Raw genomic sequence first — 72,089 nt, forward strand, 5'->3', positions numbered from 1 at the left:
ACCCACTAGTTTCTTCTGTTGAGCTTTCATACACTTATAGCTCTAGTGCATCCATTGCATGGCAATCCCTACTCACTCACATTGATATCTATTGATGGGCATCTCCATAGCCCATTGATACGCCTAGTTGATGTGAGACTATCTTCTCCTTTTTGTCTTCTCCACAACCACCATTCTATTCCACCTATAGTGTTATGTCCATGGCTCACGCTCATGTATTGCGTGAAGATTGAAAAAGTTTGAGAACATCAAAAGTATGAAACAATTGCTTGGCTTGTCATCGGGGTTGTGCATGATTTAAATATTTTGCGTGGTGAAGATAGAGCATAGCCAGACTATATGATTTTGTAGGGATAACTTTCTTTAGCCATGTTATTTTGAGAAGACATAATTGCTTTGTTAGTATGCTTGAAGTATTATTATTTTTATGTCAATATGAACTTTTGTCTTGAATCTTATGGATCTGAATATTCATACCACAATTAAGAAGAATCACATCGAAATTATGCCAAGTAGCACTCCGCATCAAAAATTCTGCTTTTATCATTTACCTACTCGAGGACGAGCAGGAGTTAAGCTTGGGGATGCTGATACGTCTCCAACGTACCTATAATTTTTGATTGCTCCATGCTATATTATCTACTGTTTTGAATGTTTATGGGCTTAATTATACACTTTTATATCATTTTTGGGACTAACCTATTAACCCAGAGCCCAATGCCACTTTCTGTTTTTACCCTGTTTTAGGGTTTTGAAGAAAAGGAAAATCAAACGGAGTCCAATTGACCTGAAACTTCACGGAACTCATTTTTGGAAGGAAAGAAGCCCAGAAGACTTGGAGTGCATGTCGGGGGATCTGCGAGGAGGTCACGAGGCAGGGGGCGCACCCACCCCCCTGGGCGCGCCCTCCACCCTCGTGAGCCCCTCGTGGCCCCCCTGGCGTACTTCTTCCGCCTATATATCTCCATATACCCTAAAAACATCCGGGAGCACAATAGGTCGGGAGTTCTGCCGCCAGAAACCTCCGTAGCCACCAAAAGCCAATCTAGACCCGTTCTGGCACCCTGCCAGAGGGGGCAATCCTTCTCCGGTGGCCATCTTCATCATCCCGGTGCTCCCCATGACAAGGAGGGAGTAGTTCTCCCTCGGGGTTGAGGGTATGTACCAGTAGCTATGTGTTTGATCTCTCTCTCTCTCGTGTTCTTGAGATGTTACGATCTTGATGTCTCGCGAGGTTTGCTATTATATTTGGATCCTATGATGTTTCTTCCCCCCTCTACTCTCTTGTAATGAATTGAGTTTCCCCTATGAAATTATCTTATCGGATTGAGTCTTTAAAGATTTGAGAACACTTGATGTATGTCTTGCCGTGGATATCTGTGGTGACAATGGGATATCACGTGATTCACTTGATGTATGTTTTGGTGATCAACTTGCGGGTTCCTCCCATGAACCTATGCATAGGGGTTGGCACACGTTTTCGTCGTGATTCTCTGGTAGGAACTTTGTGGCACTCTTTGAGGTTCTATGTGTTGGTTGAATAGATGAATCTAAGATCGTGTGATGCATATCGTATAATCATACCCACGGATACTTGAGGTGACATTGGAGTATCTAGGTGACATTAGGGTTTTGGTTGATTTGTGTCTTAAGGTGTTATTCTAGTATGAAGTCTAGGGCTGTTTGTGACACTTATAGGAATAGCCCAACGGATTGATTGGAAAGAATAACTTTGAGGTGGTTTCATACCCTACCATAATCTCTTCGTTCGTTCTCCGCTATTAGTGACTTTGGAGTGACTCTTTGTTGCATGTTGAGGGATAGTTATATGATCCAATTATGTTATTATTGTTGAGGGAACTTGCACTAGCGAAAGTATGAACCCTAGGCCTTATTTCCACGCATTGCAATACCGTTTACGCTCACTTTAATCATTAGTTACCTTGCTGTTTTTATATTTTCAGATTACAAATACCTTTATCTATCATCCATATTGCACTTGTATCACCATCTCTTCACCGAACTAGTGCACCTATACAACTTACCATTGTATTGGGTGTGTTGGGGACACAAGAGACTCTTTGTTATTTGGTTGCAGGGTTGCTTGAGAGAGACCATCTTCATCCTACGCCTCCTACGAATTGATAAACCTTAGGTCATCCACTTGAGGGAAATTTGCTACTGTCCTACAAACCTCTACACTTGGAGGCCCAACAACGTCTACAAGAAGAAGGTTGTGTAGTAGACATCAGTGGATCGGCCGGAAGGATTGAGAAACTTGGTTTTTTAATCCCTGTAATTCCAAAACACGCCTGAAAATCATGAAACTTGGCATGGTGTCATGACATGGCACGAACATGCTGCGGTAATTTTTTTGGCCGAATTGGGACAAGCTTTGGTGTAAGCTTCTTGCAAACCGGTGCTTCCCTTAAGAAGGCTCGTGGTTCCGAGAGGGAACGTGTCACCTCCGTGTACGAAACGACATACGTACACTGCCTTCTCCCGCCTTATTTTTTTACACAGCCAGATTAGACCAAATAGAAGTACCGTGCTAAATTTTGGAATTATTCCGGGCTCATTTCACCTTTTTTTATACATTAATTGAGTTTCTGGGCATTTAATGTGCATAATTCAGATTTGAACTACAAGCACATGCTTCAGTGCACCAAAGTTGTTTGAAAAATCACATGTGTGTCCTTGGGTGAATTTCTAGGTCCCATGCAAGAGATGGGAGTGAAATTCAAACATCTGGGCTTCGTGGCTCAGCCGGAAAGATTGAGAAACTTGTTTTTTTAATCACTATAATTCCAAAACATGCCTAAAAATCATGAAACTTGGCATGGTCTCTTGACATGGCACCAACATGCTATGGTAATTTTCTGTCCGATTTGCGAAGGCCCACACAGTAAAAATCAACAAAGTCATTTTGGAACAAGTGCTGTCACGTTACAAATCGGAAACACAAGTATTATTGAAACCGTGGGCGTTCGACTTACCAATTACGTGCAGCCATGTGTCCCCTTTTTTGGCTAGGAGGTGTTGTGCGGGGTAGCTATTTGAGTACGGGAGGCATGCGATCAGACCCCTGCGCGTGCTCATTGGGAGGAGAGCCCTTTGACCGCTACCCACCGTGCACCTCCCTCCCAATGTCTCCATTAATGGCGCTCGAGCACCTGTTCTCAGGCGTGGCTATATGTCTCACTAGACTGAGATTTAAGAGAGAAAAATGAAAATATGAAAAAAAAGTTTTTCACGGATCTTAATGTAAGATACGACGGACCTATATAACATCGACTGCGACTTATAGAAAGCATGATGAATATAAGGACGATGACAGTGGATAATAATTGTCTTACATATTTAGAAACATAATTAAAAAAAGCCACATGAGGCAACGCCCGAAATACACAAGGGGAAAAGAAGAAGGAAGACAACGATCTAGTCTCCGCGGGGAGCGGCGATGAGCTCTTTCTTGTCCTCAAGATGCTTCTTGAGAGCATCCACGGATTCCTCCACCAGCCTTCTGTGCTCGATGCGCAGTTTGTTATTCTCGTCCATAAGTTTCTCGATGATGACACCGATCCTTTTCAACAAGGCAGTGGTCTGCTCCAGATGCTCCGCACTTCTGATGATCTTCGCCCTCATCAGGTCGCGCTTGGCCCGGAGCTTCGCATTACTCTCATTAAGTTGCCGAATGATGTCGGTAGACTGTTTAAATGAGGCTTGCAGGTCATCCTACAACCTCGCCCACCTGGAGATCTGATCCATCTGCCTATGTACGAGGGCAAGCATGGGCCTGTAAGAGTCCTCGCCTGCCCGCGAGGCATTTTCCCAAGCCGTCGCGGCAAGGGATGACATCTGCGCTACATTCACGGCACGGCAGGACATCTCTTCTGCTTCTGCGGCATGGCCAGACCAGTCTGCTGCATCGACGGTGCGACGGGTCCTCCATGCTGCTTCGGCAGTGCGGCGGGACCTCTCTGCTGCTACGGCCGTGCGGCGGGCCATGTTGGCTGCTATCGCGGCGAGGAGGGACATCTCTCGTACTCCCGCTTCCAGGCTCGCCTCTCCCTGGTCGAAATCTCTTGACCAAGAACTCACGCTGGCCATGGTGGACGCAAGGGAACAATGATGAATGACTTGTTTGTTTTTGACTTTTTGTGGATGAGGAGTTGAGGAGGAATGTGCAGTCATCTTAGAGTAGTAGTATTTATAACCGCGAGTAATATGCTCCTAAGTGGGAAACCGTTTAGGTTTTGATCGGTGTGAACAGGTTTGCAATTTGAAATGTGATGGGACACATGATCAAAATTTACTGACGGTTATAAGTGCGACACTATTCCCGGAAGGCGTAACGTGGGCATGTACGCCTTCTCGGCCGCGTACGTGGCGTTTGCACCATACGGTGCACCCCAATAGGCAATGTTAGCACACGTCTTTTAATTAGAATGGGTGTGCCCATCTAGCGCACACATGTTGATCTATCTAACTGTTTTAGTTTGTTGTGGCTAATCGCAAACAGTTCATCCATGTGAAGTGTATGCCATCAATCGCAGACACATTGATCTGGCTTACCCGTTTATGTTATGTTACCTAATCGCAAATAGTTAATCCTTCTAAAGCATATGCCCTCAATCACACACACCTTGATCTGGCTGACTGTTTCTTTTGTGTTGCCTAATCACAAATAGTTCATCCTAGTGAACCGTATGTTGTATATTGCACACACCTTCATTTGGCTGCCCGTTTCTTTTGTGTTGCCTAATCACAAACAGTTCATCCGAGTGAACCGTATGCTCTATATCGCACATGCCTTCATCAGGCTGCCCATTTCTTTTGTTCCACCTCATCGCAAACAGTTCATTGGACTGAACCGTATGCCCTGGATCGCACACGCAACTAAAATCTGAACCGTGTTTGATGCATCCTCCATCGCAAAAGTTTTCACCTTTTTTGACGGTCTTCATACAACACCGTTTGTGATTATGGCATCGCACACAGTTTCTCGAAGGGTCTCTGATCATAGTGTCGCGTTAGCAGCATCCTGCAGTAGTGTGCTAACATTTTGCATCAAATTTTTGTGCCACTATCCTCACCGAGCTCCACCATAAGCCTTACTTGTGTAGGTTTGTGAACTGATAAGATCCAATACCAATTGTGCTATTTCCTTGATACATTATTGAGTGATCGTTGATTCATCTTCAACATTGGAAAGGTACATTTGTTCTAGTTCTTCCCTTCCTTCCACTCACATTTGCTCAAGTCTTGTGATGGATAGGCAAGGCATTTCATCTTCGTTCTTCCACGACAATGACGACGCGAACAACTACATCGCCAAAACGTCCATCTTCGGACTACAACGAGCAATGCGAGGCATTGAGCGACTGACCATCGACATTCACCAAAGCGAAGCACAAACAAGGGACTACATCGACACCAAGTTGGATGCATAATTGGATGACATCCGACACGCGCGGGCCAACTACAAGTCTTCTTCCTCTTCATCATCTTCAAGGCGGAGACGCTCAAGTCGCAAGTCTTCGGAACGACCACACGATGAGAGTACCACGCAGCACCACCGTCATCTTCGAGATGACCGCCAAGACGACCGCAAGCCCAAGGTGTATGATAACGAAGAGCGCCATCGACTACAACAACATCGTCACCAACAAGACGGAGCTATGACTACTACCACCACTTCGGCATCTTCGCGAAGTGTTATCAAGGCATCTTCGCCTTTGGACGTACGGCATCTTTGCCTACCTCCAACGAGTACGCCCACATCGGCCTTCATCCACAGCGACGGTGACGAGATGATCGAGCATGGGATTTTCCCTTCGGTCATGAAGGAGTGCAATCATGTGCCATCTTCGACCTTCATCCATGGCGACGACGACGAGATGGTTGAGCATGGGATTTTCCATTCAACCACAGCAATGTATGATGACTTGAGTGACTTGTGCCACCATATTGAGAGTGAGAATGACTTCACCACTAGCCCCATATATGATGAGTTGCCATAATTCCCATGTGAGGAGAGCCACGACCCCCACCACTTGAGTCATTTAAGTGACTCCACCATATGTGACATTGAGTGCACCTACCTTGAGGGAGTGAGTGAGACACCACCACATAGAGAGAGCGAGGCCATTTCAATTTCTAACAACTTAACCTTTACCTCTATTGTGTCTTCTCCTTTGGTGCTAGGTCCCATATATGACGATTCACTGATCCATGACGACTTCGTCCTTCCTATGGACAAGACGATGGCCATGGTGGAATATCATGCGCCCCCACATGGTTCCATCAAGATGAAGATGATGACCACCATTTGGTCTTTGCCACCTCACCTACACCACATGAGCGGATTGAGAAAGGTAAAATAGGTGAAGGTCATGATCTTGTCCCACTAGTGGACATTCTTGACATTGATTTCTTGCATGATGTTGATCCACCTATTGTCATGCTTCATGCTAGTTCGACTTCCCCATGTGATGATTTACCCATTTATGATGAGTTTGATGATTGCCATGTGGAGTCTATTAGTTGTGATGCCATGTTACATAGGATTTCTTGTGGCAATTCTCTAGGTAACATCATGTTTGACAATCCACTTGACTTGTCATATGCTATGCATGAGATCAACAATATGTCATATTTGCAATCTCTTTTTAGTAACTATCCCTATGCCATTAAAATAAACCCAATTTGCAGAAATGGCATAGATGACAAGCCCATGGTTATTGGCATTTGTTTTTCTTGCGATGTTATTGATAAGCTCCCTCTGCATCATTTATCTCATATGCCATGCCATGACCACCTCGCTTCAGATATGCATTGTTTTGGATGTTCTCCATTGTCTCCATATGATGTTTCCAATATTGCTCATGAGGACACCCCCATAGTTTCCTCATACATTTTTGGACATTTTGATCCATCCTATCCATTGCATGATCCCAATACTTGTGTGCACCTTATGCTCCCCATGAATAAACATGCTAGTGATGTGCCATATACTTGCATTCTCAATTTGTGTCCCCATCGTGTCATACATAACAACTATTCTTTCATGATGGATGACATGTTCTTATACCATGCATCAAATTTCTTTGAGCGATGCTTATCTTGTGCTAACTCACACATGCACATACACATCATGATGGATGATGTGTACATTTACAATGCACACAATTTCTTTGGTTTGTGTCTCTTTTGTATAGGTACCCATGAATACTTGTCAACCTCACAATCCCATGAGTTGACAAAACGAGCTCTAGAGAGCAAGGATGACTTGGGATCCCATGGATCGCCTTTCCCACCGCTCTCTTCGCTCAAAGACTTCGCGCATTTCTTCTCATGGCTATGGGTTATTGTCCATTATGTATTATATGCCCATCTTGCCATGTTCACTTTGCATGATATACTCATTCCTATGCCGTTGCCATGCATTTGTGACCCATGCTTTGCATTACACATGATGATTGATTCTACTACTTGTATGTGTATTTGCAAGCTTGGTGGAGATACTGCTTGTTCGTGCCATGTTTCCTTGGTGATCCATTCCTATGATGATACATTGATCTTGCTTTGTAATTGTGCTTGTGATATGTCATGTGCATTGCCTATGCCTATTATTTACTCACATGACATGATTGCCATGATTTCCTCTACTATGTCGCATCTTCGCACTACTAGCTTACACGACTTGCTTCCTATGATTACTTGCTTTGTCGCATAACCGATGATTCATACTTGTTCATTTCATGCGGTTGATAGTCAATATTGCCATGCTATATTCACTACACCCCATGCACGTTACGCTTGGATTGTCTTGCACTTGCCACATGTGTTTAGACATATTATTTCATTTGGTGTTGTGAATGACTCTTATGCCTACCATAGACCATTCATTGAGAGTCTTATGCATGCTTCTTTCCGTGATGTCCTTGATTTTGCTCAATTTATGTGCGTACATGACATGTCACAATCCCTTGTCACACCATATGCTATGCTTGATGACGACACTTGTTTGGTGAATAACCTCTTGAATGCTTGGTTTTGCACTAACGCTAACCATATTTGTTTTTCCAAGTGTTTGTTATCCTTGCTCCTTTGAAGGAATCACAAGACGGTGCGACATTGGACAGTGCCCATTTCGAGCTTCAACATGACAAGTGCTTGGTGGTTGTACACTTCTACACGGCGACACCCTCTCTTTCCCATGGTGATGAAGATCACGATCCGTGGACGGATCTGTCCCAAGGGGGGGAGATGATGCGGAGCATCCCTCAACCATCACCATGGACGTCACACCACCACCACAAGCACGGAGAGAACCTATGACGAGAGCTCGCTGATACATCTCCAATGTATCTATAATTTTTGATTGTTCCATGCTATTATATTATCTGTTTTGGATGTTTAATGGGCTTTATTATGCACTTTTATATTATTTTTGGGACTAACCTACTAACCAAAGGCCTAGTGCAAATTGTTTTTTTGCCTATTTCAGTGTTTCGCAGAAAAGGAATATCAAATGGAATGAAACCTTCGGGAGATCTATTTTTGGAACAAATGCAATCCTGGAGACTTGGAGTGGACGTCAAGGTAGAAACGAGGTGGCCACGAGGCAGTGAGGCGCGCCCAGGGGGCACGCGCGCCCCCCACCCTCGTGGGCCTCTCGTGGCTCCCCTGACCTAGTTCTTTCGCCTATATGTACTCATATACCCTGGAAACATCAGGGAGCACCACGAAACCCTATTTCCACCGCCGCAACCTTATGTACCCGTGAGATCCCATTGGGGCCTCTTCCGGCGCTCCGCTGGAGGGGGAATCGATCATGGAGGGCTTCTACATCAACACCATAGCCTCTTCGATGATGTGTGAGTAGTTTACCACAGACCTTTGGGTCCATAGTTATTAGCTGGATGGCTTCTTCTCTCTCTTTGGATCTCAATACAAAGTTCTCCTCGATCTTCCTGCAGATTCTTTTTACGGTGTGTTTGTCAAGATCCGATGAATTATGGGTTTATGATCAAGATTATCTATGAACAATATTTGGTTCTTCTCTGAATTCTTATATGTATGATTTGATATCTTTGCAAGTCTTTCAAATTATCAGTTTGGTTTGGCCTACTAGATTGATCTTTCTTACAATGGGAGAAGTGCTAAGCTTTGGGTTCAATATTACGGTGTCCTTTCCCAGTAACAGCAGAGGCAGCAAGGCACGTATTGTATTGTTGCCATCGAGGATAAAAATATGGGGTTTATATCATATTGCTTGAGTTTATCCCTCTACATCATGTCATCTAGCTTAATGCATTACTCTGTTCGAATTTAATACTCTAGTTGCATGCTGGATAGCGGTCGATGTGTGGAGTAATAGTAGTAGATGCAGAATCATTTCGGTCTACTTGTTATAGACGTGATGCCTATATACATGATCATGCCTATATATTCTCATAACTATGCGCTTTTCTATCAATTGCTCGATAGTAATTCGTTCACCCACCATAAATTATGCTATCATGAGAGAAGCCACTAGTGAAACCTATGGCCCCCGGGTCTATCTTCTATCATATTATTTTCATATCAATTTTCTATTTCTTCCATCTTTTATTTTGCAATCTTTACTTTCCAATCTATATCATAAAAATACCAAAAATATTTATCTTATTATCTCTATCAGATCTCACTTTTGCAAGTGGCCGTGAAGGGATTGACAATCCCTTTATCGCGTTGGTTGCAAGGTTCTTATTTTTTGTGTAGGTACGAGGCGACTTGCATGTAACCTCCTACCAGATTGATACCTTGGTTCTCAAAACTGAGGGAAATACTTACGCTGCTTTGCTGCATCACCCTTTCCTCTTTAAGGGAAAACCAACGCATGCTCAATAGGTAGCAAGAAGGATTTCTGGCGCCGTTGCCAGGGAGGCTTACACCAAGTCAGGACATACCAAGTACCCATCACAAACTCTTATCCCTCGCATTACATTATTTGCCATTTGCCTCTCCCCCACTTCACCCTTGCCGTTTTATTCGCCCTCTTTTTCCGTCCGTCTCTTTTCGCTTGCTTCTTGTGTGCTTGTGTGTTGGATTGTTTATCACGATGGCTCAAGACAATACTAAATTGTGTGACTTTTCCAATACCAACAAAATGATTTTCTTAGCACTCCGATTGCTCCTCTTACCGATGCTGAATCTTGTGAAATCAATGCTGCTTTGTTGAATCTTGTTATGAAAGATCAATTCTCTGGCCTTCCTAGTGAAGATGCCGCTACCCATCTAAACAACTTTGTTGATTTGTGTGATATGCAAAAGAAGAAAGATGTGGATAATGATATTGTTAAATTGAAGCTATTTCCGTTTTTGCTTAGAGATCGTGCTAAAACTTGGTTTTCTTCTCTACCTAAAAATAGTATTGATTCATGGAATAAGTGAAAAGATGCTTTTATCTCTAAGTATTTTCCTCCCACCAAGATCATCTCTCTTAAAAATGATATTATGAATTTTAAGCAACTAGATCATGAACATGTTGCACAAGCTTGGGAGAGGATGAAATTAATTATTCGTAATTGTCCTACACATGGTTTGGATTTATGGATGATCATAATTTTTTTATGCCGGATTGAATTTTGCTTCTAGAAATCTTTTAGATTCGGCCGTAGGAGGCACTTTTATGGAAATCACTTTAGGAGAAGCTGCCAAACTCCTAGATAATATTATGGTTAATTATTCTCAATGGCACACAGAAAGATCTACTAGTAAAAAGGTTCATGCGATAGAAGAGATTAATATTTTTAGTGGAAAGATGGATGAACTTATGAAATTGGTTGCTAATAAGAGTGCTCCTATCTATCTATGGATGTGAATTTTGTTGGTAGGAACAATTTTGGTAATAACGCGTATAGAGGTAATTTTAATCATATATAGGTCATTTCCTAGTAATTCCTCTAACAATTATGGTTATTCCTACAACAACTCTTATGTAAATTATAATAAGATGCCCTCTGATTTTGGGACTAGTGTTAAAGAATTTATTAGTTCGCAAAAGAGTTTCAATGCTTTGATTGAAGAAAAATTTCCTAAGATTGATGAGTTGGCTAGGAACGTGGATAGAATTTCTCTTGATGTTGATTCTTTGAAACTTAGATCTATTCCACCTAAGCATGATATAAATGAGTCTCTCAAAGCCATGAGAATTTCCATTGATCAGTGCAAAGAAAGAACCGCTAGGATGCATGCTAAAAAAGATTGCTTTATGAAAGTGTGTTCTTCTAGTTTTCATGATAATAATGATGAAGATCTAAAAGTGATTGATGTGTCTCCTGTTAAATCTTTGTTTTGCAATATGAATCTTGATAATGATGGGACTGGAGATGAGTCAACTTTAGTTAAAAGGCGACCCAATGATTCGGAGTTTTAAGATCTTGATACTAAAATTGGTAAAAGTGGGATTGAAGAGGTCAAAACTTTAGATAGCAATGAACCCACTATTTTGGATACCAAGGAATTTAATTGTGATAATTGTTATTTAATAGATTATATTTCCTTGTTGCAATCCATGTTAAATACTCCTCATGCTTATAGTCAAAATAAATCATTTACCAAACATATCGTTGATGCTTTAATGCAATCTTATGAAGAAAAGCTTGAATTACAAGTTTCTATCCCTAGAAAACTTTATGATGAGTGGGTACCTACTATTAAAATCAATATTAAAGATCATGAGTGTTATGCTTTGTGTTATTTGGGTTCTAGTGTTTCTACGATTTCAAAAACTTTGTGTGATGTGTTAGGTTTCTGTGAATTTGATGAAAGGAGTAAAGAGATTCCAGACTCGCGGAAAATTGGCACCCAGGTTTATTGGTCCATTCCCAGTTATGTCCAAGGTGGGTACTGTTGCATATAAGTTGGAACTGCCCCCAGAATTTTCAGAAGTGCACGATGTGTTCCATGTCTGACAGTTGAGGCAATGTATATCGCCGCCCCAGAAAAAGGCTGCTATGATAGAAATAGAGTTGGCTGAGGATTTAACATATGAAGAAAGACCATTCAGAATTTTGGATGAGATGGAAAGGGTCACTCGTAGTAAAACAAGAATGTTTTACAAGGTTCAGTGGGAGCATCACACAGAGGCAGAAGCCACTTGGGAATGAGAGGAATTTCTAAAGGCACATTATCCAGAATTGTTTTCCCGAGCAACCGAATCTCGAGGACGAGATTCAACCTAAGTGGGGGAGGTTTGTGACAGCCTAGTTTTTGCCCTCACTTCTTTTTCTGATTTTATTTGGCTTTGATTTGAATTTAGGGTTTTGAATCTCTTTAGTTGGACTTAAACACTTGGGTACTACCTTGAATTTCACCCAAGTGACTCATTCCTCTCTCTAGCCATCATTTCTTCCCTGATCAACCTCAAAATAATATTAGGAATATTTTTCTAAAATGAAAAATATTCATTTTTCCCTCTAAAACCCTAACCGACCACTTGTGCTCCAAAGCAACCCCAATTTTTCTTGCCCACAAAAATCTTAGAAAATTCACAAATATTCTTTGAACCCTAGGGCACCTTCCTGAGCAAAAATATTGCATCACTTTTTGGAATATTTTTGCTATAGAAAATGTTTTCTGTTCTGGATAGAAATGGTAGTTTCTACAACAACGGTCATTTTACTTGCTCCAATGCTGCTGAATTTTCTTGCATATCACCACCCTCCTAGATGATTTCTAGCCTCCAAAGCTCAGCTTCCAACTCTTAATATTTTGACCACAGTAAGCTCTCAAAGTTACTTTCCAGAAACTTACCAGGAAGTGAAACTCCAACTTACTGCGCTTGAGCTCAACTCAAAGTTTGGTAACTTCTCAAACTACCAAGGACTACACTCCAAACATGAAGTTTAAGCTTAGCGCGGCCTGATGTCATAGTTCACGCGGTGACCACGTTCGTCCAGGCGTCCTGGCATATGGCCAACGCGCTCTGCGACGCGCCCGAGCCATTGTTGATCGCGTGCTCGCTTCCTCGCCTGCTGCGCCTTGCCAATCTTCACCACGATCATTATCCTGACCCCCTTAACTCCCTCTAGGCGCTCATCGACACCACCCCCTCGGGCCAATGTGAGCGGTCCGGCCAACCCAACAGTGCAATGTGCTCTGTGTTTGTCACCACCCCCTCACTCCTGTGCTCGTCTTCGCTCGCCCATAGTGCCCGCGTGAGCTGCGTCGCCTTCTCCCTCGCTCACTGACGTCGTTCATCACCGGGCGACGTGTCCAGGTGTCCTCTAGCTGAGCCCGAACCCCTCACCTCGCTCGGCTATAAATACAGCCCTCCCTAGCTTTCTCGAGCATCATCCACTCCTCTCACACACTCCGCAAGACAGTAGGAAGCCGTAGCCCGGCCGGGCTGGCTGCGGGCCGCTGCCCTCGAGCTCGAGCTTGCCGGTGATCCCCTCGGGTCGTCTCCGCAACTCCAGCCCCTCCCAGGCTCGGGCCACCCATCAAGGGCCTTCGCCGTGCTTCGGTGATGTCGTCCTGCCTGATTGGAGCCACTGGTGCCGCCTCTAGTCGCCGTCATCCCCAACTCTGGCGACCCCCGCTCTCTGTCGCCACTTGAGAGGTCGTTTCTGACATTGTCCGACCACCCCTAGCTAATCTACGGGTACAGGCAGGTGCGCGTTCGTCTTCTCTTTCGATCCATCCCTTTAGCTCAAGCCAAGACACCCTCCTCGCCGGCGTGAGCTTCGGAGAAACTGTGTCGTACTCTGTTTCCCCCTCCCCCTCCCTCTCGCCTGACTGGCGAGGCCCGCTGTCACTCACCCTGGCCGGGCCCGAAGCGGTATGAGTGGAGGCACCCCGCGGGGTTTACGCCTTCGACGTCACCCCCCAGTTCTATTTTATTTAAATCAAATTCAAATTATTCCAGAGAGCTTCAAACAGGCACAACTTTTTAACCATAAGTCCAAATGAATTGATTCTTTTTGCATTGTGTTCTTAATGAAAAGATCTAGCAGCTCACCAAAAATGAGATTTTTCTCTGCTGTCTAGATTTTCTCTTGAATTTCAGAGTGGTTCTTGATGTTTTCTTTTTGTGTTTATATTTGTTTCCAGAAGGTGAAGCTTGTCTTGAGGATCACCAGGAGGAGTGTGACCCTCGCGTGCACTAAGGCAAGCCACAACAACATTTTCATGGTGCCATTGCAATGTTTGTGATTTTTCAACTTCAACAAATGATTTAACCCATGCATTTAATTCACTAAAGTATATATTTATCTTCTATTGGATGCTTGTTTAAGTTGATATGTCTAGTTTACAGAAGTTTGCAATTAGCTAAGTTAGTTTAAGTCATTAGAAGTATTTTTTGATTATGAAGAAATAATATGTTTATGAAAAAGGAGTTAGTTGGATTAATATTTTCTTGAGTAAGAAAAGAATTATGCTAGGACATTGTCATGGTTAATTTGCTAAACAAACATAACCATAAAGGTGTTGTGAGTTATTGAGATCCATGCTTAGTATTTGATGAAGTTGATCCATTTATTTCCGATGATATGTGGTGCATATATTTTAGTGTTGCATTTTCATGGCATACCATGACATCGGTTACTTTCACTTTAAGTTGAACCTAATAATATTTCAACTTGAATGTATCGTTGATCGGGTCATGGTGCCATTGAATCGAGATTTTCCCTAGTGCAACCACATTTGCCTTTGTGGGAAGGCCTTTATTTGGTCCGTTGTCATTCCTCTGGTCGGTGCCTCCAACGAGGGAAGGTTATGGGCGTGCGTTACCCTGGGCTGGTAAGCAGACATAACCTTGTGTGCCCGTTGTTGTTATGGTACCTTGTCCCCGTTTGCGACCGTTTATGTTTTTCCATGATGGTGGCCGTTGGTGTCTTTGGTAGGCAGGGGGCCACCCATGACTTAGCCCAGTGGGGAGTTAGTCGGAGTGGCCGGGAGAGTGTCATGGCAATGTAGGGGTTCTGTCGGAATGCCGTTGGTCCACCCGAATGGGAGTGCGAGGCCATGGGTTCCGAGGTGTGGGTACAGTGTGCTACCTCTGTAGAGTGTATTAAATCTATTGATAGCCGAGTCCACGGTTACAGACAAGCTCGAAAGTAGGTCACACCATGGATCAGCGTTTAAATAATTTTGCACACTAAGATAATAACCTTGCACGATTGGAGAGAGGGTGGTTGAGAAATCCTCTTGATGTTGGAGGCCAAGTTGTTGGCTAGTTTGTGATCCGAGTATGATCACGGTTTGGTTACGAGGTAACCCGATTAAAGACCAAGATGTTGGTCAGTTTGTGGTCCAAGAGGGATCACCGTCTGGTAAGCAAGTCTGAGGGACTTAAGTCATGAGATCTGGAGCACTACATCCCAAGTATGATCTTTGCATTAATGATTAAATTGTTTAATTATCATGATATTGTTTGTCCTTATGTTTATGCTTGTTGTGAGCTTGCAAGTACATTCAATGTACTGACCTGGCGTGTCATGCCAGCTTTCAGGAAAGTCTCGTTGGAAACGAGTGCTATTCGAGTCTAGATCGTGTCCACATTGGTGTCCCTGTGCTATGGAGTTCTGCTTCATCGTCGTTCCACTACCGCGTAGTTGGCATGATCGAGGCCCCTTTATGTTTACTAAATAATGTACATATTGTTCGGCCGCACCGTGTGTGCCGCTTGGCCTCGCAACTTGTTGTAATATGAACTATGTTCCACTAGCATCAATAAAGCAGTTGCTTTCTGTACCAAGATCTTGTGTATTGCCAGAAGACAAGATCTCTGGGCTAGCAATGCAAGGTAAATCGGTTGCTCTAAGCCGGGGTGCCATAACACTTGGTATCAGAGTCGCGCTGATTGTAGAAGATGCTAGACTGCCAACGTGTTAACTGGACGTTAGACATGGTATAAGTTGAGTGCCGGTAGTGATTGTAGCTGGTTGTTGCATTGCATACGCTCGTTTATTTTTATGCTAACCTACTAATGGCTCTCGGTGTAGATGGCTCCGGTGTCGTATCCGTGCCAGTTGTAGCTGATGCCGTACACGTCGCCGCATCTCCTCTGTAACATGTGGCGTCGGCTGTACCCCCTCGGTGACGATCCAGTCTATCGTGTTTAACGGGAGCGTCTAGCAGACTCAGTGTATGAGTATCACACAGTGGTCACTCTGGGCACCAGTTCATATTCCAGCACTTATATTCGTACCTCCAGGAGCGGTTTCGCTTCTACTGCTTCTCAGGCTGTCCAGTTTGCTGCATTTGAGGTCCTCGGCGAGCTACCTTATAACGAGGTCCGAATGCAGAACCATCCAGGTTTCCACTACTATCCTTCCCTGCACGACAATGGTCGTGTCCGTTTTCCTATCATTGATCCGGAGTCTGATAGTACCACTAGCAACTTTGCTCGTTATATCACTGCTAGCTATCTTATGATTCACGAGCTGGCTCAAGAGCTGACTCGTGCTCACACTGCTTTAGCCGCTACTAGAGCTTCCACTACTCCATCATCTACATGATTTACTCTTTATATTCCCTCCAGTTCTAGTTCACCTATTTCACAGGTTACTCCTCTGAGTAGCTCGGGCACCTCGATCGTGAATCCTCTCAGTGCTCCTGCTGAGTAGATTTCCCTTCTCACTACCTGTCGTGGAATTGTCACGGCACATGTCCTAGTGTGAGGTCTTAGTCATGAGGCCAACGCATTTACGCGATAGCTTGAAGGGGTTGGTCGGACTCGAGAGACGCAACACGCAAGACAAAGATTTAGACAGCTTCGGGCCCCGGGAAACATCATCTGGTAATAACCCTACATGTTGTTTGTGGCTAGGTCTCATTATCATCATCAGGGAGTCTCCATATCTCCGGCTCTCCTAGTTGTGTCTAGACTTAACGATTATTCAACCTGTCCCTCTTGGGGTGCCCTGCCCCTCCTTATATAAGCTGAAGGGGCGGGTTTCATGTATAGTCCAACTCGGACTTAAAACTTAACTATTCTAACTTCTCTTCACGGGCTTCTCTCCATGGGCTTCTTAACGTCTTGGGCTTCTTAACTGTTCAGCTTAACTGTCTGGCTTAACTACCATGCTTAACTGCCTGGCTTAACTATCTGGCTTAACTGCCATGCTTAACTGTCTGGCTTAAACAATCTGTCGGCTTACAGTAAACAATCTGCCGGCTTGCAATTTGCCAGGTTAACACCTGGCTTAAACAATCTGCCGGCTTACAGTAAACAATCTACTGGGTCATACCAATGAAATATCAAGTCCCAGCCGGGTCATACCGCGGGGTATATCCCCGACATTAGCCCCCAGTTTAATTTGGATTTATCCATGTTAAACTGATCCTGTAAACAAAACACAAGAACAATTTTAACAGGTTATGCTCCGGGTTAAATATTCTTGTAAGCCGGCACCTGAACATCCTTAAGTCCTTCTCATTTCCTTCTTCTAGAAAATCCGGGTCAATAAACCAACTTCATAATCAATTTGCTGACCTTGGTTTCTCACAAAGAAAGACTGTGAAGAATAATTCATTTTACCCAGCTCCCAATGCTTAAAAATATTGGTCTTTGAAATACTCATGTGACCTTCAACCGGCTTAAAGATGAAAAACTTGCCGAGTTATAAATAGATAATGCCGAGTTATAATTGTTACCGACGCCAGGACAAAACTTTGAGAATTCTGAAGAATTCTCTCCCTCATATCCATATTACCTGTAGCCCACAAGTCTTAAGCAAAGAAAAGTGATGACTTAAAACTTGCCTCAACATAAATATTACCACTTTGAAGAAATCCATGTTGTTCATCACAATCACTAGTCAGAACTGAATATTCCACATATGTAGCCCCCAAGTGCCGGGTTGTCATGCTTGCAGCAACCTGGGACATTGAAATTGCCTTATACTCATAAATACTTCAACCAGTGTAGCACCCAATGGTCGGGTCATTATGCAATAATGAGAAGGGACTTTGTAGATATGATCATGTAGATTTGAGCAGCAACGTGTAGCCCCCAAGGGTCGGCTTAGTAAGATAATACTGAGCTAGGACTTTATATATACTTCATTGACAATAATATCATACGATGGAATCCCCATCATGGGGCTTGAACCCACACCCACAAGGTTAAGAGCTTTGTGCTTTACCCACTGAGTAGTGGACCTTTCAATATAATAGATTAAGACTTGTGTACCTTGAACTTTGACCAGGAGCAATTGGTAGCCCCCAAGGGCCGGCTCATTACTATGTGATGAGTCGGGTCTTCAATAAGATGAGCAAAAAATGACTTTGCATTAGCCCCCAAGTGCCATGGTGCATGCTGGCAGTGACATGGGACTTGTGGTATTTGATGTAATCTCAATTTGAATAATGTATTCCCCAAGTGCCGGGTCGTAAGCCTGCAGCGACTCGGGACTATTCATTACATTGTAGAACAAATCAAATCCATTGATAAATAATAGCCATTGCGCTGAAGGGAATTTCAAAACCTTAATCATAATACTGGTTATTGATAACCATAAAAAAATCTAGCCATGTTGGCTATTAAAGATTTGAATAATATAACCCAATGATTTATAAGCACATGATTCCAATGGCGTAATCCAAATATATACTGGCGACTTAACGTCCAAAGCCAGACGTGGTTAATAAACACTGGTTAATGTCATATATGACTCAGAAGGCATTATAAGCCTTATTAGTTTTCAACCATGTATTACTATGTCACAAGAAAAAATCTCAAAAAGACGTTCAAATCAAACAACAGAAAAATCCAAGGCTTTCATAAGCCGCCAAGCCAAAATATCTTCTTCAATGAAACTAGAATTAGCCACTGGAAGGTACGCGCTTTCCGTAAGCCGGCACTCACATTACCCAACCGACATTTTAACCCAGATAAGTTCAGTCCTTATTTAAAGATAGACTTATCAGGAGTACACGGGGTTAGAGTAGCATCGTGCATCACAGGCCGATTTATCCAAGTTTCAAGGAAGGTGGCTTTATCAGCCTGAGCTTCTCCTTGCTTTCCGTAAACCATGCCCTCACATGACAAACCGGCGTTTTAACCTTAACGAGTTCAGGGTCTTGTTTAAAAGATTGACTGTTAAGAGTTCGGCGGGTCAATCAGGATTACCTGATGCAGAAGCAGCTGGTATACATGCAGGATAACCCAGGGTTTTAGGTGAATACACCTGGCTTCCAAGCCTGGCTTTTATAGCCTATCACAAGGGTTATAGCAACTTTTGTTCTTTAGAACAAAAGAGCCCCAAGCAATATTTTGAGATGTGCTCAAGGGGCACCTATGTTTTGGTTGTGCTTTTGCAACAGACTCTCTTTGGTCCCTTTCACTTGGGTATAAGCCCCCAAGTGTTTTGTAAGAATGGCATATAAGCCTGATTAAAGGGTAATCATAGCTTCGCTTCAATGAGCAGGAAGCCCCCATGTGATCAATAATATGATAAGTCAGTAAAGCAGGATACCCATGTTTGAACCGCGCATCATGGCAACAGGTCCTCTTCGGCAACACTTAACTTTTTGCAAGAAATAAATTCTTCTCGAATCGGGACTTTGAACCGGATTTTGAGAGCTTCAGAGCTTTGTGGGAGATAGGTTTTCCCTTGAGCCAGATTTTGAACCGGATTTGAGATCTTCAAAGCTTTGTGGTAGATAAATTTCCCTTGAACCGGTTTTAAACCAGAATCTTCATTTAGAGCCGGAAATTTTCTGACGACCTTTAAATTTTCATCAATATGGCAACAGCCTCCGGGACCGGGTTATCTTCCCTCCAATGATCCTGAGTTCTTGAGTCATGTCATTGTAGCCCCCGAGTCTTAAGACTACTCGAGGAGTTGGCTTGAGACTCTCCATGCTTGACCATGATATGACCAGTGGATTGCTAGAATATGTTGAATCCCAACGGGTTATAATTGAACCTATCCATTGACCCATTCGGTGTAAGCAAGGGCCATAGGTTGATGGCCTATTTTGTAATGATGAATTGTTCTGCATAAGAAATTGCACAAACGAGAGTAATTGTTCTCGAAGAAAAATAAAAATGTATCAATAAAAAGTGATTCGACAGCTTTCACCTGATTTGTCTGGACGAAAAATGGGCCATATATAGCATCCATATATCACCTCTAGTCACTTCAAATATGATTTAGCCACTCTCTCATGGCCGCGGTGGAGGTGGCGGCTTAAAACACGGAACAGGGCGGCTCAAGTTTGATTCTCCGGGTCATGTTGACCATTGATTTTTTTCCAGCACTTTGTCCACATTGAATTTTCTTTTCTATTGTTCCAATTAGCGCAGGTGGACGGGAAGGGAGCATCCTGCTGATGTCTACTACATAACCTTCTTCTTGTAGATGTTGTTGGGCCTCCAAGTGTAGAGGTTTGTAGGACAGTAGAAAATTTCCCTCAAGTGGATGACCTAAGGTTTATCAATCCGTGGGAGGCGTAGGATGAAGATGGTCTCTCTCAAACAACCCTGCAACCAAATAACAAAGAGTCTCTTGTGTCCCCAACACACCCAATAGAATGGTAAATTGTATAGGTGCACTAGTTCGGCGAAGAGATGGTGATACAAGTGCAATATGGATGGTAGATATAGGTTTTTGTAATCTGAAAACATAAAAACAGCAAGGTAACTAATGATAAAAGTGAGCACAAACGGTATTGCAATGCGTTGAAACAAGGCCTAGGGTTCATACTTTCACTAGTGCAAGTTCTCTCAACAATAATAACATAATTGGATCATATAAATATCCCTCAACATGCAACAAAGAGTCACTCCAAAGTCACTAATAGCGGAGAACAAACGAAGAGATTATTGTAGGGTATGAAACAACCTCAAAGTTATTCTTTCTGATCGATCTATTCAAGAGTTTGTACTAGAATAACACAATCTCAGATTCATCTATTCAACCAACACAAAGAACTTCAAAGAGTGCCCCAAAGTTTCTACCGGATAGTCAAGACAAAAATGTGTGCCAACCCCTATGCATAAGTTCACGAGGTCGCGGAACTCGCAAGTTGATCACCAAAACATACATCAAGTGGACCACGTCATATCCCATTGTCACCACAGATAAGCACATGCAAGACATACATCAAGTGTTCTCAAATCCTTAAAGACTCAATCCGATAAGATAACTTCAAACAGAAAACTCAATTCATCACAAGAGAGTAGAGGGGGAGAAACATCATAAGATCCAACTATAATAGCAAAGCTCGCAATACATCAAGATCGTTCAGAATCAAGAACACAAGAGAGAGATCAAACACATAGCTACTGGTACATATCCTCAGCCCCGAGGGTGAACTACTCCCTCGTCGTCATGGAGACCGTCGGGGTGATGAAGCTGGCCACCGGAGAGGGATTCCCCGTCCGGCAGGGTGCCGGGACGGGTCTAGATTGGTTTTCGGTGGCTACGGAGTCTTCTGGCGGTGGAACTCCCGATCTAGGTTATGTTTTGGGGGTTTCTGTATATATAAACTGGCACTGGGCTCTAGGTTAATAGGTTAGTCCCAAAAATCATATAAAATAGCATATAAATGCATATAAGACATCCAAGGTTGATAATATAATAGCATGGAACAATAAAAAAATTATAGATATGTTGGAGACGTATCACCTGCAGGGTCATGGGCGGCCGGGTCAGCACCTGCTGGCTGGCGTAGGGTGTCTTAGAGGAGGCTAGGTCAAGGGCGAGGCCTGAAGCGACGGGGAAGAGCCGATGCAGTGGCTGACCATGGAAGCGGGCAGGGCGGCTCGAAGTGGCTTCAGAACGGGGCGCCAGAGCGGCTCCGGCGTCCGTGGGAAAGAGGACTCATCGCGGGAGACAGCTGATGGTGATTTGGCAGCGCGGCAGTGTGGCAGCTCTCCTGCTATAACTGAAAACATGGACAACAACTCGTCTCGTGGGAGAAATCAAGGCTGGTCCGGCATGGATGGACCATGGCAGTAAAGGTGCGGCTCCGCGCTGTTGCAGCTCAGGCGGATTGATTAGAGCGGACACCGGTGGCGTCTTGGCACAGCGGTCACTCGACGGCCAGCTCAAACCACGACAGAGGAGGCGAGACTTTGGCCGAGGTAGCACATAGTGGAGGTGGCTCACGGCACGACAATTTGTAGGTGAAGGTGGCACAATGACCTCGACAATAGCATGAGTTGAAGGCCGACAGATTGGGAATCCAGCGGAGGTGGCGGCTTAGGCCGCAGAGGTCCCTACTCGAGGCCGTATCAGCGGTAGCTTGAGGGCGAGGCAAAGGAGAAAACACGGCATAAAGGGCAGCTTGCGCTGCTGCTGGTAGCCCGCAAGTGGAGGCCGAGGCGGTTCGCGCTGTGGACGGCGAGTTGATATGGAATCACAGTTTGACGAGATTGTAGTGGAAGTGCCGGCGACGGTGTCTCAAGGCTCGGCGAGCCTCGGAGGAGGTGGCGACTCATCCGTAGTGGAGACCCGGCGGCTTGGAGACCGAACAGTGACTTGCGGCGCAAGAACCGACAGCGCAAGCCGGCCACCAAACTGTAGCGACAAGTTCTACTCGAGGTGGGCAGTGGCAACTTGAGGCGGCTATAGTAGTGGCTCAAGGTAACTCGCCAGCAGCGCTGGCTGAAAGGATTGAGAAGAGGTGTCTAGAGGGGGGTGATTAGACACTAAGTGCCAAAAGTTGCAGTTTTTAATTTCTTTAAGTTGAAGTGGAGCTTAGGCACTAGTTTAACAAACACAATACATATCAAGCAAGCATGCAAAGAGTATATGAGCAGCAGAAAGTAAAGCATGCAACTTGCAAGAATGTAAATGGAAGGGTTTGGAGAATTCAAATGCAATTTGAGACACAGATGTTTCTGTCGTGGTTCCGATAGGTGGTGCTATCGTACATCCATGTTGATAGAGACTTCAACCCACGGAGGGTAACGGTTGCGTGAGTCCATGGAGGGCTCCACCCACGAAGGGTCCATGAAGAAGCAACCTTGTCTATCCCATCATGGCTATCGCCCACGAAGGACTTGCCTAACTAGCGGTAGATCTTCACGAAGTAGGCGATCTCCTTGCCCTTACAAACTCCTTGGTTCAACTCCACAATCTTTGTCGGAGCCTCCCAAGTGACACCTAGCCAATCTAGGAGACACCACTCTCCAAGAAGTAACAAATGGTGTGTTGATGATGAACTCCTTGCTCTTATGCTTCAAATGATAGTCTCCCCAACACTCAACTCTCTCTCACAGGATATGGATTTGGTGGAAAGATGATTTGAGTGGAAAGAAACTTGGGAAGGCTAGAGATCAAGCTTCATATGGTAGGAATGGAATATCTTGGTCTCAACACAAGTGTAGGTGGTTCTCTCTCAGAAAATATAGGTTGGAAGTGTAGGTATGTTCTGATGGCTCTCTCTTCGAATGAAGAGTGGGTGGAGGGGTATAGATAGCCTCCACACAAAAACTAACAGTTACACACAATTTACCAATCTCGGTGAGACCGAAGTGAAAAACTCAGTCAGACCAATTTAGCAAACCTAGTGACTATTAGGGTTTTCGGTGGGACCGACTGGATCAACTCGGTGGGACTGATGTGCTAGGGTTAGGGTAAATCCAAAACTCGGTTTGACCGATTACTCAAACTCGGTGGGACCGATTTGGGTAATAAGTGAAACAGAGACTTTGCCAAGAAAACTCGGTGGGGTCGATTGCATATCTCAGTGGGACCGAAAATATTGCAACAGGTAACAGAGAGTTTGCAAGCCCATCTCAGTGAGACCGAGATCCCATCGGTGAGACCAAACTGATTAGGGTTTCTGGCAGTGGCTATGTCAACTGAACTCGGTGGCTCCGGACAGAAAGAATCGGTGGGGCCGAGTTTGACTTTTGGTTTAGGACATATTTGGAAGTGAGAAAGTGGTTGAGGGCTTTGGAGCATATCACTAAGCACTTTGAGCAAGCAAGCCATTAAGCAACACCTCATCCCTTCTTAATAGTATTGGCTTTCCTATAGACTCAATGTGATCTTGGATCACTAAGATATAAAATGTAGACTCTTGTGCTTGGAGCTTGGGCCAATCCTTTGTCCTTAGCATTTTGAAGGTGTTCCACATCCTCTAGTCCATGCCACTTCATTGTTGAACTCATCTGAAACATACTAGGTAAAAGTGTTAGTCCAACAAGAGATATGTTGTCATTAATTACCAAAATCACCCAGGGAGCACTGGTGCTTTCAATCTCCCCCTTTTTGGTAATTGATGGCAACATACATCAAAGCTTTAGATAAAGATATAGAGAATAGCAAGTAAATCTTTGGAAAGACATGTAACAAGCATAGGCTCCCCCTACATGTATGCAATCATGTGAATATGGTATATAGAAGCATGTGAGAGCATAACCATGACAGAGTAGCAATGTGTTACATGTATCTTGGCTATATGCATCAGAGCAAGTGATGAAAATATGAGAAATGTACCTTCATGGCCATGAGTCCTTCTTGCAAACAGTATGTACATCAGCAAGAATTTCTCATACACATGACCATGATGCATATACTTACCTTGTGGTCTTGAGTTGGCTAGGATGTGATGAACCTGCGTAAACAAGGTTAGATAACACAGATGCACCTACTAGCTAGAGCAAAACAAAAGAAACCACAAGAGTACCAAGACTGGGATGACATGTAGAGTGAGTACAGAGTACCGCGATAGATATTGACATGTTCCCAAAGAGAAGGATATGCAAAGAATTTAAGAATTTTCTTTCCCTTGGGTGTCTTGCTCCCCCTGAATCTAGCATGGGATACTGGGAGAAGATAGGGAACACAAAAACAGAGCTAATGCAAATAAGCAAATATGAACATGTCTTTCCCTCAAGAAGACATGTGGCATCTCTCCTCTTGAACATCAAGCATCTGGGATCCTCGAAGATTACTCTTTCTGGAGTATTCCCTCCCCTAGAGATATCTCCCCTAGAGATATGATTAAGCTTTGATGTGATCTCTCTCTCCCCCTTTGACATCAATTTCCAAGAAGGGTCTTCTGGAATTTGTTGTGAATGGGTTCGGTCCTTGAATCACAGTACAAAGCATTAAGGTAAATGTGATGCTTGCAGAGGACAAGATTCCTTGAGTGGAGCTGGATCAAGAATAAGGCAGGAATAAATGGCAAAATGTTTTTCCTGTAGTGCAATCGGTGTCACTGAGTTGTATGCTTCGGTTGCTCCGAAAATCTCAGGTTAGACCGGAAACATGAAACCGGTGGAACCGAGTTCATCAAAGAAAAACACTTGTCACCTCAGCTCACTAGACAAATAAGATCTCATAAAGATTTGCAATGAATTGGATGCATAAAATGCAGAACAAAGAACAAAGAAAAGAAACTAAAAAGGTCTAGATGAAGTTTGAAAGGGGAAACAAATATGCATGAGACAAGTGCAAGAACACAGAAAAGAACACAAGAGAACTTCATCTAGAGTTGGGCGGTGACAAAGTCACCTATGTTAGAGTACATTGACTTTGGAGTCAAGTGAGATCACTTGATCATAGGTCATACTCATTGTTTAAGCTCAAAATGGGGTTACCATTTTTCGTTTAAGTATCTTGATGTATTCACATCTTGTCGAGTTGCTTTGACTCATGACTTGGAGTAAAGCTACTCTAAGATGGAATAATATACCTTGGGTGGCGGTGTTGATCTTGATCATGTAGTTGAACTCGTGTGGGTTGCTCAAGGTTGATGTAGCCCATCAAGAGTTGGGAGCACCCTTTAGATTTTGAGTTCATCTACCTACATGGGTTAGTTTTCTCAAGGAAGAGCACTTGTGTATCCAACATGATAATCATGAAACTCATCATAGAATTTGTCTAAGGATATGTTTGAAAGGTTTCGTGCTTCCTTGTCATCAACCACCATTTTGTAGAGACTTGGTTATGTAGAGATTGCTCAAGATGTGAGTGAGTTGCAATCTCATAGAATTAGATTTTTCCAAGTACCTACAAGTGTTAGATAACATGCAAGATGCAAATTCTCAAGACATATGAGAAATATCAAGAGATTAGTCGCAAGCTCAAGTCTTGCATGTATCCAATGTAGTTCCTACTCCAAGTTTGAAGTGTCAATGATGTTCAATTCACCTCTTAACCTGAAAAAAACTTTCTCATCAAGTGGTTTGGTGAATATATCCGCTAATTGCTTATCGGTGTGAACATGCTTAAGGTTTATGTCACCCTTAGCAACATGATCTCGAATAAAATGATGACGAACTTCGATATGCTTAGTTCGAGAGTGTTGCACGGGATTGTGAGCAATCTTGATAGCACTTTAATTGTCACAAAGCAATGGAACATGTTTCACATATATCCCATAATGTTTAAGAGTCTGGGTCATCCAGAGTAATTGAGCACAACATGAACCCGCGGCAATGTATTCCGCTTCAGCGGTGGATAAGGATACCGAGTTTTGTTTCTTGGAAGACCAAGACACAAGAGATCTACCAGGGAATTAACAAGTACCTGAAGTGGACTTCCTATCAACCTTGTCACCGGCATAGTCCGAGTCGGAGTAGCCAACAAGATCAAAGGAAGCTCTCTTTGGATACCAAATGCCAAAATTTGTTGTATGTATTAAGTATCTCACTATCCTTTTCACGGCCTTAAGATGACATTCCTTAGGAGCAGCTTGATATCGTGCACACGTGCACACACTTAACATGATATCGGGACGTGAAGCACATAGATATAGTAATGAACCAATGATAGAGCGATAAACTTTTTGATCAACCGGTTCACCATCTTTGGTCAAATCAAGATGTCCACTAGTAGGCATGGGTGTAGTCATACCTTTGCATTCTTGCATATTGAACTTCTTGAATAAGTCCTTGGTGTACTTCGTTTGAGAGACAAAGGTGCCTTCCTTAGTTTGCTTGATTTGCAAACCAAGAAATAATTTGAGTTCACTCATCATGGACATCTCAAACTTCTCCGACATTAGCTTCCCATACTTTTCACTAAAATGAGGGTTAGTTGATCCAAATATAATATCATCAACATAAATTTGGCATACAAATATTTCTCCATTAACCCTTTTAGTAAAAGAGTAGAATCTATTTTTCCAATTTCAAAGCCTTTTTCAATAAGGAACTTGGTCAAGCATTTATAACATGCTCTAGGAGCTTGATTAAGACCATAAAGGGCTTTGTGAAGTTTGTAAACATGATTAGGTTTCTTAGGGTTGACAAAGCTGGGAGGTTGCATAACATAAACTTCCTCTTCAATTTCACCATTTAGAAAAGCACTTTTAATGTCCATTTGGTACAAGGTGATATTATGGTGATTAGCATATGCAAGTAAGATGTGAATGGACTCAAGTCTAGCAACGGGAGCATATGTCTCACCATAGTCCATACCTTCAACTTGTGTGTAGCCTTGGGTGACGAGACGCGCTTTGTTGCGAACAAATTATCCATCTTCATCTTGCTTGTTGCGAAACACCATTTGGTACCGATGATGGTGTGGTTGTTGTCGGCCTTTTCAACCAATGTCCACACTTGATTTCTCTCAAAGTTGTGTATCTCTTCATGCATAGCGTTTATCCAATCCAGATCTTCCAATGCTTCTTCAACCTTCATAGGTTCAATACGAGAGATGAATGAATAGTGTTCACAAAAGTTAGCTAAATGAGTTTTTGAGCGAGTGATTCTCCCGGTTTGGATATCATTGTAGATTTGCTCCACGGGATGATCTTTAGCAATTCTTGCTCGAACTCATGAAAGCTTTTGCTTGGGTCTTTGTTGAACATATTCTTCATCTTGTTCTTCTTCTTGGCCTTCTTCATTGTTGGCGTTGCCGTTCTCTTGTCATGGTGGAGAAGGAGGTTGTTGACGTTCGTCTTGGTGCACTTCCTCGTTTTCTTCTTCTTGGTGTGTCCCACTCGTGGATGCTTCCGTATCAAATCTTGGTTCACCTTGTCATGAGGTAGAAGCTTCCACTTGGACGGACGAGGTACTCTCCTTCACCTCCATTGGACGAATCTTGCCAATAGACAAGTCATGTATTGCTTCCGAGGGATATTTGTCTCCTACATCAATTGGCAATTGCTCTACTTGCGAGCCGTTAGATTCATCAAACTTCACATCTACCGTTTCTTAAACCTTTCGGGTGAAATTGTTGTAGACATGGTATGTGTGAGAGTTTGAGCCATAACCAAGTAGGAAACCTTCATGAGACTTAGGAGCAAATTTAGAACAACGATGCTTATCAAGAATGTAGCACTTTGAGCCGAATACTCGAAAGTATCCAACTTGGGGTTTGTTACCGGTGAGGAGCTCGTATGCTGTCTTGCCGAGTAGCTTGTGAAGATACAAGCGATTTGTTGCATGACAAGCTGTCTCTACCGCTTCCGCCCAAAAGTGTTTTGGTGTCTTGTACTCATCAAGCATCGTTCTTGCCATCTCGATAAGAGTCAGGTTCTTCCTCTCAACAACTCCATTTTGTTGAGGTGTGTACGTAGCCGAGAACTCATGTGCGATCCCTTCTTCGTCAAGAAAGGTGTCCACATTTGCGTTCTTGAACTCCGTTCCGTTGTCGCTTCCAACCTTCTTGATCTTCACGTCAAATTGATTTTGGGCCTTCCTAGCAAAGTTTTTGAAGATCTTTTGGACCTGTGATTTGTCATCAAGAAATAACACCCACGTAAATCTTGAAAAATCATCAACTATGACCAGACCAAATGAGTTACCACCGAGACTCATGTAGGAATTTGGACCAAAGAGATCCATGTGAAGTAGCTCGAGTGGTCTTCTTGTGGTCATGATGTTCTTAGCGCGATGACTTCCTCCAACTTGTTTCCCTGCTTGACAAGCACTACAAAGTCTATCCTTGTCAAATATCACATCGTTAAAGCCAAGGATATGATTTCCTTTAATGAGTTTGTCAAGGTTTCGCATGCCCACATGGCCTAGCCTTCTATGCCACAATCAGCCTTTAGAAGATTTAGCAATTAAGCAAGTTTTAGGTTGAGCCTTTTTAGCGAAATCAACAATGTTAAGATCTCCTCTACGTATACCGGTAAAGACCATTTTATGATTATCTCTATGAAACACTTGGTAGTCTACTTCAGTAAATAGGACATTGAAACCGAAATCAGCAAGTCTAGATACTGAAAGTAAGTTGTAGCCAAGTGATTCAACGAGCATGACATTGTGTATGGAGCTATCATGTGAGATGGCCACCTTACCAAGGCCAACCACCTTACCCTTTGAATTATCACCAAAAGTGACATACTTTCGAGGGCTGTCATTTTCAGCAAGCTCACGGAACATGTCTTTATCTCCGGTCATATGATCAGTGCATCCACTACCAAGGACCCATTCCTTTCCTCCAGCCATGCATGTAGCCGCGAAGATTTGCCATAAGACCAAAGTGTCTCATCGCATCATCGAGATCATAGTCACTATCATCATCATCCTCATTCGAGTATTCATGTTCAACATCATCTTGTGATTGATCAATTCCTAGAGAGGGCAATTCGTTAGATACATGATCATTTCTATAGTTATCCTTATGAATTCTAATAGCTTTATAAATGATATTGCTAATGATTCCAACATCTCCTTTGGCACTCGTAAGATTAGTAAGCTCAAATAAGCAGTCACCAAATTTGGGATCATTGGAACTCATCTTAATCAAGGCAATAGACTTGTTGAGAATTTCATCTAGATCTTTCAAGGAATAATTTGGAAAGAGTTCCTCAAGAAATTTCCATATGGTGTAGGCACACTTAAGAGTAGGAAACATCCAATCAAGTTTCTAGGCAAGCCTCTAGTGATAAGATTAACAGTTCTAAGATTGCGAATCATGTCAATTGATTCATCAAGGGTAGGATGCATGGGATCAACATGAGGTGCAGAAGGGCTAGAAATATACTTGTTCAAGTGATATTAATTGAACATCTCAAGCATTTCATTTTTCCACTCATGAAAATATTCTCCATCAAGAATAGGCACTCTACGTCTAAGACTCCCCAAAGTAGACTCATCCATCTCTCCTCCGATGGTGTTTAAACCAAGGCAATGGAGACCAAAGCTCTGATACCAATTGAAAGGATCGAGAAGAGGTGTCTAGAGGGGGGTGATTAGACACTAAGTGCCAAAAGTTGCAGTTTTTAATTTCTTTAAGTTGAAGTGGAGCTTAGGCACTAGTTTAACAAACACAATACATATCAAGCAAGCATGCAAAGAGTATATGAGCAGCGGAAAGTAAAGCATGCAACTTGCAAGTATGTAAAGGGAAGGGTTTGGAGAATTCAAACGCAATTTGAGACACTGATGTTTTTGTCATGGTTCCGATAGGTGGTGCTATCGTACATCCACGTTGATGGAGACTTCAACCCACGGAGGGTAAGGGTTGCACGAGTCCACGGAGGGCTCCACCCACGAAGGGTCCACGAAGAAGCAACCTTGTCTATCCCATCATGGCCATCGCCCACGAAGGACTTGCCTCACTAGCGGAAGATCTTCACGAAGTAGGTGATCTCCTTGCCCTTACAAACTCCTTGGTTCAACTCCACAATCTTTGTCGGAGGCTCCCAAGTGACACCTAGCCAATCTAGGAGACACCACTCTCCAAGAAGTAATAAATGGTGTGTTTATGATGAACTCCTTGCTCTTGTGCTTCAAATGATAGTCTCCCCAACACTCAACTCTCTCTCACAGGATATGGATTTGGTGGAAAGATGATTTGAGTGGAAAGCAACTTGGGAAGGCTAGATATCAAGATTCATATGGTAGGAATGGAATATCTTGGTCTCAACACAAGTGTAGGTGGTTCTCTCTCAGAAAATATAGGTTGGAAGTGTAATTATGTTCTGATGTCTCTCTCTTCGAATGAAGAGTGGGTGGAGGGGTATATATAGCCTCCACAAAAAAACTAACCGTTACACACAATTTACCAATCTCGGTTAGACCAAAGCGAAAAACTCGGTCGAACCGATTTAGCAAACCTAGTGACCGTTAGGGTTTTTGGTGGGACCGACTGGATCAACTCGGTGGGACCGATGTGCTAGGGTTAGGGTAAATCCAAAACTCGGTTTGACCGATTACTCAAACTCGGTGGGACCGATTTGGGTAATAAGTGAAGTAGAGAGTTGGCCAAGCAAACTCGGTGGGGCCGATTGCATATCTCGGTGGGACCGAAAATATTGCAACAGGTAACAGAGAGTTTGCAAGCCCATCTCGGTGAGACCGAGATCCCATCGGTGAGACCAAACTGATTAGGGTTTCTGGCAGTGGCTATGTCAACTGAACTCAGTGGCTCCGGATAGAAAGAATCAGTGGGGCCGAGTTTGACTTTTGGTTTAGGACATATTTGGAAGTGAGAAAGTGGTTGAGGGCTTTGGAGCATATCACTAAGCACTTTCATCAAGCAAGCCATTAAGCAACACCTCATCCCTTCTTAATAGTATTGGCTTTGCTATAGACTCAATGTGATCTTGGATCACTAAGATATAAAATGTAGAGTCTTGAGCTTGGAGCTTGGGCCAATCCTTTGTCCTTAGCATTTTGAAGGGGTTCCACATCCTCTAGTCCATGCCACTTCATTGTTGAACTCATCTGAAACATACTAGGTAAAAGTGTTAGTCCAACAAGAGATATGTTGTCATTAATTACCAAAATCACCCAGGGAGCACTTGTGCTTTCACAGGCAGAGGTCGGCGAGGCAAGGACTTGAAATTGGGGCGGACTGGCGAAGTACGGCCGACTGTTTGAAGCACAAGCTACTTGTGACCTGCGTTAACTTGTGACTCGGAGACAACCGCCGCAGGTGACCCGACCATGAAGCAGAGGGAACAAATCAGCCGTGAGGCGAGGCCGGCTCTTAGACAATGCTGATGAGGTATGGTGGTAGCGGTGGGTCGGAAGTGAAGTAAATCACTGTGCATCCGGCGACTCGGTAACGCGGCGATGGCAGCCTGACACAAAGGTACAACGTCGGAGGTTGAGCGCACCTGTAGCCGAGAGGCGCCGGGCGACTCATAAAGAGACGGCTCTCAGCGGCATCGGCCACGATGCCATGGCGACTCAGTGCGGCGAGCAGCGGTTTATCCGGCCAGACGGTCTATGGTGAAAGTGGTACGAGGCCGAGGGGAAGCGCGATGGCACGTTGAGGCCACGGCGACGGCGACTCATCCGCAGTAGAAATAGCAACTTGAGACCAAGGTAAACCGGTCCGGCGTGGTCAGCTGTGAACTAAGATGCGGTGAGCCGGCAGGAGAGGCTAGGCAGCTTGAGGCCGGTGCCTTGGAACTGATGCACGCGAGGCGGGTCATGGACTAGCAGCGATTTTGGTGGACTTCGATCTCTGAAACACACATGGGCTGGGACCTCCATCGAGACTGACTTTTTCACGCATGCGATAATAGTTACCCTTATGGAAAGTGCTGGTCTTGCAGCAGAACGGGTCACAGCGGACAAACTTCTGCAGCCATGTCTGAAAACCCTGACTGTCTCGAACAGTTTGAAACATATGACTTGATGGCGGCGCACCAAAAAATCGATCTCGGACCATGGATTTACCGGTTCTGTTCAAGATTTTATCACCGCCGGGTTATCTTGATTGTTCCATATCGACTCCTCAATTCCTCGGACCATGGATGGGACAACTTGCATCAAGCTCAGCCCAGCGCCGCGGCTCATGCAAAGCCGACGGGTGGGTCAGCGATGGAACACGAGTCCGCGGAGATGTCCGCTTCCGGGTCAGTGCATGCGGTCATCAAACAATGAAATACTAGTACTAGTAGCTGGTGATCTAGTACTAGTTTTTGAGTGGTGAAAACAGCAAAATCCGGTGTTTTGAAGATGGCTGGCTCAGGCTGCACCTCTCAGCAGCGGGGGCTCATGGTAACGGCAGCCTCAAGGCGGCGACTCAGGGTCGGGCCCAAGGCGGTGGCGATTTAAGGGAGAAGTTGAGTCCGGAGCGTCTTAGTATTGCAAAACTTCACGATCCCTCGGGAAGATCCCTCCAAGAATTCAACACCATCATGCGCGAGCCCCACGGTGGGCGCCAACTGTCATGGAATTGTCATGGTAGATGTCATAGTGTGAGGAATTAGTCGTGAGGCCAACGCATCTACGCGGTAGCTTGAAGGGGTTGGTCGGAATCGAGAGATGCAACATGCAAGACAAAGATTTAGAGAGCTTTGGGCCCCGGGAAACATCATCGGGTAACAACCCTACATGTTGTTTGTGGCCAGGTCTCATTATCATCATCAGGGAGTCGCCGTATCTCCGGCTCTCCTAGTTGTGTCTAGACTTAATGATTATTCAACATGTCCCTCTTGGGGTACCCTGCCCCTCCTTATATAAGCTGAAGGGGTGGGTTACATGTAGAGTCCAACTCGGACTTAAGACTTAACTATTCTAACTTCTCTTCACGGGCTTCTCTCCATGGGCTTCTTAACATCTTGGGCTTCTTAACTGTCTGTCTTAACTATCTGGCTTAACTGCCATGCTTAACTGTCTGCCTTAACTATCTGGCTTAACTGCCATGCTTAACTGTCTGGCTTAAACAATCTGCCGACTTACAGTAAACAATCTGTCGCCTTACAACCTGCCTGCTTAACATCTGGCTTAAACAATCTGCCGGCTTACAGTAAACAATCTGCTGGGTCATACCAATGAAATACCAAGTCCCAGCCGGGTCATATATCCGGCCAGGTCGTATCGCGGGGTATATCCTCGACACTACCCCAGTAGCCCCGATGCTCCAGCCTCATCCTGCACCTGCTCCGGAGGGAGAGCCCTCGAGGCAGCGTCGTCGTGTTACCTTTAACCCGGAGGTTTCGGTTAACACATCACTTCAGGATCCGAGTCCGCTTCAGGAGAGGACCCCACAACACCAGCAGAGCTTTAGAGCACTCGAGTATCCGCAGTTGTCAGGGTGATGTACAAATGTAGTTGTACGAGTCATGATGTTCCGTTCTATGTATGAGAGTAGTCGAACTCATCATGTCATTTATCTTTTATGTAAGAGTCTATGTACAATCATGTTGGAACTTCCTTTTATTCGCTATGCTTTGTTCGTATTTCGTTCAGGTTTTGTCGCTGGCTTTTCTCCACTATATTTTTGGATGTTGCTCATCTCGGATGCGTTGCCTTGGGAAAAACAAACAATAGGATGACGCGGGGAGGCAGCAGTAGTGCCGCTTGTGAGGATGTCCCTGTTCGCCGCTCCGCATGACAGAAAGGACACACCCCCGAGTCGTACGTTCCACCACCGCCTCCACCGCCAAATCCACCCTACACCGAGCAAATTCTGCATATGTTTGAGGAAAGGAGGAATAATGATCTGATTGAAATATTAAGGAGTGTGCAAGCTATGGTTGGATAGAATGGAAATCAGAACGATCATCACTCCAAGCTGTCGGATTTTCAGAGAACCAAGCCTCCCAGTTTTAGTCAGGTTATTGATCCCTTGGACGCAGACGACTGGTTGCGAACCATTGAGAAGAAACTTGAGATTGCATGTACTGAAGAGGATGACAAGGTTCCATTTGCAACTCATTATCTTGAAGGCGCTGCCGCCATATGATGGGAAAATGCAAAAGCCATGTGGCCTGCTGATGAAGGAATCACCTGGACAAAATTCAAGGATTAGTTTCGTAAATAACATAGTCCCACAGGAATTATGAAGATGAAGCGGCGTGAATTCCTCGCACTCCTCCAAGGAAGTTAGTCTGTGAGTGAATATTTGCATAAGTTCAATCATTTGGCTCGTCACTCTCTTCATGATGTGGCCACCGAAGAAAGAAAGATTGACAGGTTTCTTGGGGGATTGAACCAGCATCTCCGGTGCACCCTCAGTATGTTTGACTTCCCAGATTTCCAAACCCTGGTAAACAAGGCTCTCATTGCTGAAAGGGAGCACAAGCTTATACATGACAATAAGTCCGCAAATAACGATCACAAGCGCAAGTTCGAGCCAAGGAAGGAAGCGCAACCCGTGCAAAAGGCTCGTACCTGGAAGCATACTCAGGTAGAGTACAAGCCCAACTTGCAGTAGAATGTTAATAAAACCACTACACAAGTCAAGAATGTCATGACCAACCCGGTGCGAGAAGAGTGCCAACGCAACAATTCTTGTTTCATCTGTGGGCAAACCGGACATTATGCCAGACAGTGTCCCAAGAACGGCAAGACTAATGCTCCATTCAGGCCTCAAGTCAACTTTATGGGGTCATACCCTATCCAGCAAAACATCACTGGGCAGGTCGATCACCTCTCCGCAAACGAAGCCCAAGAGAACCCCGAAGTCGTCATTGGTATGTTTTCTGTTAATGGCATACCTACCATTATTTTATTCGACTCTGGGGCTTCCCACTCTTTTATTTCGTGGAGTTTTGTTGCCCAAAACAAATTTCCTTGTTCGGTTTTGAGCACGAATATGCTGGTACAATCCCCGGGATCTTTGCTCAGAAGCAATCTGGTCTGCCGTAATCTGAAAATTAATATCAACATAGTCTGTTTTCCAACTTCCTTGATAGTCATCGAGTCCGGCAAGTTGGACATTATTTTGGGGATGAACTGGTTAACCCAATATCAAGTATGCATTAATTGCGTGACCCGAGAAGTCACTTTGACAAGTCAAGAGGGGCAGACTACAAAATTCTATGCCCGCAGGAGCATACCCAAGAAAGAAATGGTCTTCACCGCTGTGGCTGGTGAATTGGAATTAATTCCTGTGGTCAGTGAGTTTCCCGATGTGTTGCCAGAAGAACTGCCAGGCATGCCGCCAGATCGAGAGCTTGAGTTTGCAATAGATCTTGTGCCCGGGACCGCACCGTTATACAAGAAGTATTATCGGATGCCTTTGTCAGAATTAGAGGAGCTAAAGAAACAGCTTGACGAGATGCTCCAGAAAGGATATATCTATCCCCGCTCTTCACCATGGGGATCACCTGCTATATTCGTGGATAAGAAAGATGGTGGTCTCCGTATGTGTGTGGATTACCGTTAATTGAATGATGTCACCATCAAAAACAAATATCCACTGCCCAGGATCGATGATCTGTTTGATCAACTCAGCGGGGCGAAGGTATTCTCCAAGATTGATTTAAGGACAGGATACCACCAACTCAAGATTAAAAAGGAAGATATTCCTAAGACCGCATTCACTACATGATACGGTCTTTATGAATATACCCTTATGTCCTTCGGCCTCACCAATGCCCCTGCTTTCTTCATGCATATGATGAACAAGGTTTTCATGGACTTCCTAGATAAATTTTTGGTGGTCTTCATCGATGACATACTCATATACTCAAAGGGTGAAGAAGAGCATAAAGGGCACCTCAGAGCCGTATTACAATGACTTCGCGACCATCAGTTGTACGCCAAATTCAGTAAATGTGAGTTTTGGCTCAAGCGAGTTGGATTTCTTGGGCATGTGTTGTCTGCAGAAGGTATAGTTGTGGACCCGAGCAAAGTAAAGGACGTGCTCAATTGGTTGGCACCCACAACAGTATCCCACATACGGAGTTTCCTCGGATTAGCTCGATACTACCGTTGTTTCATTGAAGATTTCTCCAAGATTGCCAAACCAATGACGGAATTGCTCAAGAAAGATAAGAAGTTTGAATGGACTGAGGACTGTGAGAAAAGTTTCAATGAGCTGAAAATCCGGCTGATGATGGCACCGGTGTGGACTCTTCCAGACATCTACCGCAGCTTTGATGTGTACTGTGACGCTTCCAGACATGGCCTTGGATGCGTACTTATGCAAGATGGCAAGGTGGTAGCATATGCATCGCGACAGCTACGACCCCACGAAGGAAACTATCCTACTCATGATCTGGAATTAGCCGCGGTGGTTCATGCTCTAAAAATTTGGATGCATTACCTCATTGGGAAGAGGTGCCAAATATTTACTAACCACAAAAGTCTCAAGTACATATTTACTCAACCCAATTTAAATCTCCGCCAACTAAGATGGCTTGAGTTAGTCAAGGACTACGATCTTGGAATAAATTACCACCCGGGTAAGGACAACGTGGTTGCCGATGCACTCAGCCGAAAGCCTGTCACCCTGAATACTATAATGGAATCTTTGCCTCCTGAACTTCAAAAAGAGATAGCTCAGCTCAACCTGGTCATAGTTGGTGCTGGTCTTGCTAATATTATGGAAATTACTCCTACTCTCGAGGAAGAGATCTGCCGGGTCCAGCCACATGACCCAGCCCTACAAAAACATGCCAGGTGTATGTTAGCAGGACAGACCTCAAATTTTTCTAAGGATCCACAAGGTACACTGCGATTCCGTGGAAGGATTTGTGTACCCAGGCAAGAAGATCTAAGGAAGAGAATACTGTCAGAAGCACACGAATCTTTATATTCTATTCACCCCGAAGGAACTAAAATGTACGAAGACCTTCGACAAATATTCTAGTGGGATGGAATGAAGAAGGACATTGCCTACTTTGTGGCCTGTTGCGACATATGCAACAAAGTGAAGGCATAACACCAGAAACTAGCCGGACTCCTCCAGCCATTGCCCGTTCCACAATGGAAGTGGGATGATGTCTGCATGGATTTTGTCACAGGGCTACCAAAGACTCAGCGAGGCCATGGTGCAGTATGGGTCATAGTAGACACCTTAACCAAGGTAGCGCATTTTATCCCCATCAAAACCACATACCGAGCCAATTAGCTCACACAACTGTATGTGTCCAGAATAGTCAGTCTGCATGGAGTACCGCGAACAATCACTTCCGACCGGGGGTCACTTTTTACCTTCGCTTTCTGGTCATGTCTCCACCAAGCCTTGGGGACCGCGCTAAAATTAAGTACCGCTTATCATCCTCAGACCGATGGACAAACTGAGCATGTAAACCAAATACTCAAAGATATGCTCCGAGCTTGTGCCTTGGCCCAAGGACCTAAATGGGAAGATTGTCTGCCGTACACCGAGTTCTCCTACAACAACAGCTTCCAGACCAGTCTAAAGATGTCACCTTATGAGGCTTTGTATGACCGTAAGTGTCGCACTCCATTGAATTGGTCTCAAAGTGGAGATAGCCGTATTTTCGGAACGGATCTCATGATGGAAGCTGAAAAGCAAGTCAAGGAAATCCGAGAGAGATTGCAATTGGCTAAATCTCCACAGAAGAGTTATTATGATGCAAAACACCGACAGATCAGTTTTGAACCTGGAGAACATGTATACCTCCGAGTCACACCTATGAAAGGAGTCATGAGATTCCAGACCCATGGAAAATTGGCACCCAGGTTTATTGGTCCATTCCCAGTTATGTCCAAGGTGGGTACTGTTGCATATCAGTTTGAACTGCCCCCAGAATTTTCAGAAGTGCACGATGTGTTCCATGTCTCACAGTTGAGGCGATGTATATCGCCGCCCGAGAAAAAGGCTGCTATGATAGAAATAGAGTTGGCTAAGGATTTAACATATGAAGAAAGACCATTCAGAATTTTAGATGAGATGGAAAGGGTCACTCATAGTAAACCAAGAAAGTTTTACAAGGTTTAGTGGGAGCATCACACAGAGGCAGAAGCCACTTGGGAACGAGAGGAATTTCTAAAGGCACATTATCCAGAATTGTTTTCCCGAGCAACCGAATCTCGAGGACGAGATTCAACCTAAGTGGGGGAGGTTTATGATAGCCTGGTTTTTGCCCTCACTTCTTTTTCTGATTTTATTTGGCTTTGATTTGAATTTAGGGTGTTGAATCTCTTTAGTTGGACTTAAACACTTGGGCACTACCTTGACTTTCACCCAAGTGACTCATTCCTCTCTCTAGCCATCATTTCTTCCCTGATCAACCTCAAAATAATATTAGCAATATTTTTCTTAAATGAAAAATATTCATTTTTTCCTCTAAAACCCTAACCAGCCACTTGTGCTCCAAAGCAAACCCAATTTTTCTTGCCCACAAAAATCTGAGAAAATTCACAAATATTCTTTGAACCCTAGGGCACCTTCCTGAGAAAAAATATTGCATCACTTTTTGGAATATTTTTTCTACATAAAATGTTTTCTATTCTGGACAGAAACGGTAGTTTCTACAGTAACTACCATTTTACTTCCTCCAAAGCTACTGAATTTTCTTATGCATCACCACCCTCCTAGATGATTGCTAGCCTCCAAAGCTCAGCTTCCAACTCTTAGTATTTTGACCACAGTAAGCTCTCAAAGTTACTATCTAGAAACTTACTAGGAAGTGAAACTCCAACTTACTACGCTTGAGCTCAACTCAAAGTGTGGTAACTTCTCAAACTACCAAGGACTACACACCAGACATGAAGTTTAAGCTTAGTGTGGCCTGATGTCATAGTTCGCGCGGTGACCATGTTCGTCCAGGCATGCTGGCAGACGGCCGACGCGCTATGCCATGCGCCCGAGCCATTGTTGATCGCGTGCTCGCTTCCCCGCCTGCCGCGCCTTGCCAATCTTCGCCATGATCATCGTCCCGACCCCCTCAACTCCTTCCTGGCGCTCGCCGACATCGGAGCTCACTGCAGCGAGCATGGGCATGGTCCGGCCAACCCAACAGTGCGCTGCGCATTGTGTTCGTCGCCACCCCCTCGCTCATGTGCTCGTCTGTGCCCGCCCACAGTGCCCGCGTGAGCTGCGTTGCCTTCTCCCTCGCTCGCTGACGCCATTCGTTGCCGGGCGCCGTGTCCAGGTGTCCTTCGGCGGAGCCCGAACCCCTCACCTCGCTCGGCTATAAATACAGCCCTCCCCAGCCTTCTCGAGCATCATCCACTCCTCTCACACACTCCACAAGCCAGTAGGAAGCCGTAGCCCAGCCGGGTAGGCCGAGGGCCGCCGCCCCCGAGATCAAGCTCGCTGGTGATGCCCTCGGGTCGTCTCCGCAGCTCCAGCCCCTCCCAAGCTCGCGCCACCCTTTCAGGGCCTCCGCCGTGCTTCGATGGTGCCGTCCTGCCCGATTGGAGCCACTGGTGCCGCCTCTGGTCGCCGTCATCCCCAACTCCGCGACCCCCGCTCTCTGTCGCCGCTAGAGAGGTCGTTTCCGACGCTGTTCGACGACCCCTAGCTAATCGATGGGTACGAGAAGGTGTGCCTTCGTCTTCTCTTTCGATCCATCCCTTTAGCTCGAGCCAAGACACCCTCCTCGCCGGCGTGAGCTCCGGCGAAGCTCCGTCGTGCTCTAATTCCCCCTCCCCATCCCTTTCACCTGACTGGCGGGACCCGCTGTCAGCCACCCTGGCCGCGCCCGAAGCGGTACGAGTGGAGGCGCCCCGCGGGGTTTACGCCTTCGACGTCACCCCAGTTCTGTTATATTTAAATCAAATTCAAATTATTACAGAGAGCTTCAAACAGCCACAACTTTTTAACCATAAGTCTAAATGAATTGATTCTTTTTGCATTGTGTTATTAATGAAAAGATCTAGCAGCTCACCAAAAATGAGATTTTTCTCTGTTGTCTAGATTTTCTGGTGACTTTCAGAGTGGTTCTTGATGTTTTCTTTTTGTGTTTATATTTGTTTCCAGAAGGTGAAGCTTGTCTTGAGGATCACCAGGAGGAGTGTGACCCTCACTTGCACTAAGGCAAGCCACATCAACATTTTCATGGTGCCATTGCAATATTTGTGATTTTTCAACTTGAACAAATGATTTATGTGACACTCCAAAAATTTTATTTTGGTTTTCAGCAAAACCTTGTGGTCTTTGAAAAGAGGCCATTTAAATTTTTTCCAGAAAACCTTCCTCTTAAAAACTTCCTTTGCTTTGGCAAGGATTTTATTTTTTTCAAACTTTGGTGTTTGATCTTTTGAAACTTCTTCTCTGTTGGTTCCCTCTCAAATTTATTTTGGGAGTTTAATCTTTTTTCTTTTAAAAAGAAACTCTATGAAAAACTTGGGATTTTCATATATTGAAAACCACCCATGACTTTGCATTTTTGCCCATGTGGTAAAACCCCTCCAAAACCTCCCCTACTCCTTGTAATCAGACTAAGTTCTCTGTCCCAACTAATCGAAGCAAGTTTTGGATTTTATTCTAATTATTTTTCCCCTCAAATCAATTCTGCAAATTATTTGGAGCCTGAGTGATTTTCAAAGCAAGTACCCTTTTGCATTTGAGTTTTGACCTCAAACCAACTCTCCTAGATAGTCCTTTGTACCCACAACCCAGAACCATCTTGATCCACTCCTTCTCTTTTCAAATTTTTCAAAATTCAGTCTCTGGAAGTTTGGACCAGATTTGCCAAATTTGCTGAAATTCATATCTACACTGCTCCAAAAATTTCACCAAAAATCAGGCAGCCTACTGGAGCAATGAGAAGCCACTCCACCAAAAATCAGCTCAAGGAAAAATCACCAAAGGCCAAATTCATTTTGTCGAACACCTTGTATGCACTGTTGCTGTTCAAAATTCAGAAAGATTCAGAGTTCAGTGTCGATCTTCGACAGAGGTTCAGTCACATGAGTGCCCTTGGCACGTTCCTCGCCGCCTCTTCCTCCTGTCTGGAGCATCCCGCACGCGCGCTTGGCGTCTTCCCGGCGTCGGTGGCGCCCCTGGCCGCCCGCGCCGGCGTGTCTTGCGGCGGCCGAGACCCCGTTACAGCCGTCAGGGGACAAGAACGGCGGCTCAACGCCGTTCCGCGCCGCCCATCGCCCCTCTGCTCTCCGCGTGGCCTCATGCGTGCCAGCGCACGCCCGTGGCACCGCCACCGTGGCCGGCAAGCACGGGACGCGCTCCCGCCGCTGACGGGCCTGCGCCGCCCCGTTCTGTCGAACTCACCCCCAAAGCACCAAACTCCAGCTCGATTAGCACCTAAATGGAACCGTGGACCTCCACGATGACGCACAACGTCCTAATTACCCCGACCAAGCCCTCCGCCGCCGTAATCGTCACCGGAGACCCCCATTCACGGCCACCGCCTCGGACCACCTATATAAAGGGCCCCCGAGCTCACCCTCGTGCACGCATCATCACCATACCTGACCAACGCCCCGCCAGGCCACTAGGAGGACCTCGAGGAGGTCTCCTCCCCCAACTCAGGCCGCCCCGATCCGCCTCGGCCTCCACCATGATTCGCTCCGGTGAGGCCATCTCCGGCACTCTAACCCCGTCAATTACTCCCTCTAGCTACCAGGAGCCTAACCCCCTCCTCAATTTGATCTCTGCAGCCCTCTCCGACGAGTCCCTCGACCACCCGAGCCGCCGTCCGCCGGAGCAAACCTCGCCGTCGACGTGGTACTCACCGGCGACCACCACCACCACCAACCGACGCGGAAGGGTGCCCTGAACACGGAGGTACCTTCCGATCCCCCTGCCTCGCCGTGGATCGCCGCCAGCGATCACCGCGGCTCTCGGGCGCCGACGAGCTTCGTCCCCCCCCTTTTGAAAGTTTAAACCTGACGAGTGGGACCCCACCGTCAGCCTCTCTGCCCTCTCTATTGAATCATTTTCTGGAAGCGCCTTCGGGCAAAATGTGCTTTCCCCTCTGGGCTGGCGTATTCAACACTGGAACGTTTTCTGTTTTTATAAGCTAGCCCCTGGGAACTTTCTGTTTCATTACAGATGAGTCCCTGGACAAAAACCTTTATAACTTTTAAACAGAAAGGTATTTTTGATTGATTCTTCTTCTGTTCTCTTTAAAATTTTGTCTAGTTTTTTATCAGATTTATTTGAAAAATATTTGGAATACTTTTTGTGCACCCCTTGGTATTTACGATAGCACACATATTTTCTTTATACCGTAGATAGCGAAGGAGGTGACGGAGCCGCGAACTTCACCGAGCTAGGCTCCGACTACTCTGAACGAGGCAAGCATGTTTGAACTTTTGATATGATGAGTGTCTTGGCATGTTTTGCATTTAGTTAGTTTCATGGCATGTTGAGAAGCATATCGATGAACGTTATTTTATGCAATATTGAGGTAAGTGAGCTCGATGATCCATAAGTGGATGGATGTGGGTATGAATGGCCATGTGTTGGCATGAGGATGGGTAAGATGGCAGTGTCGTAGCATGCCAGTCTTATGCCAGACTATGTGACTTCAGTGTCAAACCGTATCGGTCCAGTTCCTCTCATTTCCTTCCCTGTACTACCACATGTTTTCCGCAAGGAATATGGTTTAGTAAGTTGCAAACCGCTTTTCTGGTACACACCAAAAGGAGAGGCCGTGATGATGGTTCCATGGCCCTAGATTAAAGCCAGTCATCCGGTCAGGGGGCATGGGTGTTTCCGGTTGGGACCGAGAGGGGGGCACCCCTTAGAGCGCGCGTATATAAATTTGATCCCATGCTATTCGAGATTGTGATCTCCCCGTCTCAAAAGTTTTTCTTGGACGGTGTCTAGGGTGATTCCTAGCATCGAGAGGTAGGATGGGTGTGTACTAGTTAGCTGTGTTTTCTTCAAAAATACCGTAAACGGAACCAGTCCTTCGGGACTACGGAAATCCGTTGGCTGTGGGAAAAATTTTGTACAAACTCTGCAGAGTCATATATTCCTCCAAATCATCTATTCCATGTCCAAGATCGATATTATCTTATCCTGATCAAAATGTCAGTTTTGATGGCAGAGACTCCGGGGAATCGCATGAGTGCTACGTCCGGTTAAATGATTATTCCTGTGAATGGACTAACCCATTTATTCTCATAAATTGAATGTTTATTATGAGTATTATTTACTTGTGAATAAAAGCCCTTTCTGCGATATCGCTAAGACGCCCGACTGTGGCATTTCTTTTAAATCCCTTTCTGTGATGTCGCCCCGACGTCCGACTGTGGCATTTCTTTTAAAGCTCTTTCTGTGATGTCGCCCCGACGTCCGACTGTGGCATTTCTTTTAAAGCCCTTTATGTGGTGTCGCTAAGACGCCCGATTGTGGCATTTCTTTTAAAGCCCTTTCTGTGATGTCGCCCCGACGTCCGACTGTGGCATTTCTTTTAAAGCTCTTTCTGTGATGTCGCCCCGACGTCCGATTGTGGCATTTCTTTTAAAGCCCTTTATGTGGTGTCGCTAAGACGCCCGACTGTGGCATCATTTCCTTTTATTTATTTATTCACCTTTCGAGGCGTCGCTTCAGACACCAGATCGGTGTTCATTTATGTTTTGTTGGGATTTCAGGCGGACTACCGCCGTTTCCCTTTTACTTACCTTGTTATGCTAATTTTTAAATATGCATTGGTGAATTAATCATGACGCATTCATGCATGCATTTGTTATATCTTACGTCCGAACTGTCTTGCGAGTACTTTCAAAGTACTCACTGGCTTGTTGATTTGGCCAGATGCTGACGAAGGCGATCTCATGGATGAAGAATTTGATAGCGAGTCCGACACCTAGAGGAGTCCCAGTCAGTCTCGTGCGATCCTGGATTTGGTCACTATTTTATATCCGCTTCCGCTCCCAAATAAATTCATCGAGCCTCACCTCGACGCTCGATGAGATGACAGACTTAGAGTCTTGTATCTCTCTCCCCGCTGTGTTTCTCCACCACCGCCCTATCCTCGAGTCAGTAGTATGCCTCCACACCACTGTGTCATGTCCGCCATTATGTATAATTATTGGCGTGCTTGTAATAATTTGGTTGAGCAACCGTAGTTCGACCCTGTAATATATTTTATGCTACTGGCTTATTGTATCAAGAATTTGTCTACCAGTAAGGAGGATTTCTCTCATACTGGACTCAAAAGATTGGTTTCTCAATAAATATTTTTATTGGAAAACCGGTCGTGACAAGCTTGGTACCAGAGCCAGGCTGACTGTAGGAAGCCACTAGGTGCGATCGCTAATTGGTTATTAGCATGATTGAGCCTTTTCTTATTTTCTTGATTGTAGTCATTTTCTGTCAGTCAGCATAAATTTATGATCTGACCATGCAGAATTTTTGCCTACTTTTGTAGATGGCCGACAACAACTGCGAGTCTCAGACCTTCGCCAACGTGCCCGATGGGTTCGTCAAGCTTCTTTCCTTCATCGTTCAGGTCGCGATGGGGCCATCTGTGCGCCCAGTTTTCACACTCTGCCAGCACCGAGTCAACGACAGTCTGACCATGCACCAGGCTGCGGTGCAATTCAAGGGAGGGCGTGGTGAGTTACGCCGCTTCCGGTTCTTGGGAAGAGCCATGCCTACGGAGAGGCATGCTATGCAGATGGCAGCCCGCGAGGCGGTAGCTCGTCTCAGGGATGTCCTCCCCGTGATGAAGACTCGTCGTTACCGTTATCTTCCGTGCCATGTGCCTTACACCTGTCACTATGCATACTCCTGCCCCAGAGGAGAACGAGACGAGGCTTTTGAGATGCTCATTGAGTATCTCCGGGCCCTGGAGGCAGCCTTCGACAACCTGGTGGACGACTTTGTAGCTACCCGCATGGACTCAGTCCATGGCTGTACCGCCAACAGGAGGGAGCTCCTACCCATCGCACCGCCACTGACTTTGGTCTCATCCTCAGCATCTTATACGGCTACTCGTCGCGTGCCTTCTACCGAAGAATTCAACCAAGTCATTGCGCCCACCCCAGCGCGCACTGCACCACCCTTCGCGCCCACTCCCGTACGTGTTGCTCCGCCCCTGGCAACCGCTCCGTCCACTCTGCGCAACACTACACGTATGGAGCCTATTAGCGAGGAGGAAGTCGAGTCCCCAACCTCGCTACGCCTCGCCCTCGGCAGGGCAAAGGAGGTCGTCAACATCTCCGCCTGAGTATGCATAACCGCCATGTAATGTATCGCCTTGTATGATATGTTTATATGTGCATAGGTTGTGAGAAGTAGCCTGTTTGCGCATCATGTAGGATCTGGAGAAGTGCACTAGCCTAAATAACATGTCAGGATTATGTACGCATATCCTGAGTGATGTATTGTATAATTACCGCCCGCGTGTAAGATATGTAATGAGCAGTCCTTCTCCGTGCGCAAGTCGATTTGTTTTTCTTAAGTAAGCTTGGTTATTTAATCGTATTTGCCAGCTTTATGCATTTATGGATTTGTTTTTGCGACTCTTTCCGCTTTTCTTATGGGTTTTACAAATATATCCCCAGAGTGAAAAATGTCTCGTCCTTGGACTCGCTCCATGCCAATTCCACCAGAGGAAAATTATGATGCACAACCCAGCAACGAGTTCACTCAGGGACAGTCAAGCCAACAGGGCAGTGAATCGGCACTTTCACAAATGTGCCGCCTTTATGAACAGAGTCAGCAACAACATCGTGAAATGATGAACCAAGTCCTCAACATGGGAAATCACCATGGACAGTATCAGCGGCATTCCAAGTTATCTGAGCTACAGAAGACACGTCCTCAAACATTTTCTCACACTGACAAACCTCTTGAAGCCGAGGACTGGCTTCGAGATATGGAGAGGAAATTAATTATTGCAAAATGTTCAGACCCCGAGAAGGTATTGTATTCTCCGCACTATCTCACAGGAGCAGCCGCATCGTGGTGGGAGAATTTTCTGCACATGCATCCCAACGAAAATGACATATCCTGGGATGATTTCAAGGAAGGTTTCCGTGGTGCACACATTCCTAAGAGTATTATGAAAATCAAGAAGAGAGAGTTCGATGACCTCAAACAAAGGAACATGACAGTGTCAGATTACAACAGTCAATTTACTCTATTGTCCCGCTACACCAATGAAGAGCGTATGACTGAAATCAAGAAGATGGAGAAATTCCTTGACGGTCTGGCGCCCGCTCTTAAATGCCAACTGGTCGTGCACACTTTTCCTGATTTTAAAACACTGGTGGACAAAGCCATTACTCTGGAAAATGAGAGACGCGGTCTGGAAGATATCCGCAAGCGAAAAAGGGACCAAACTAACCATGCTCGCAATCACCGAAGCAGGACAGATTTTCAAAAGGGTGGGACACACAAATCCTCATCCAATGTCTCACGCCCAATCAAGAATTTTCATGCAAGGGACAAGGAATTCACCTATCGCCCCGGCGTTACTTGTTACGCTTGTGGAGAAGAAGGGCACTATGCCAAACAGTGCCCCAAGCCAAGGAACTCAACCCCAAAGCCGAACAACGGCGGCAACAATTCCGCGCCCAAGCGAAACAATTTCAATCCCAACAATAACCACAGGAAGGGTCATCTGAATCACGTAACCAAAGAGGAGGCACAAAATGCTCCGGATATCGTACTCGGTACGTTTCCTGTCAACACAATACCTGCAATGGTTTTGTTTGATTCTGGAGCTTCTCACTCTTTCATTTCGAAAAATTTTGCTTTGCAAAATAATTTTTCGATGCTTCCTTTGGAGAAATCCATGATCATCAAGTCCCCTGGGATTCAGCAAGTTACTCAGAATTACTGTCAGAATGTGGTCATTGAGTTCGAAGGATTGGAGTTTCACGCAAATCTTATTGTGTTGGAAAATAAAGGACTGGATGTCATCCTAGGGATGGATTGGCTAACCACCAACAAGGGGTTTATCGACTGTTTCAACAGGACCGTAATTCTCACACACCACCAAGGGAAGACCATAAGAGTATCAACCAAGGAAGGAAAAATACCCCGGCAACCGAGATTAAATAAGGTGGACGTTTCTGAGCTAAACAAGGTTCCAGTAGTGTGTGAATTTCTAGATGTATTCCCTGAAGAGCTACCAGGCATGCCACCAGACCGAGAGATAGAATTCAGCATTGAGCTCGCACCAAGAACCACCCCCATATACAAGAAACCATACAGAATGGCACCATCCGAGTTGATCGAGTTGAAGAACCAAATAAAGGAATTACTGGACAAGGGATACATTCGAGCCAGCTCCTCACCTTGGGGATCTCCAATTTTATTTGCCAAAAAGAAGGATGGAACGCTGAGATTGTGTATTGACTATCGAGCACTTAACATGGTCACAGTCAAAAACAAATACCCGATGCCAAGGATAAACGATTTGTTTGATCAACTCGCTCAGGCCAAGGTATTCTCAAAAATTGACTTAAGGTCAGGATACCATCAATTGAAGGTACGAACGGAAGATATCCCCAAAACAGCCTTCACCACCAGATATGGACTGTACGAGTTCACAGTGATGCCATTTGGATTAACTAACGCCCCAACATATTTTGTTCACCTCATGAACAAAGTATTTATGAAGTTTATGGACAAGTTCATCGTGGTATTCATCGACGATATTCTGGTATACTCCAAGACACCAGAAGAGCACGCAGAACATCTCAGGATTGTGCTAGGAGAGCTCAGAAAACACCAATTGTATGCCAAGTTCAGCAAGTGCGAATTTTGGCTAAGACAAGTAGGCTTTCTAGGCCACGTACTGACCCAAGACGGTATCGCAGTGGACCCAGAGAAAGTCAAGGCCGTACTTGGCTGGAAGTCACCAGCCAGCGTAACGGACATATGGAGTTTCTTGGGAATGGCAGGATATTACCGCAGATTTATTGAAGGATTCTCCACCATAGCCAAGCCTATGACGCAGTTACTCAAGAAAGATAAGAAGTTTGAATGGACAGAAGCCTGCGAGAAAAGTTTCCAAGAACTAAAACGGAAGTTAACGACAACACCGGTATTAATTGTCCCTGACATACACAAGAATTTTGAAGTATATTGTGACGCGTCCAGAAAGGGTCTCGGATGCGTGTTGATGCAGGAAGGCAAGGTTGTCGCCTACGCTTCAAGGCAACTTCGCAAGCATGAGGAAAACTATCCCACTCATGACTTAGAAATGGCAGCAGTTATTCATGCACTCAAGGAATGGAGGCATTTCTTACTTGGGAATCGATGTGAAATATATACGGATCACAAAAGTCTCAAATATATTTTCACGCAGCCAGAACTAAATTTACGGCAACGACGTTGGTTGGAGTTGGTAAAGGATTATGATGTTGGTATCCATTACCATCCAGGGAAAGCAAATGTAGTGGCCGATGCCCTTAGTCGGAACCCCAGCTCCGATGAAAACAAGCTGCACAGCTTGAGGCCCGAATTCCAACAAGAATTTGCCAAGCTCAACTTGATAATGGTAGCAGAAGGCACCATATCAAACTTGGAAATACAACCCGACCTTGTGGGGAAAATTAAAGGAGCTCAGCCCGGTCACACCAGCATCGAAGGCATCAAAAGAAAGTTGAGTATGGGCAAGGCCTCGGAATTCGTCATAGACAATGAAGGAATATTATGGTACGGAGAAAGGCTCTGTGTGCCAAACATAGCAGACCTTAAACAGCAAATTTTAGCTGAAGCCCAAACCGCCCCATACTCGATCCACCCTGGAGGAACCAAAATGTATAAAGATATCCAGGAAGGATATTGGTGGCACGGTATGAAGAGGGACATAGCCACCTTCATTGCATGTTGCGACTCATGTCAACGCATAAAAGCTGAGCATCAGAGACCAGCCGGACTACTACAACCGAACAAAATACCTGAGTGGAAATGGGATGAAATAGGGATGGATTTCATTGTCGGACTACCTCGGTCACGACACGGGAATGCTGCCATATGGGTCATCACTGACAGGTTAACCAAAGTGGCACACTTTATTCCAATAAAGACGACCCACACCACTCAGAGGCTTGCCAGGATTTATCTTTCCCGCATAGTTTGTCTGCACGGTGTCCCGAAGACTATAATATCCGACAGAGGCACTCAGTTCGTCTCAAGATTTTGGGAGCATTTACAACAGGCTCTGGGAACCCAACTAGCCTTCAGTACCGCATACCACCCACAAACTGATGGACAAACAGAACGCGTAAACCAGGTTTTAGAAGACATGCTGAGAGCATGTGTCCTCACATATGGAACCAGTTGGGAAGAAAGCCTTCCATACGCCGAGTTCGCGTATAACAATAGCTACCAGGCCAGCCTACAAATGGCACCATTTGAGGCTTTATACGGACGAAGATGTCGTACCCCGTTAAATTGGTCAAAGACCGGAGACAGCCACATCTTCGGACCAGACATGCTCAGAGAAGCCGAGGAAAAGGTCAAGCTAATCAGAGACCGACTTAAGACCGCTCAAAGTCGACAGAAGATTTATTACGATCAGAAACATCGTGGGGTAAATTTTGAACCCGGTGAATTCGTGTACCTACGAGTATCACCTATGAGGGGACTACAACGGTTTAAGATTAAAGGAAAGTTAGCACCAAGATTCATTGGACCATTCTGCATAGTGGCACGAAGAGGCACTGTAGCCTACCAGCTAGACTTACCCGAAGACTTGTCCGACATTCACGACATGTTCCACGTCTCTCAATTAAGGGAGTGCGTAAGCAAACCAGAGAAACAAGTATCCCATGAAAACATTGACGTACAGCCAGACCTCACTTATCGGGAACACCCAGTAAAAATATTAGAGGAGTCTGAAAGGAGGACCCGACAGAAGACCATCAAGTTTTTCAAAGTCCAATGGAGCAATCACAACGACAGTGAAGCAACTTGGGAAAGCGAGGATTTTCTTCGGACAGAGCATCCACACTTATTTGAGGAACAGTTGAAATCTCGGGGACGAGATTTTTCCTAAGGGGGTAGGTGTTGTGACACTCCAAAAATTTTATTTTGGTTTTCAGCAAAACCTTGTGGTCTTTGAAAAGAGACCATTTAAAAATTTTCCAGAAAACCTTCCTCTTAAAAACTTCCTTTGCTTTGGCAAGGATTTTATTTTTTTCAAACTTTGGTGTTTGATCTTTTGAAACTTCTTCTCTGCTGGTTCCCTCTCAAATTTATTTTGGGAGTTTAATCTTTTTCTTTTAAAAAGAAACTCTATGAAAAACTTGGGATTTTCATATCTTGAAAACCACCCATGACTTTGCATTTTTGCCCATGTGGTAAAACCCCTCCAAAACCTCCCCTACTCCTTGTAATCAGCCTAAGTTCTCTGTCCCAACTAATCCAAGCAAGTTTTGGATTTTATTCTAATTATTTTTCCCCTCAAATCAATTCTGCAAATTATTTGGAGCCTGAGTGATTTTCAAAGCAAGTACCCTTTTGCATTTGAGTTTTGACCTCAAACCAACTCTCCTGGATAGTCCTTTGTACCCACAACCCAGAACCGTCTTGATCCACTCCTTCTCTTTTCAAATTTTTCAAAATTCAGTCTCTGCAAGTTTGGACCAGATTTGCCAAATTTGGTGAAATTCATATCTACACTGCTCCAAAAATTTCACCAAAAATCAGGCAGCCTACTGGAGCAATGAGAAGCCACTCCACCAAAAATCAGCTCAAGGAAAAATCACCAGAGGCCAAATTCATTTTGTCGAACACCTTGCATGCACTGTTGCTGTTCAAAATTCAGAAAGATTCAGAGTTCAGTGTCGATCTTCGACAGAGGTTCAGTCACATGCCCACAGTGCCCTTGGCACGTTCCTCGCCGCCTCTTCCTCCTGTCTGGAGCATCCCGCACGCGCGCTTGGCGTCTTCCCGGCGTCGGTGGCGCCCCTGGCCGCCCGCGCCGGCGTGTCTTTCGGCGGCCGAGACCCCGTTACAGCCGTCAGGGGACAAGAACGGCAGCTCAACGCCGTTCCGCGCCGCCCATCGCCCCTCTGCTCTCCGCGTGGCCTCATGCGTGCCAGCGCACGCCCGTGGCACCGCCACCGTGGCCGGCAAGCACGGGACGCGCTCCCTGCCGCCGACGGGCCTGCGCCGCCCCGTTCTGTCGAACTCACCCCCAAAGCACCAAACTCCAGCTCGATTAGCACCTAAATGGAACCGTGGACCTCCACGATGATGCACAACGTCCTAATTACCCCGACCAAGCCCTGCGCCGCCGTAATCGTCACCGGAGACCCCCGTTCACGGCCACCGCCTCGGACCACCTATATAAAGGGCCCCCGAGCTCACCCTCGTGCACGCATCATCACCATACCTGACCAACGCCCCGCCAGGCCACTAGGAGGACCTCGAGGAGGTCTCCTCCCCCAACTCAGGCCGCCCCGATCCGCCTCGGCCTCCACCACGATTCGCTCCGGTGAGGCCATCTCCGGCGCTCTAACCCCGTCAATTACTCCCTCTAGCTACCAGGAGCCTAACCCCCTCCTCAATTTGATCTCTGCAGCCCTCTCCGACGAGTCCCTCGACCACCCGAGCCGCCGTCCGCCGGAGCAAAGCTCGCCGTCGACGTGGTACTCACCGGCGACCACCACCACCACCAGCCGACGCGGAAGGGTTCCCTGAACACGGAGGTACCTTCCGATCCCCCTGCCTCGCCGTGGATCGCCGCCGGCGATCACCGCGGCTCTCGGGCGCCGACGAGCTTCGTCCCCCCCCTTTTGAAAGTTTAAACCTGACGAGTGGGACCCCACCGTCAGCCTCTCTGCCCTCTCTATTGAATCGTTTTCTGGAAGCGCCTTCGGGCAAAATGCGCTTTCCCCTCTGGGCTGGCGTATTCAACACTGGAACGTTTTCTGTTTTTATAAGCTAGCCCCTGGGAACTTTCTGTTTCATTACAGATGAGTCCCTGGACAAAAACCTTTATAACTTTTAAACAGAAAGGTATTTTTGATTGATTCTTCTTCTGTTCTCTTTAAAATTTTGTCTAGTTTTTTTATCAGATTTATTTGAAAAAAATTTGGAATACTTTTTGTGCACCCCTTGGTATTTACGATAGCACACATATTTTCTTTATACCGTAGATACCGAAGGAGGTGACGGAGCCACGAACTTCACCGAGCTAGGCTCCGACTACTCTGAACCAGGCAAGCATGTTTGAACTTTTGATATGATGAGTGTCTTGGCATGTTTTGCATTTAGTTAGTTTCATGGCATGTTGAGAAGCATATCGATGAACGTTATTTTATGCAATATTGAGGTAAGTGAGCTCGATGATCCATAAGTGGATGGATGTGGGTATGAATGGCCATGTGTTGGCATGAGGATGGGTAAGATGGCAGTGTCGTAGCATGCCAGTCTTATGCCAGACTATGTGACTTCAGTGTCAAACCGTATCGGTCCAGTTCCTCTCATTTCCTTCCCTGTACTACCACATGTTTTCCGCAAGGAATATGGTTTAGTAAGTTGCAAACCGCTTTTCTGGTACACACCAAAAGGAGAGGCCGTGATGATGGTTCCATGGCCCTGGATTAAAGCCAGTCATCCGGTCAGGGGGCATGGGTGTTTCCGGTTGGGACCGAGAGGGGGGCACCCCTTAGAGCGCGCGTATATAAATTTGATCCCATGCTATTCGAGATTGTGATCTCCCCGTCTCAAAAGTTTTTCTTGGACGGTGTCTAGGGTGATTCCTAGCATCGAGAGGTAGGATGGGTGTGTACTGGTTAGCTGTGTTTTCTTCCGAAATACCGTAAACGGAACTAGTCCTTCGGGACTACGGATATCCGTTGGCTGTGGGAAAAAATTTGTACAAACTCTGCAGAGTCATATATTCCTCCAAATCATCTATTCCATGTCCAAGATCGATATTATCTTATCCTGATCAAAATGTCAGTTTTGATGGCAGAGACTCCGGGGAATCGCATGAGTGCTACGTCCGGTTAAATGATTATTCCTGTGAATGGACTAACCCATTTATTCTCATAAATTGAATGTTTATTATGAGTATTATTTACTTGTGAATAAAAGCCCTTTCTGCGATATCGCTAAGACGCCTGACTGCGGCATTTCTTTTAAAGCCCTTTCTGTGATGTCGCCCCGACGTCCGACTGTGGCATTTCTTTTAAAGCTCTTTCTGTGATGTCGCCCCGACGTCCGACTGTGGCATTTCTTTTAAAGCCCTTTATGTGGTGTCGCTAAGACGCCCGACTGTGGCATTTCTTTTAAAGCCCTTTCTGTGATGTCGCCCCGACGTCCGACTGTGGCATTTCTTTTAAAGCTCTTTCTGTGATGTCGCCCCGACGTCCGATTGTGGCATTTCTTTTAAAGCCCTTTATGTGGTGTCGCTAAGACGCCCGACTGTGGCATCATTTCCTTTTATTTATTTATTCACCTTTCAAGGCGTCGCTTCAGACACCCGATCGGTGTTCATTTATGTTTTGTTGGGATTTCAGGCGGACTACCGCCGTTTCCCTTTTACTTACTTTTTATGCTAATTTTTAAATATGCATTGGTGAATTAATCATGACGCATTCATGCATGCATTTGTTATATCTTACGTCCGAACTGTCTTGCGAGTACTTTCAAAGTACTCACTGGCTTGTTGATTTGGCCAGATGCTGACGAAGGCGATCTCATGGATGAAGAATTTGATAGCGAGTCCGACTCCTAGAGGAGTCCCAGTCAGTCTCGTGCGATCCTGGATTTGGTCACTATTTTATATCCGCTTCCGCTCCCAAATAAATTCATCGAGCCTCACCTCGACGCTCGATGAGATGACAGACTTAGAGTCTTGTATCTCTCTCCCCGCTGTGTTTCTCCACCACCGCCCTATCCTCGAGTTAGTAGTATGCCTCCACACCACTGTGTCATGTCCGCCATTATGTATAATTATTGGCGTGCTTGTAATAATTTGGTTGAGCAACCGTAGTTCGACCCTGTAATATATTTTATGCTACTGGCTTATTGTATCAAGAATTTTTCTACCAGTAAGGAGGATTTCTCTCATACTGGACTCAAAAGATTGGTTTCTCAATAAATATTTTTATTGGAAAATCGGTCGTGACAATTTAACCCATGCATTTAATTCACTAGAGTATATATTTATCTTCTGTTGGATGCTTGTTTAAGTTGATATCTCTAGTTCACAGAAGTTTGCAATTAGCTAAGTTAGTTTAAGTCATTAGAAGTAATTTTTGATTATGAAGAAATAATATGTTTGTGAAAAAGGAGTTAGTTGGCTTAATATTTTCTTGAGTAAGAAAAGAATTATGCTAGGACATTGTCATGGGTAGTTTGCTAAACAAACATAACCATAAAGGTGTTGTGAGTTATTGAGATCCATGCTTAGTATTTGATGAAGTTGATGCAGTTATTTCCGATGATATGTGTTGCATATATTTTAGTGTTGCATTTTCATGGCATATCATGACACCGGTTACTTTCACTTTAAGTTGAACCTGATAATAATTCAACTTGAACGTATCGTTGATCGGGTCATGGTGCCACTAAATCGAGATTTTCCCCAGTGCAACCACATTTGCCTTTGTGGGAAGGCCTTTATTCGGTCCGTTGTCATTCCTCTGGTCGGTGCCTCCAACGAGGGAAGGTTATGGGCGTGCGTTACCCTGGGCCGGTAAGCAGACATAACCTTGTGTGCCCATTGTTGTTATGATACCTTGTCCCCGTTTGGGACCATTTATGTTTTGCCACGACGGTGGCCGTTGGTGTCTTTGGTAGGCACGGGGCCACCCATGACTTAGCCTAGTAGGAAGTTAGTCGGGGTGGCCGGGAGAGTTTCATGGAAATGGAGGGGTTCTGTCGGAATGCCATTGGTCCACCCGAATGGGAGTGCGAGGCCATGGGTTCCGAGGTGTGGGTACAATGCGCTACCTCTGCAGAGTGTATTAAATCTATCGATAGCCGAGTCCACGGTTACGGACAAGCTCGAAAGTAGGTCACACCATGGATCAACGTTTAAATAATTTTGCACACTTAGATAATAACCTTGCACGATTGGAGAGAGGATGGTTGAGAAATCCTCTTGATGTTGGTGGCCAAGTTGTTGGCTAGTTTGTGATCCGAGTACGATCACAGTTTGGTTATGAGGTAACCCGATTAAAGACCAAGATGTTGGTCAGTTTTTGGTCCAAGAGGGATCACCGTCTAGTAAGCAAGTCTGAGGGACTTAAGTCATGAGATCTTGAGCACTGCATCCCAAGTATGATTTTTGCATTAATGATTAAATGGTTTAATTATCATGATATTGTTTGTCCTTATGTTTATGCTTGTTTTGATCTTGCAAGTACATTCAATGTACTGACCTGGCGTGTCATGCCAGCTTTCAGGAAAGTCTCGTTGGAAAGGAGTGCTGTCCGAATCTAGATCATGTCCACATCGGTGTCCCTATTCTACAGAGTCCCACTTCATCGTCGTTCCGCTGCCGCGTAGTTGTCATGATCGAGGCCCCTTTATGTTCACTAAATAATGTACATATTGTTCGGCCGCACCGTGTGTGCCGCTTGGCCTCGCAACTTGTTGTAATATGAACTATGTTCCGCTAGCATCAATAAAGCTGTTGCTTTCTGTACCAAGATGTAGTTTATTGCCAGAAGACAAGATCTCTGGCCTAGCAATGCAAGGTAAACTGGTTTCTCTGAGCCGGGGTGCCACACCTTTATGCCTAGCTAGGGGCGTTAAACGATAGCGCTTGTTGGGAGGCAACCCAATTTTATTTTTGTTTTTTGCTTTTTGTTTCTGTTTAGTAATAAATAATTCATCTACCTTCTATTATGATTGTGTTTTTATGTTTTAATTAGTTTTTGTGCCAAGTAGAGCCTTTAGGATCTTCTTGGATGATTGTTGTTTGATCTTGCTATAAAAAACAAAAAGTTTGCGCTCACAAGAAAAAAATATTTTTTTACCAGAGAGCGATAAAATACTGATTCCAATTGCCGTAGATCAGTATAAAAATTATTTAGGTCATCCTAATTTGGTAGAATTTTTGGAGTTACAGAAGTATTCGAAACTTACAGATTACTACAGACTGTTCTATTTTTGACAGATTCTGTTTTTCGTGTGTTGTTTGCTTATTTTGATGAATCTATGGCTAGTATCGGGGGGTATGAACCATCTAGAAGTTGGAATACAGTAGGTTTAACACCAATATAAATAAAGAATGGGTTCATTACATTACCTTAAAGTGGTGATTTGTTTTCTTATACTAACGGAGCCCATGAGATTTTCTGTTGAGTTTTGTGTTGTGAAGTTTTCAAGTTTTGGGTAAAGATTTGATGGACTATGGAATAAGGAGTGGCAAGAGCCTAAGCTTGGGGATGCCCAAGGCACCCCAAGGTAAAATTCAAGGACAACCAAAAGCCTAAGCTTGGGGATGCCCCGGAAGGCATCCCCTCTTTTGTCTTCATCCATCGGTAACTTTACTTGAGGCTATATTTTTATTGACCACATGATATGTGTTTTGCTTGGAGCATCTTGTATGATTTGAGTCTTTGCTTTCTAGTTTACCACAATCATCCTTTCTGTACACACCTTTTGGGATAGACACACATGAATCGAAATTTATTAGAATACTCTATGTGCTTCACTTATATCTTTTTGAGCTATATAGTTTTGCTCTAGTGCTTCACTTATTTCTTTTAGAGCACGGTGGTGGTTCTATTTTATAGAAATTATTGATCTCTCATGCTTCACTTATATTATTTTGGAAGTCCTTTAGAACAGCATGGTAGTTTGCTTTGGCTATAAAATTAGTCCTAATATGATAGGCATCCAAGATGGGTATAATAAAAACTTTCATAAAAAGTGTGTTGAATGCTAAGAGAAGTTTGATACTAGAGTTGTGCTAGTTGAGTAGTTGTGAAATTGAGAAATACTTGTGTTGAAGTTTGCAAGTCCTGCAGCATGCCTGTATGGTAACCGTTGTGTGACAAATTTGAAACGTGAGGTGTTCTTTGATTGTCATCCTTATGAGTGGCGGTCGGGGACGAGCGATGGTCTTTTCCTACCAATCTATCCCCCTAGGAGCATGCACGTAGTGCTTGGTTTTTGATGACTTGTAGATTTTTGCAATAAGTATGTGAGTTCTTTATGACTAATGTTGAGTCCATGGATTATACGCACTCTCACCTTTCCATCATTGCTAGCCACTTCGGTACCATGCATTGCCCTTTCCCACCTCGAGAATTGGTGCAAACTTCGCCGGTGCATCCAACCCCCGTGATATGATACACTCTATCACACATAAACCTCCTTATATCTTCCTCAAAACAGCCACCATACCTACCTATTATGGCATTTCCATAGCCATTCCGAGATATATTGACATGCAACTTTCCACCGTTCCGTTCATCATGACACACATCATCATTGTCATATTTCCTTGCATGATCACGTAGTTGACATCGTATTTGTGGCAAAGCCACCATGCATAATTTATCATACATGTCACTCTTGTTTCATTGCCCATCCCGGTACACCGCTAGAGGCATTCATATAGAGTCATATCTTGTTCTAGTATCGAGTTGTAATCATTGAGTTGTAAATAAATAGAAGTGTGATGCTCATCATTATTAGAGCATTGTCCCATGTGAGGAATTAAAAAAAGAGAAAGGCAAAATAAAAAAAGGCCCAAAAAAAGAGAGAAAAAGAGAGAAGGGGCAATGCTACTATCCTTTTTCACACTTGTGCTTCAAAGTAGCACCATGATCTTCATGATAGAGAGTCTCTCATTTTGTGACTTTCATATACTAGTGGGAATTTTTCATTATAGAACTTGGCTTGTATATTCCAACAATGGGCTTCCTAAAATGCCCTAGGTCTTCGTGAGCAAGCAATTTGGATGCATACCCACTTAGTTTCTTTTGTTGAGCTTTCATACATTTATAGCTCTAGTGCATCCGTTGCATGGCAATCCCTATTCCTTGCATTGACATCAATTGATGGGCATCTCCATAGCCCGTTGATTAGCCGCATCAATGTGAGACTTTCTCCTTTTTTGTCTTCTCCACACAACCCCCATCATTATATTCTATTCCACCCATAGTGCTATGTCCATGGCTCACGCTCATGTATTGCGTGAAAGTTGAAAAAAGTTTGAGATTACTAAAATATGAAACAATTGCTTGGCTTGTCGTCGGGGTTGTGCTTGATGAGAGCATTTTTGTGTGACGAAAATGAAGGATAGCCAAACTATATGATTTTGTAGGGATAAGCTTTCTTTGGCCATGATATTTTGAGAAGACATAATTGCTTAGTTAGTATGCTTGAAGTATTATTATTTTCATGCCAATATTAAACATTTATCTTGAATCTTTCGGATCTGAACATTCATGCCACAATAAAGAAAAATTACATTGAGAATTATGCTAGGTAGCATTCCACATCAAAAAATTCTGTTTTTATCATTTACGTACTCGAGGACGAGCAGGAATTAAGCTTGGGGATGCTTGATACGTCTCCAACGTATCTATAATTTTTGATTGTTCCATGCTATTATATTATCTGTTTTGGATATTTAATGGGCTTTATTATGCACTTTTATATCATTTTTGGGACTAACCTACTAACCAAAGGCCCAGTGCAAATTGCTATTTTTTGCCTATTTCAGTGTTTCGCAGAAAAGGAATATCAAACAGAATCCAAACGGAATGAAACCTTTGGGAGAGTTATTTTTGGAACAAACGCAATCCAGGAGACTTGGAGTGGACATCAAGGAAGCAACGAGGCGGCCACAAGGCAGGGAGGCGCGTTGAGGGGGCAGGCGCGCCCCCACCCTCGTGGGCCCCTCGTGGCTCCCCTGACCTAGTTCTTTCGCCTATATATACTCATATACCCTGGAAACATCAGGGAGCACCACGAAACCCTATTTCCACCGCCGCAACCTTCTATACCCGTGAGATCCCATCTTGGGGCCTTTTCCGGTGCTCCGCCGGAGGGGGAATCGATCACGGAGGGCTTCTACATGAACACCATAGCCTCTCCGATGATGTGTGAGTAGTTTACCACAGACCTTCAGGTCCATAGTTATTAGCTAAATGGATTCTTGTCTCTCTTTGGATCTCAATACAAAGTTCTCCTCGATCTTCTTGGAGATCTATTCGATGTAATTCTTTTTGCGGTGTGTTTGTCGAGATCTGATGAATTGTGGGTTTATGATCAAGATTATCTATGAACACTATTTGGTTCTTCTTTGAATTCTTATATGTATGATTTGATATCTTTGCAAGTCTCTTCGAATTATCAGTTTGGTTTGGCTTACTAGATTGATCTTTCTTGCAATGGGAGAAGTGCTTAGCTTTGGGTTCAATCTTGCGGTGTCCTTTCCCAGTGACAGCAGGGGCAGCAAGGCATGTATTGTATTGTTGCCATCGAGGATAAAAAGATGGGGTTTATATCATATTGCTTGAGTTTATCCCTCTACATCATGTCATCTTGCTTAATGTGTTACTCTGTTCTTATGAACTTAATACTGTAGATGCATGCTGGATAGCGGTCGATGTGTGGAGTAATAGTAGTAGATGCAGAATCGTTTCTGTCTACTTGTCACGGAAGTGATGCCTATATACATGATCATGCCTAGATATTCTCATAACTATGCGCTTTTCTATCAATTGCTCGACACTAATTCGTTCACCCACCATAAATTATGCTATCTTGAGAGAAGCCACTAGTGAAACCTATGGCCCCCGGGTCTATCTTCTATCATATTATTTTCATATTAATTTGCTATCTCTTCCATCTTTTATTTTGCAATCTTTACTTTCCAATCTATATCATAGAAATACCAAAAAAAATTATCTTATTATCTCTATCAGATCTCACTTTTGCAAGTGGCCGTGAAGGGATTGACAACCCCTTTATTGCCTTGGTTGCAAGGTTCTTATTTGTTTGTGTAGGTACGAGGCGACTTGCGTGTAACCTCCTACTGGATTGATACCTTGGTGCCCAAAATTGAGGGAAATACTTACGCTGCTTTGCTGCATCACCCTTTCTTCTTCAAGGGAAAACCAATGCATGCTCAAGAGGTAGCACTCGCGCACTTGCCGTCGAAACCGAGGCTAACTCTTTCCTCTTCAGGTTTCTTTCGGATTCACACGAGAGTAGGATTCTACCTCAAATGGAAACTCGATGCACTCTTAGGTACCAAGAAGAAGACCATGAAGATGCGAGGACAAAGACGCAAGCACCTATGGAAGAGGAGACGGAAGAAGGACGCTCGAGACATGAAGCAAAGGAGGTGCCGGACTACCCCGGGTTCCTGGCCACAAGCAGCCCGGGTGCCCGACCACCTCCTACAACCGGCTGGGCGAGGCCCTGGCCGCCCCGGGTGCCAGGCCTGGAAGGCCCTGGGTGCCCGGCCCTTGCCTAGCGCTGGCCTCGGCCGCCCCGGGTTCCCGGCCCCCTGCCTAGGCGCTGCCCCCGCCACCCCGAGTGCCCGGGCCATCACCCCCGGGTGCCCGGCCTCCTCCTGGGCTCGGCCCCAGCCCGCACCAAGTGCCCGAACCGTGAACCCTCGGGTGCCCGGCCCCAACAGCCACTTGGTCGTGGCCTCCCTGATCGGACCGGGTGCCCAGTCCTCCGCACCCCGAGTGCCCGGACCCCTCCGCGTACCTGCGTGCACTTTTGGGTTTTGGACCCTTGTATCCCCTTCTCCCTCACAATTCGTCCCTAGACTCTATAAACACCCCCTAGCTCATTAGAAGGCTAGCAAACTATTTGGTAGACAAAGAGAGAGCTTTGCTCATCTTCCTCCTCATGGAGATCATGACCTCCTAAGGGAGAAGATCCTCTTGTGGATATTAAGACCCCATCTAGGGAAGGTTCCCCATCATAGGATCATCAAGACCTCTCTCCTCATAGGATTGGGATGAACTAGTTACCTTGTATCTTTCTTTTGTTGTCCTTGGATCATTGTGACCTCTTGTGTGTTCTTGGATCTAGCATATGCGTGATTGGGTCCAGTCAATTTGAGTGTTTCCCCTCTCTTGTGTTCTTCGTGTCTTGGGGATTTCCCCTCCAATTCGTGAAAGATCTCCATCTAGGGTTCCACCCTACAACACAACACGTCCAAGATTAGTAGAACGACTCTTGCCTGCATCTACTACTATTACTCCACACATCGACCACTATCCAGCATGCATCTATTGTATTAAGTTCATGGAGAAATGGAGTAATGCAATAAGAAAGATGACATGATGTAGACAAGATCTATCTATGTAGAGATAGACCCCATCGTTTTATCCTTAGTAGCAACGATACATACGTGTTGATTCCCTTTCTATCACTGGGATCAAGCACCATAAGATCGAACCCAACACAAAGCACCTCTTCCCATTGCAAGATAAATAGATCAAGTTGGCCAAACAAAACCCAAATATCGGAGAATAAATATGGGGCTATAAGATATCATGCATATAAGAGATCAAAGAAACTCAAATAACTTTCATGGATATAAAAAGATAGATCTGATCATAAACTCAAAGTTCATCGATCCCAACAAACACACCGTAAAAGAGTTACATCATATGGATCTCCAACAGACCATTGTATTGAGAATTCAGAGAGAGTGAGAAATGAAGCCATCTAGCTACTAACTACATACCTGAAGGTCTACAAAGAACTACTCATGCATCATCGGAGAGGCACCAACGGAGGTGGTGAACCCCATCCAAGATGGTGTCTAGATTGGATCTGGTGGTTCTGGACTCTGCAGTGGCTGGATGAATATTTCGTCGACTCCCCTAGGGTTTCCAGACTATTGGGGTATTTATAGAGAAAAGAGGCGGTCCGGGGGGCACCCGAGGTGGGCAAAACCCACCAGGCCGCGCCTGGGCCTCCTGGCGTGCCCTGGTGGGTTGTGCCATCCTCGAGGCACCCCCCACCCGCAGCCAGGGCCCATTATGTTCCTTCTGGTCCATAAAAAATCTCCGTGGAGTTTCGTTGCGTTTGGACTCCGTCTGATATTGATTTCCTGTGATGTAAAAAACATGCAGAAAACAACAACTGGCACTTGGCACTATGTCAATAGGTTAGTACCAAAAAATGATATAAAATGACTATAAAATGATTATAAAATATCCAAGATTGATAATATAACAGCATGGAACAAGCAAAAATTATAGATACGTTTGAGACGTATCAGAGCTCCCACTCACTTTCTTGTAAATACAGACTTCACCATAAGTCTATATAGAACCATATGCTTTGATCACCTTATCAAAGCATATATTCCAACTCCGAGTTGCTTGCACCAGTCCATAGATGGACCGCTGGAGTTTGCGCACTTTGTTAGCACCTTTAGGATCGACAAAACCTTCTGGTTGCATCATATACAACTCTTCTTTAAGAAATCCATTAAGGAATGAAGTTTTGACATCCATTTGCCAGATTTCATAAAATGTGGCAATTGCTAACATGATTCGGACAGACTTAAGCATCACTACGAGTGAGAAATCTCATCATACTCAACACCTTGAACTTCTCGAAAAACCTTTTGCGACAAGTCGAGCTTTGTAGAAAATAACACTACCATCAGCGTCAGTCTTCCTCTTGAAGATCCATTTATTCTCAATGGCTTGCCGATCATCGGGCAAGTCCACCAAAGTCCACACTTTGTTCTCATACATGGATCATATCTCAGATTTCATGGCCTCAAGCTATTTATCGGTATCTGGGCTCATCATGGCTTCCTCATAGTTCATAGGTTTCTCATGGTCTAGTAACATGACTTCCACAACAGGATTACCGTACCACTCTGGTGCATAACGTACTCTGATTGACCTACGAGGTTTGGTAGTAACTTGATCTGAAGTTTCATGATCATCATCATTAACTTCCTTACTTATTGCTGTAGGCATCATTGGAAGTGATTTCTGTGATGAACTACTTTCCAATTCGAGAGAAGGTATAACTACCTCATCAAGTTCTACTTTCCTCCCACTCACTTCTTTCGAAAGAAACTCCCTCTCTAGAAAGGATCCATTCTTAGCAACAAAGATCTTGCCCTCGGATCTGTGATAGAAGGTGTACCCAATAGTTTCTTTCAGGTATCCTATGAAGACGTACTTCTCCGATTTGGGTTCGAGCTTATCAGGCTGAAGCTTTTTCACATAAGCATTACAACCCCAAACTTTAAGAAACGACCGTTTAGGTTTCTTGCCAAACCTTTAGTTCACACGGTGTCATCTCAACGGATTTAGACGGTGCCCTATTTAACATGAATGCAGCTGTCTCTAATACATGACCAGAAAACGATAGTGGTAAATCAGTAAGAGACATCATAGATCGCACAATATCTAATAAAGTACGGTTACGACGTTCAGATACACCATCACGCTGTGGTGTTCCAGGTGGCGTGAGGTGCGAAACTATTCCGCATTGTTTCAAATGAAGACCAAACTCGCAACTCAAATATTCGCGTCTATGATCAGATCGTAGAAACTTTATTTTCTTGTTACAATGATTTTCCACTTCACACTGAAATTGTTTGAACTTTTCAAATGTTTCAGACTGATGTTTCACTAAGTAGATATACCCATATCTGCTCAAATCATTTGTGAAGGTCAGAAAATAACGATATCCGCCGCAAGCCTCAACACTCATTGGACCGCATACATCAGTATGTATTATTTCCAATAAGTCAGTGGCTCGCTCCGTTGTTCCGGAGAACAGAGTTTTAGTCATCTTGCCCATGAGGCATGGTTCGCAAGCATCGAGTGATTCATAATCAAGTGATTCCAAAAGCCCATCAGCATGGAGTTTCTTCATGGACTTTACACCAATATGACCTAAAAGGCAGTGCCACAAATAAGTTGCACTATCATTATTAACTTTGCATATTTTGGCATCAATATTATGAATATGTGTATCACTACGATCAAAATTCAATAAACCATTTATATTAAGTGTATGACCATAGAAGGTTTTATTCATGTAAACAGAACAACAATTATTCTTTAACTTAAATGAATAACTGTATTGCAATAAACATGATCCAACCATATTCATGCTCAACGCATACACCAAATAACATTTTATTTTAGGTTCAACACGAATCCCGAATGTAAAAGGAGTGTGCGATGGTGATCTTCTCAACCTTGGAATCATTTCCAACACACATCGTCACCTTGCCCTTAACTAGTCTCTGTTCATTTTGCAACTCATGTTTCGAGTTACTAATCATAGCAACTAAATCGGTATCAAATACCTTGGGGTTACTATGAGCACTAGTAAAGTACACATGAATAACATGTATATCAAATATACTTTTGTTCACTTTGCCATAATTTATATCCACGAAGTATTTGGGGTAATTCCGCTTCTAGTGACCATTCCTTTGCAGTAGAAGCACCCAGTTTCAGGCTTAGGTCTAGCTTTGGGCTTCTTCATGAGAGTGGCAACTTGCTTACCATTATTCTTGAAGTTCCCTTTCTTACCCTTGCCCTTTTACTTGAAACTAGTGGTCTTGTAAACCATCAACACTTGATGCTTTTTCTTGATTTCTACCTTCGCCGATTTCAGCATCGCGAAGAGCTTGGGAATCGTTTTCGTTTTCCCTTGCATATTATAGTTCGTCACAAAGTTCTAGTAACTTGGTGATAGTGACTAGAGAACTCTGTCAACCACTATCTTATCTGGAAGATTAACTCCCACTTGATTCAAGTGATTGTAGTACTCAGACATTCTGAGCACATGCTCACTAGCTGAGCTATTCTCCTCCTTCTTGTAGGCAGAGTACTTGTCAGAGTTCTCATAGCTCTTAACACGGACATGAGTCTGAAATACCAATTTCAGCTCTCGGAACACCTCATATGCTCCGTGGCGTTCAAAATGTTTTTGATGTCCCGATTCTAAGCCGTAAAGTATGGTGCACTAAACTATCAAGTAGTCATCCTATCGAGCTTGTCAAACGTTCGTAATGTCTGCACCAGCTCCTGCAACAGGTTTGTCACCTAGCGGCGCATCAAGGACATAATTCTTCTGTGCAGCAATGAGGATAATCCTAACTGTTGGGGAATGTAGCAGAATTTTAAAAGTTTCTACGCATCACCAAGATCAATCTATGGAGTCATCTAGCAACGAGGGAGAGAGGAGTGCATCTACATACCCTTGTAGATCATGAGCGGAAGCGTTCAAGAGAACGGGATTGATGGAGTCGTACTCGTCATGATCCAAATCACCGAAGATCCTAGCGCCGAACGGACGGCACCTCCGCGTTCAACACACGTACGGAGCGAGGACGTCTCCCGTGCCTTGATCCAGCAAGGAGGGAGAGGTTGAGGAAGAGGGCTCCAACAGCAGCACGACGGCGTGGTGGTGGTGAAGCTGCAGTACTCCGGCAGGGCTTCACCAAGCTCTTACAGAGGAGGAGAGGTGTTGGGGAGGGGAGGGGCTGCGCCTTGGATGTTATGTACAGCCCTCCCCTTGCCCCTCTATTTATAGGGAAAGGAGGAAGGGTGCCGGCCCCCTCTAGAAGAGATCTAGAGGGGGGCGGCTAAGGGGAGGGGGCTTGCCCCCCAATTAAGGGGGGCGCCCCCTTTAGGGTTTCCCCCCCAACCCTAGGCGCATGGGCCCAAGGGGGCGGATGCGGCCAGCCCATGTAGGGCTGGTTCCCTTTCCTCTACAGCCCATTAGGCCCTCCGAGAGAGGTGGCCCCTCCCGGTGGACCCCCGTAACCCCTCCGGTGGCCCCGGTACAATACCGATATGCCCCCGAATCTTTCCAATGACTGTATGACAACTTCCTACATATAAATCTTCACCTCCGGACCATTCTGGAACTCCTCGTGACGTCTGGGATCTCATCCGGGACTCCGAACAACATTCGGTAATCACATACAAGTCTTCCTAACAACCCTAGCATCACCGAACCTTAAGTGTGTAGACCCTACGGGTTCGGGAGACATGCAGACATGACCGAGACGACTCTCCGGTCAATAACCAACAGCGGGATCTGGATACCCATGTTGGCTCCCACATGCTCCACGATGATCTCATTGGATGAACCACGATGTCGAGGATTCAATCAATCCGCATACACTTCTCTTTGTCAATCGGTACGTTACTTGCTCGAGACTCGATCGTCGGTATCCCAATACCTTGTTCAGTCTCGCTACCGGCAAGTCACTTTACTCGTACCATAATGCATGAGCCTGTGATCAACCACTTGATCACATTGAGCTCATTATGATGATGCATTACTGAGTGGGCCCAGAGATACCTCTCCATCATACGGAGTGACAAATCCCAGTCTCGATTCATGCCAACCCAACAGACATTTTCGGAGATACCTGTTTTGTACCTTTATAGTCACCCAGTTACGTTGTGATGTTTGGCACACCCAAGGCACTCCTACGGTATCTGGGAGTTGCACAATCTCATGGTCTAAGGAAATGATACTTGATATTCAGAAAAGCTACAGCAAACGAACTACACGATCTATGAGCTATGCTTAGGATTCGGTCTTGTCCATCACATCATTCTCCTAATGATGTGATCCCGTTATCAATGACATCCAATGTCCATAGTCAGGAAACCATGACTATATTTTGATCAACGAGCTTGTCAACTAGAGGCTCACTAGGGACGTGTTGTGGTCTATGTATTCACACATGTATTACGATTTCCAGATAACACAATTATAGCATGAACAATAGACAATTATCATGAAAAAAGAAATATAATAATAACCATTTTATTATTGCCTCTAGGGCATATTTCCAATAGTCTCCCACTTGCACTAGAGTCAATATTCTAGTTACATTGTGATGAATCGAACACCCATGCAGTTCTGGTGTTGATCATGTTTTGCTCTAGGGAGAGGTTTAGTCAATGGATCTGCTACATTCAGGTCCGTATGTACTTTAAAAATCTCTATGTCTCCATTTTGAACACTTTCACGAATGGAGTTGAAGCGACGCTTGATATGCCTGGTCTTCCTGTGAAACCTGGGCTCCTTGGCAAGGGCAATAGCTCCAGTGTTGTCACAAAAGAGAGTCATCGGGCTCGACGCATTGGGTATGACTCCTAGGTCGGTAATTAACTCCTTCATCCAGACTGCTTCTTGTGCTGCCTCCGAGGCTGCTATGTACTCCGCTTCACATGTAGATCCCGCCACAACGCTTTGCTTGCAACTACACCAGCTTATTGCCCCACCATTGAAAATATACACGTATCCGGTTTCTGACTTAGAGTCATCCAGATCTGTTTCGAAGCTAGCATCGACGTAACCCTTTACGACGAGCTCTTCGTCACCTCCATAAACGAGAAACATTTCCTTAGTCCTTTGTAGGTACTTCAGGATATTCTTGACCGCTGTCCAGTGTTCCATGCCGGGATTACTTTGGTACCTTCCTACCAAACTTACGGCAAGGTTTACATCAGGTCTGGTACACAGCATAGCATACATGATAGACCCTATGGCTGAGGCATAGGGGACGACACTCATCTTTTCTCTATCTTCTGCCGTGGTCGGGCATTGAGCCGTGCTCAATCTCGTACCTTGCAATACAGGCAAGAACCCCTTCTTTGACTGATCCATTTTGAACTTCTTCAATATCTTGTCAAGGTACGTACTCTGTGAAAGACCAATGAGGCTTCTCGATCTATCTCTATAGATCTTGATGCCTAATATATAAGAAGCTTCTCCAAGGTCCTTCATTGAAAAACACTTGTTCAAGTAGGCCTTTATGCTCTCCAAGAATACTATATCATTTCCCATCAACAGTATGTCATCCACATACAATATGAGAAATGCTACAGAGCTCCCACTCACTTTCTTGTAAATGCAGGCTTCTCCATAAGTCTGCATAAACCCAAACGCTTTGATCATCTCATCAAAATGAATGTTCCAACTCCGAGATGCTTGCACCAGCCCATAAATCGAGCGTTGGAGCTTGCACACCTTGTCAGCATTCTTAGGATCGACAAAACCTTCCGGCTGTATCATAAACAATTCTTCCTTAAGGAAACCATTAAGGAATGCCGTTTTGACATCCATTTGCCATATCTCATAATCATAGAATGCGGCAATAGCTAACATGATTCGGACGGACTTCAGCTTCGCTACGGGTGAGAAAGTCTCATCCTAGTCAACCCCTTGAACTTGTCGATAACCCTTAGTGACAAGCCGAGCTTTATAGATGGTCACATTACCATCCGCCTTTGTCTTCTTCTTAAAGATCCATTTATTTTCTATGGCTCGCCGATCATCGGGCAAGTCAGTCAAAGTCCATACTTCATTTTCATACATGGATCCTATCTTGGATTTCATGGCTTCCAGCCATTTGTCGGAATCCGGGCCCGCCATTGCTTCTTCATAGTTCGAAGGTTCACCGTTGTCTAACAACATGATTTCCAAGACAGGGTTGCCGTACCACTCTGGTGCGGAACGTGTCCTCATGGACCTACGAAGTTCAGTAGCAACTTGATCTGAAGTCTCATGATCATCATCATTAACTTCCTCTCTAGTTGGTGCAGGCACTTCAGGAACATTTTCTTGAGCTGCGCCACTTACCGGTTCAAGAGGCAATACTTCATCAAGTTTTACTTTCCTCCAACTTATTTCTTTTGAGAGAAACTCTTTCTCTAGAAAGTACCCATTCTTGGCAACAAAGATCTTGCCTTCGGATCTGAGGTAGAAGGTATACCCAACAGTTTCTTTAGGGTATCCTATGAAGACGCATTTTTCCGATTTGGGTTCGAGCTTTTCAGGTTGAAGTCTCTTGACATAAGCATCGCATCCCCAAACTTTTAGAAACGGCAGCTTAGGTTTCTTCCCAAACCATAATTCACACGGTGTCGTCTCAACGAATTTCGACGGAGCCCTATTTAAAGTGAATGCGGCAGTCTCTAAAGCATATCCCCAAAATGACAGCGGTAAATCGGTAAGAGACATCATAAATCGCACCATATCTAATAGAGTGCGATTACGACGTTCGGACACACCATTATGCTGAGGTGTTCCAGGCGGCGTGAGTTGTGAAACTATTCCACATTTTCTTAAGTGTGTGCCAAATTCGTGACTCAAGTATTCTCCCCCACGATCTGATCGCAAGAACTTGATTTTCCTGTCATGTTGATTCTCAACCTCACTCTGAAATTCCTTGAACTTTTCAAAGGTCTCAAACTTGTGTTTCATTAAGTAGATATACCCATATCTACTCAAGTCATCAGTGAGAGTGAGAACATAACGATAGCCACCGCGAGCCTCAACACTCATTGGACCGCACACATCAGTATGTATGATTTCCAATAAGTTGGTTGCTCGCTCCATTGTTCCTGAGAATGGAGTCTTGGTCATTTTATCCATGAGGCATGGTTCGCACGTGTCAAATGATTCGTAATCAAGAGACTCTAAAAGTCCATCTGCATGGAGGTTCTTCATGCGTTTGACACCTATGTGACCAAGGCGGCAGTGCCACAAGTATGTGGGACTATCATTATCAACCTTACATCTTTTGGTATTCACACTACGAATATGTGTAGCATTACGCTCGAGATTCATTAAGAATAAACCATTCACCATCGGAGCATGACCATAAAACATATCTATCATATAAATAGAACAACCATTATTCTCGGATTTAAATGAGTAGCCATCTCGAATTAAATGAGATCCTGATACAATCTTCATGCTCAAAGCTGGCACTAAATAACAATTATTGAGGTTTAAAACTAATCCCGTAGGTAAATGTAGAGGTAGCGTGCCGACGGCGATCACATCGACCTTGGAACCATTCCCGACACGCATCGTCACCTCGTCATTCGCCAGTCTCCGCTTATTCCGCAGCTCCTGCTTTGACTTACAAATGTGAGCAACCGCACCGGTATCAAATACCTAGGAGCTACTACGAGTACTGGTAAGGTACACATCAATTACATGTATATCACATATACCTTTCGTTTTGCCGTCCTTCTTGTCTGCTAAGTATTTGGGGTAGTTCCGCTTCCAGTGACCACTTCCCTTGCAATAAAAACACTCAGTCTTGGGCTTGGGTCCATTCTTTGGCTTCGTCCAGGCAGCTTGCTTACCGGGCGCGGCAACTCCCTTGCCGCCCTTCTTGAAGTTCTTCTTACCCTTGCCTTTCTTGAACTTAGTGGTTTTATTCACCATCAACACTTGATGTTCCTTTTTGACTTCTACCTCTGCTGATTTCAGCATTGAATATACCTCAGGAATGGTCTTTTCCATCCCCTGCATATTGAAGTTCATCACAAAGCTCTTGTAGCTCGGTGGAAGCGACTGAAGGATTCTGTCAATGACCGCGTCATCCGGGAGATTAACTCCTAGCTGAGTCAAGCGGTTATGCAACCCAGACATTTTGAGTATGTGCTCACTGACAGAACTATTTTCCTCCATCTTATAGCTGAAAAACTTGTCGGAGACTTCATATCTCTCGACCCGGGCATAAGCTTGAAAAACCATTTTCAGCTCTTCAAACATCTCATATGCTCCGTGTCTCTCAAAACGCTTTTGGAGCCCCGGTTCTAAGCTGTAAAGCATGCCGCACTGAACGAGGGAGTAATGATCAGCACGTGACTACCAAGCGTTCATAACGCCTTGGTTCTGTGGGACGGGTGCGTCACCAAGCGGTGCTTCTAGGACATAATCTTTCTTGGCAGCTACGAGGATGATCCTCAGGTTCCGGACGCAGTCCGTATAGTTGCTGCCATCGCCTTTCAGCTTGGTTTTCTCTAGGAACGCGTTGAAGTTGAGGACAACGTGGGCCATTTGATCTACAAGACATATTGTAAAGATTTTAGACTAAGTTCATGATAATTAAGTTCATCTAATCAAATTATTCAATGAACTCCCACTCAGATAGACATCCCTCCAGTCATCTAAGTATAACATGATCCGAGATAACTAGGCCGTGTCCGATCATCACATGAGACGGACTAGTCAACATCGGTGAACATCTTCATGTTGATCATATCTTCTATACGACTCAGGCTCGACCTTTCGGTCTTCTGTGTTCCGAGGCCATGTCTTTACATGCTAGGCTCATCAAGTCAACCTAAGTGTATTGCGTCTGTAAATCTGGCTTACACCCGTTGTATTCGAACGTTAGAATCTATCACACCCGATCATCACGTGGTGCTTCGAAACAACGAACCTTCGCAACGGTGCATAGTTAGGGGGAACACTTTCTTGAAATTATTTTGAGGGATCATCTTATTTAAGCTACCGTCGTTCTAAGCAAATAAGATGTAAAACATGATAAACATCACATGCAATCAAATAGTGACATGATATGGCCAATATCATTTGCTCCTTTTGATCTCCATCTTCGGGGCTCCATGATCATCGTTGTCACCGGCATGACACCATGATCTCCATCATCGTGTCTTCTTGAAGTTGTCTCGTCATCTATTACTTCTACTACTATGGCTAACGCTTTAGCAATAAAGTAAAGTAATTACATGACGTTTATGTTGACACGCAGGGCATAAATAAATAAAGACAACTCCTATGGCTCCTGCCGGTTGTCATACTCATCGACATGCAAGTCGTGATTCCTATTACAAGAATATGATCATCTCATACATCACATATATCATTCATCACATCCTTTGGCCATATCACATCACAAAACAC

This window comes from Triticum dicoccoides, chromosome 2A, assembly GCF_002162155.2.
Source record: "Triticum dicoccoides isolate Atlit2015 ecotype Zavitan chromosome 2A, WEW_v2.0, whole genome shotgun sequence".
In the NCBI taxonomy this organism is placed as follows: Eukaryota; Viridiplantae; Streptophyta; class Magnoliopsida; order Poales; family Poaceae; genus Triticum; species Triticum dicoccoides.